Here is a 66649-nt window from a genome sequence, read left to right as displayed (position 1 = left end):
TTATGATAGAGCCAAGTGTCAGGAGAGTGTAGGCGAAAACGGCACCAAAATCCGAATTAACGGTTGGAATTTTACGCGCGAAATGGTGAAAATCGCACTTTTTGATAAGCAGATTTCTGGACCTGATGCTGTCAATACGTGTCACGATTTGGAAAACGTGGCACGATTTTGTTGGCCGAAAGTTCAATGGTTCTGGGCACAAAAACGTGGCACGATTTTCTAAAATCGTGACACGATTTTTGTGAATCGGATCCTTCATATTTCACTATTTTTCACCCCTTTCTGCTTTGAACTGGGTTTTGGTGTAAACATGAAAGTTTTAGATAATTTTGTTAGCTTTTCAATGGCTTTGGTTTGACTTGAAAATGATTTTTAGTTTTTGAGATATGATGAAAATACTCCAAGAAGGTCTTAGTGAAATCTTATGAAAATTCAGCATAACCATTTCTAAGTTAATCCAAAACTGATGGGATAATTCCAAAGCTCAAAACTAGAAGTACTATGAGTTCAATTAAGTTGTTTAAGAGTATTTAACCTATGTTGTGATGAATCTAATTTGGTTTGACGTGAATATCTGGTGTTTCGTGTACCATGTAGCGGTACTGTTGGATTGGATTCTTTAGACTATAGTATTGATTATATGTGACTGCATTGTTTACCAAGAACATGATTGCTTACTGATTGATGTATTATATATATATATATATATATATATATATATATATATATATATATATATATATATATCCATGTGAATATATGCTATGTTGATGAATCTCGTTGTTAAGAGTCGTTGTGTCATAGTTGACCAAGTTGTGGAGTAAGTCATAATTATTTATGCACAGTTGTCGTTGTCCATGTCGTCGTTGTTGTAGTTGAGTTATATGTTGATATACACAAATTTGAGTCCATTGCATACTTATAAACTGTTGAGGGCTCATGCCCTGGAATGTTAATCATTCAACTGTTGAGGGCTTATGCCTTGGAATGCCTTGTCATTCAAATTGTTGAGGGCTCATGCCCTGGAATGTTTATCATTCAAATTGTTGGGGGCTTATGCCCTAGAATGCTTAGTCATTCAACACATTGAAAATGGTACCACATGCATATTGTAGTTGTTGTCGTTGTTGTTGATTGAGTTGTTGTCGTTGTTGTTGATTGAGTGGTTGTCATCGTTGTTGGTTGAATTAGTAAGTGTTATTAAAGTTGAAGAAGTGTGAACATTATTGTTGAATATATGTTGCTAATTATGTTATTTAATTAAGTTGTTAAATACAGTTGATGATTTATATATCTATTATTATTGTTTGTGAATCTCACCCCTTCTGCTTGGAAATGTTGCCCTTCCTATGGGTAACTTGCAGGTAATCCAGAGTAGTAGATGTGGTGGCTCAAGTGTCTAGGGTTCTGATACGTAACGAGATGGGAAATAGTTGTTTTATTTTCATTCCTTATGTATCAAATTTTGGAACATGTTGTGGAGCCTTTTATTGTCATTTGAAACAAATATTGATGAATATTTATGTTGAGGCCTTTGTGCTAGAATTTATTGTTGGATGTTGATGTTAGTTATTTGAAAAATATTCCGCTGCAAATTATTGATGTTTTATAAAGGTTGATTTTAATAAATAGTATTTTATTCTATTTAAGAAATTTTGAAAAACAGTGTAACACTCCGTTTGTTGATTAACTCTTATTTTATTTAATAATATTTATGTTGGGAAATCGGGGTGTTACATAGTTCATATAATAACCATACTTTGTTTACCCATGCTTGCAGATGTCATTGGATGTTTCCATTCAGTCACCAATACAAATCAGAATAATGGCAGACTCAAATCAATGAATTTTCTTCTTAAGGATACTAGGTTTATTTCAATTATTGAAGAGAAACTTCATACATATCCATATCAGTGACTTTTCTGCTTTATAAAACTAATAATATTGATTTTTTTGTTTTGTTTAAATCAGTGGTCACTTGATCCACGTATGTATGTGGGATGATTTTGCAAAGCATTTCATGGATTCATTCTCTAAGGTCAATGATGACAGGGTCTTCGTTGTTGTGAAATATGGGAGGATCAAGCCTGCTCATGGTACTAAAGACCTTTCATATCATTCAATTATTGAATTTCCATTTGTAACCTGAAATACATTTTAATTACATCTTATTATTGCGATTAGGAGTTTACCCGTTATGTGTTACAAACACATCGTCTAGTACTGAGCTCATTGTTAATGCTGATATTCCTGAAATCAATGAATTTAAAGCGAGATTGTACTTATATCAAACTTTTCTAAATTGGTTCTGTTTATCTTATATTCACTTACACAACAATATCTTTAACATGTGAACACAATTTTGCAGAGGAACAACTTGATGATGTCAATCCAACTCAACAGTCTTCGCAATTTAGTCAAGGTTCTCAACTTACTCAGCAAACTGATATCATGTCTAAAGTCAATTTCCTCACTCTTTCTGAGGTGAATCATGTTCAACATGTAAGAAGTTTTATACCTCATTGCATAGTCAATTCAAATATACTTAAAGCCATCATTTCATAGCTTAATCTTTGTTATTTATATCTTACTAATAGGAAACAGTCTGTGTCACTATCGCTAAAATTGAGATGATCAATGCCAACAAATTTGGATGGACATATGATGGATGCAATTTTTGTGGTAAGGCTGTTCACTTGGACAATGGTGAACTGAAATGCACCAGCAACCATATTAATGAAAAGCCTAGAGCAACGTTCATTCTATACCTTATTATCAATTAGAAATTTCAATTGTTAGCTTAAGTTATGCACATACCACTGATCAATTAATTCTAGAGTGGTGAATATAAATAAAAGTGATGAAGTGAATATGCAAATGATAGTAGAATATAATTAATGCATGACTGCTGAGTATATGTTAAAGTAACCATGTGAAATTGCATGCACTATTTGGTGTAAAACATACGTCCAGGCAGGCCAAACTAAGAACCACACTGACCCTCATATGAACCGCACTTCATTGCAGCGCGGTTCCATTTTCATTGACCGTTCATACAAACCCTAAAAGTTTTCAACGAGATCCTTATATATGAAAGACCAACGATGGAAAACCACAGTTGTAGAAGGTAGAAGAGGAGGAGAGGGTGGGAGAGGATGGTGTGATAAATGGTGGGGTTTGGAAGGCTATTTATAGGGAGGGGTGGGTCAAAAACGGTTGGGAGGCCATAAATGCAGTCAAAAAACGCGTTTTACCACGTTTTTTTGACTTGACCACCGACAAAAACGTGTGGTGCAGACCACTGGCCATAACTGATGCATTCCAGAATATAAAATCCGGAATGCACATCTGTTTTCCGGAATATATTTTCCGGATTAATGCGATAATGGTGAACGAGAGAAAAGTTGACACTTCCTGTAGGGCTAAGGGCGTTCCTGTAGGACTAACACGTTTTCATTGACTGTATTAATGACCTAGGACTTGTTTTAGGCTATAAGTAGGCTTCTATCTTCAACAAATACCTTCATTCTTCACTTCACCTCTTTTCTTACATTTTCTTCAAATGTTTTTTAGTTTTTTAGGGGTGTCGATGGTGTCATGGTCATTGTTGACCGTTCATAGGAACTCTCCAATTGCAATGCATTGCAGCTTGTGTGGGGTTCATATAACGGTCAACAGAGACCCTTGAGATTAAAGAAAGACACAGAAAATTACATAACATCTGGTCCGGATTTTTCTGTTTCCGGAAATCACTAACAATCTGATCCGGATTATGTAATCCGGGTCAGGGGTATTTTAGTAAATTTTGCAGAGCGCGGAGGAGGCAGCAGGGTGGAAAAAGTAATAGTCAAATATTTTTGACCTAAACCCAACTAATTTAATAATTCAGAAATATTAAATTTTATAAATTAAAATTTCAGTAAACCAAATTTTATAAACAAAAATTCCAAATATAAAATAGCTTATTAAAAAAAAACTTATCTTATAAAAAATAGTTTATTATGATTTCTTTTTAAAAAATAGTTTATTTATGCAAAATAATTTATTATGATCTTGTTTTGAGAAACAACTTTGTAATACAAAACAACTTATTAGGATCTCTTTTGAAAAAACAATTTATTTATACAAAACAACTTATTATGACCTATTTAAAAAAAAAAAAAAAAGTTTATTCGAAACAACTTATAATCCATAAGATCCATTATAATTCCACTTAGATCTCATGGATCTTGTCTATGCCAATTCATTATAATTCCACTTAGAATTGAAAGTCAACATAAAGCTCTAGTTAGGCTGTGTAGTTGATCAAAACTTAACAGCGTTTGTAAGCCGCTAAACAATATATTTACAAGACGAGTAAGTAAGTTAAGTAACGTTTACACATTGCTAACGAAACCACTCATGCAAAAACCATACAATCAAGATTGAGTGCAAGAAAGTTCTATAATCCTTTGATTAGATTTTGTTAGCTTCAGCAATCACGTGGTGTATTTTTTCTTCTATATTTTTTTTCAACATCTCTTCTTATTCTTTATTCTGTCAAATATATAAAAAAAATTGGAATTTTAATGTTTATTTAAGCAAAATTTTTAAGTTCTAAAAAAAGAGTAAAATCCATTTTAATCCCTATGAACTTTCAAATGTTATGAAGTACGATGATTGAGATCAAATAATGAAATCTCTCGAAGACTCGTACTACCATAGCTTATAGGTTGGAAAGTAGCTATCAAGTTTATTTGAAAGAGTTACAATTAATTTTTCTCCAGAGTGACAACTGACAATCAAAATGTAGGCTACGGTGTTTCTCTCGTGGACCGGAGGTAAGAGGTGCTCTTCTGATTTGATTCTGAAGTATAGTGGGCTGATCACTTTTGATTCGAGATCGGGAGTCAATTCTTTGATTCAAGTTTGGTTTTGGGCTTTTTTGATGTTCTTTCGGTGGACTGGAGGTCGCACGTGATGGAAGCTGAATGATCTTTAGAAAAGAAGTTCTTCAGATGTGACTCGGTGTTGGTGATGATGACTGGTTTCTTTTTTACAAAAGTGTTCTTTTGAGGTGAGTAGTGGCGATGAGTGTTATGGATGTCGTTCTTTCAGCGTCGGTAGGTATAGGAGTCAGTTTTAAGGGCTGATGTTTATTTTGGTGGATGTTGATCCTTATGAGTGTTGATCGCAAGGGTGTCTTAGGTTTTGTTTTCGGGTGTTCCGCCTATATACAACATCTTTAGTTTGTACCTTATGTAACATCAATCTCTGTCCGTCTTGTGCAGAAACCTAGTTTTAATAAAATTTTACTGATTAAAAAAATAATCATATTAATGAATATAAAAAATACAGCTACAACGTCTAGTATCATGATCTTCCACGACTATATATTATGAAGATTTATTTAAGCTAACTTCAACATCAATTTGAAGTTTACAAAAATAGTCCAAGACTGAATAGGAGTTCAATTTGAAGAACTATGTTGACAAAAATATAAATAAAGGAAAAAATAACAATTTTACAAAATTAACCATATCAATCGTTGTTGATTGTCCTTGCTATAAATGTAAAGTGAAAAATAATAACTTCAAAGTGATACACATGATATTAATTAAAGAGTATAGTTGAAAAAATATTTTTTTGTTGTGTGCGGGGTTTGAACTTCAGACCTTGCATATATTATGCATTGTCCTTATCTGAACTAAGCTCACATGGACTGAAAAAGTATTTAATGTTACAGAGCCTAACTCAGTTGGTATGGACAATGCATAAAATATGCAAGGTCTGAGGTTCAAACCCCGACCACCACAAAAAAAAAACTTTTTTTTACAAATAGCAATTTTTATTATAAAATAATGTAAAGTGAAAATAATAACTTCAAAGTGATACACATAATGTTAATTAAAGAGTATAGTTGAAAAAGTATTAATGTTACATTAAAAATGACAATTAGTTTGAAATAACTTTTTTTACAAATAGAAATTTTTATTACAAGATAGAGAGTATTGTTTGCCGTTAACTCAGTTTATATGCTACCGTGAAATAGTAAACTCATTGTTTGCCGTTAATCTTTGCCTTGAAATTTCACAACTATTTTACTATTTTATTTTATTTTTTGCTTAAGCTCAAGAGAGTTAGAGTTGTTATCATCTCATTGCTTTCGATTTGCCTCCGAAACATCACCAAATTTGTTCATAAATTTAAAAGGTTCAGTGTTTTTTTTGAATGAGATTGTGAGAATCACATTTTCCACAACAATTTTAACAAAAACATACACTTTTATGATTTCAACAACAAAACTCACCGCTCATCGCCTCAACCAAACTGCACTAATTTATCTATCCTTATAATTTCAAATACTATAAAATAGTAGCGATTTAGTCTTTGTGAACAAAATGCTGGACACCGTTTGCGGCGTTATCTCTGAAAACAAAATTTCTTGTCATAAATAGGTTTCCAACTTATGCCAACTGATAACAACCCATCACCAAACCCCACTAACCTAGGTGTCTTATCTTATACGTATAATAATTCTTCACGTCTTTATTATAAAAAATAATTTTAATTTTTTTGGTTCATATTTATAAGAAGGAAAATATTAACTTGTGTCTTAAATTTTTAATGCATAAGTTAAAAAAATTAAAAGATAATATTTTTTTTGAAAAATAAGATATTTAAAAATTTATCTTTTTAAAACAAAATTTATATTTTAATTCTATTTTTAACTTCTTAACTTGTACTATCTTATAAGAATTTCACAATTTTAAAGATGTAATTATTATTTAAAAGAGTTTTTTTATATTAGTTGATATATTTATTTTTTCACAACTTTTTCTAAGGATATATAAGTATTGTAAAAATATTTAAAAAGTTACGATAATATTAAATTGCATTGATTTTTTGTTGTTTTCTGGTTTTCCTTCTTACTATTATAAACATTGACAAGAGTAAGTATCTTCTTACTTACGATCAATTCTTACATAGTCACAAACCTAAATAAAATTCATTTAGGTACACACATGGACGATAAAATTTAGAAGTGATCAACGATATTAAGTGATATGACTTAATTATTTTTCATTTAAATTTTATTATTTATGTGTGTGCGTCCAAATACTTTTGATTTGTGGTTGTGTCCAACCAAGTATTTCTCCTTACTGGTGTATAAGTATATAAATAAAACACTCTTCCTATATGCATCATTCATCAACGTAACTTCCTTGCTTAACCACATAGGGTAGTGAGAAATAGAAATCATGGTGAATCTTGTGGCAGCACAGAAACCATTGATGCATGGGCTAATGAAAATGGCAGGGATACGTCCCTACACAGTAGAGATAGAATCAGGAACAACAATGAATTTTTGGGTACCTTCAGAGACCATAACAAAGCCAAAGAAAAAAGAAGAAAAACCCAAAATCACTGCAAAAACAAATAAACCAGTGGTTGTTCTAGTCCATGGTTTTGCCTCTGAAGGAATAGTAACATGGCAGTTTCAAGTTGGTGCATTAACAAAAAAGTACGCTGTTTATGTTCCAGATCTTCTATTCTTCGGAGGTTCTACCACAGACAAAACAGAAAGATCACCTAGGTTTCAAGCAGAGTGTTTGGCCATTGCTTTAAGGAAACTTGGTGTTGAAAAATGTATTGTTGTTGGTTTTAGCTACGGTGGAATGGTGGCTTTTAAAATGGCTGAGATGTATCCTGATTTGGTTCAAGCTTTGGTTATATCTGGATCCATTTTGGCTATGACTGATTCTATCAGTGTTAGTTCATTGCAAGAACTTGGATTTTCTTCTTCTTCTGAGCTTTTGTTACCTAATTCTGTTAAAGGACTTAAAGCACTTTTATCTGTTGCTGCTTATAAAAAACTTTGGTTCCCGGATCGTTTACACAAAGACTTTCTTGAGGTATGTATGTAACCCTAGTTTTCTTCAGTAAAATCTTTTGATTAAACAAATGAAATTTGAGAAAATATAGCTGTTGTATTGTAGTAATGTTTTTTTTTCTCTTTTCATATTTTGACATTGTATTTAAATTGATTGCGTAGTATTTTAGTTTATAGAATTTCACACGTATTGTGGAAAATAAAATGGTGTTATGATAAAAGTATAGTTGGAAAACAGCACACAGTTTTTAGACTCCTAACACCAAATACCCCCATCCCTCAAAATAGGTTCAAACTCAGTAGCACTATTCATGAGCACATATGTTACACTGCGGTGGAAGAAAAAACTACAATTTATTGTAGGTTGTCTCCCAAACACGACTTATTATTTTTGTACCCATCACTTTATTAATTTCTTCATTGCTGGAGGATTTATTTCTTAGGTTTTTAAAATAGTACTAACATTAATGATAACATGTATCTCTCTAGCTCACGTCACTGTTATAAACAAATATTTTTATGTTCATATAAATTGCACTCAAATAAGTACAATGATAGAAAACAACTGTTCTCGGTTGATACTTTCGTGTTTCGTAGCTAAATTTGACTACACATATACTCTAAAATAAATTCAAGCTGTGATAACGATTGGTTCGATATTAGACAAGTAAATAACACGACATGACCATAAATGGAGTATAAAGATAAGAATGAGGCATTTTTTTTTTTAAAACAAATTAAAGCAGTGATGCTTAGTTCAACTAACTTTACCTAATAATAATAAAGTTGGATTGTTTACCCAAAAATAAAGTAATAATGTCTCATACAACTATATAGTGAAAATATTTTAGGTTGATTGACAGAGGTGGTATATGATCTAGTTTACGTTAGATTTAGATTAGATCAAACTTTGTTATATATTAAAAAGATCAAATTTTATAAGTCAAATAATTCAATGACTAAAAGTTCAATGGTGTTTTTGAGGTTGGAACTTCATCTCTTACATATATTATATGCAATATCCTTGACTATAAGAAAGTTATTTCTACATCTACAATTAGATGAATATGTTCATCATATCTTACTTTCAAAGTAATCTGAATCAACCAGTCTGCTTATTAGTTAAAGCAGGAAGTGTTACGATTTATTGATTCAACTTTTTTTTGATTAAATAGTGAGATTGATATGGCACGAGAGACATGAAAAAAAGAAAAACTTGGAGAGGACGAATAATTTCACGTTTAAAATTTTGGAGTTGGAGAATTGGTGGTAGTTGAATAATGAAATTGATTGCACATGGTTGGTTTTGCCTAAAAAAATGCATCTGAGTTGAGTTTTAGGTTGTTGAGCGGCCTAATGACGCCATGTTTGAAAGTTGTAATTTCATCTTGTTAAAATATATATATTTTTTGTAATATAATACTCATAAAAAAGTAGTTTTGTCTATTACGTATGCTTTTTTTTTTTTTTTTGGTGAATTGTATATATGACTTTAACTACGTGGATTATTGTAGGTGATGTTCACAAATAGGAAAGAACGAGGTGAGCTATTAGATGGTTTAGTAATTAGCAATAAAGACGTCAGTATTCCAAATTTCTCCCAGGTAATATAATTTTGTTATAAGGAGATAATATAATTTTAGTTTGTAATTCAAATTCTATGTGAAATATTTGTTTGAAATATAAATTTGGATTTTTTATTTTTTTTTAAATGTGTTTCATGAGTCATTTTGTTAAAGCTGAATTTAGAGAATCTTGAATATACTTTTTTCTTTTTGAAGAAAATCTTGAATAATACTTTGAAATTCCCTCATTTTATAAATTGGTCTTTATAATTTTTTCAATCCCTCGTCCTTTTGACCCAAATATTTAGAATTCTTATTTGGAATTTGGAACCACATTTCTTTTGATATTTCTATTTTTCCTTCAAAATTCATGACATTATAAAAATCACCCAACATTAAACCAGTAATTACTTTGTCCACTAAAAAAAATACTTATGAATATGGAAATTCAGTTAAAGTGTCAAGATTGCTTAGAATTTTTAATTATCTAAATTTTTTTATGACTTCATTCATTCAACCACATTTTGGTTGTATTGTACATGCTTTTTTTTTATAACCCTATTGCTTTGATCATATATACTCCTAGTATGTTTTTACTCATTAATCATGGCTTTGCAGAGGATACATCTTCTATGGGGCGAAAATGATCAAATTTTCAAATTGGAACTTGCTCAAAATATGAAAGAGTAAGTCTCTACCTCTTTATATACTCCACATATACAAGAATTATAGAGATGGTATTGATGTCTATTTAATTTACATGACAATATGTCCCCGTGAGTATAGCTCAGTTGACAGGGACATGCATTGTTATATACAGGGGTCGGAGTTCGAACTACCTGACAAAAAAAATTTACATGACAATATTCTTCTCTATATATTGGATAGTTGATAACTATGTATGTATGATATTTCTTATGTACCAAATGATAGGCAACTAGGAGATGGCGCAACGTTTGAAGGTATAAAGAAAGCTGGTCACCTTGTTCACTTGGAGCGACCATGTGTCTACAATAGATGTCTCAAGAAGTTTATTGCTTCCTTCTTGGCGTCAAATGAAGCTTAATGAATTAAAATGGAGTTGATTAATTGTAAAATTAACTGTATATTTTAATTTTCTTTGGTTTAGTTCCCTTCACATAAGTCAATCAAGACATTATAAAAGTGGGTATTTTTTTTTTTTTCCAGTCGATATTTGAATTTTAGTTCATCACACGTTGTTGAAGTCTAGTTCCTTCATCTAGACCAACACCTTTGATATATTCATTATATTTTATTCCTTTGATATATAATAAGATGATTTTAATTGTGTGATATATTGTTCCTTCCTCTCCTTTTAGTACATTAGTTTTGAGCAAAACACACTTTCTTAATATTTTGGAAGTTTAATTATAAATTCGTTTTGAGATGGGATAAATTGATAACTTTCTTTTTAAGGATTTAATTTAATATAACAATCCTTTGTTTCAAAATTAACTAAAACATTCTTCCCAGATTTCCTACTTATGTATAGGGAGGCTGTATATTCATTTTAAAAGGATATATCGTGAATTTACACCCCACATTTGATAGCATATTGGCGTATAAAGACAAAAATTTCGATTATACAGAAGGAAGTTCATTTTCTTATTGAGATTAATCCAAATCTTTAACGAGTAATGCTAACAACACATTTTCTTATAAACTCTCTACGATATACATTTTTGTATTGGTTAAAAATGATGTTGAAATCCAAATAAATTTGACTAAAGAGCAATGCTGCAATGCTACATTCAGCGAATTTTTTCTTCCGAAATCCATCACAAAATGACGCGGCACTATTTAAGTAAAATGACACTTTTGAAAATCATGGTGAACATATGGGTAGTCAAAGTTTGATAATTGGTAAAAAAAAAAACAATTCACTGTGCTTCTGTGATTATCTTTTCGCTGTATATTGTTAACATAACTCAAATAATGGTAGACATTTGCTATACATAAATTTTGTCTAGTTATTATTATGCAGGTAAAATTTACATGTTCAAGATAATTGCCTTGTGTAAGATAACATAATTGTCGATGCGGATAAAATCATAACAATGTTGCAATAAACAACCGTTAATTTTACATTTGACAGTCGAGATTGGTGACAGCATGAGTTCAATTAACAGAGAGGATTCTTTTCCAGATTTTCCTATACAAGACCAATGTAACACAAATGGATTTGTGTGTACCAAAACTTAATGGTCACACATAAATTATATATAGAATAAAATAATTAATCATGAAAATTATCTAATAAACGATGCCTGAATTTCTTCCAATGTTCTGTCCTTGGTCTCAGGAACCCAAAGTAGAGCAAAAGCAACGTTGATGGCAGAAAAAATTGCATAAATTGTAAATGTTCCTGCATTGCTCCAATCTAGAAGAAAGTGTGCAGTCATGGTGATCAGAGAGGCAGTGAACCAATTCAAAAATGTTGCAGCACTTCCAGCAAGCCCCTTAATATTTGGTGGAAGTATCTGAAAACCAAACCATTAATTAATTTATCAATTACCACATGCAGTGGCATACCTTGTAATAATATATGAGTTATGACATTATAAAATTGAAGCCAGAACCATATTTAAATTCAGCAAGTGGAAATAGGTCTTTGTGCATACCTCAGACATTATAAGCCAAGGGATTGGTCCAATGCCAAGAGCAAAACCAATTACCAAAGCCTAAAAACAATCAGTAAATAGTTAATTTGACAATATAATAAAAAAATTAAACCCTCACACAAAAGAAACATATGGCAAATCAATAAATTTCATACCACAAGTCCCACAACAGAGAGCATCCCCATCATTCTATAAAGGTCAGAGCCACTTGTTACAACTCCCTGAGTTCAATTAAATAACATCAATTATTTAGTGTAAAAATTGAATTAAATTTCAAGAGATGTGATTAATTACCAACCTGTAGATAAAATGCTGTAGCAACAAGCAGTAGGCTAACAGTCATCACAGAGGAAGATACCTACAAGAGATTAATAAAAATTAACTAAAATGGTTAATGATTTTTAAATTTAAATAGTTTTGATAGAAATTTATGATAAATAAATTTGTCTTAATACTTACTATAAGAAGCACTCTTCTACCACTTCTGTCTACTAACCAAGTAGCAACCCCAGTCATTACAACCTGCATAATTAAAAAAGTTTGTGAATGATTTTTGTTATTGATATTTCGATTATTCGATACTCATATGAAGCCGAATCTATTGTAGAACATGTATAGCTTTTTACCTGAATAGCTCCTAGCCCAAATGTAGCAGCATTGCTGGATGAAATTCCTATTAATTATACCATGAATAAATTAAAAAACTAACATTTGTCTATAAAAATGGAAAGAAAAAAAAAAAGGTCAGTTGGTGAAAAGATATAGTTGATTACCTGCGCTTGAAAAGATTTTACTTGCATAGAAAAATACACCGTTGATACCAGAAAGTTGTTGCAGCACAAGCAATCCTACACCTACCTGCAACATTGTGCATGAACTCAGTTGCCGCAAGTTATATGGATTTGTTGAACAGTTGATAAATCAGAATCCATCATAGTATATCTTCTCCTTTCTCTTTTTCTCTCGAGGTGTATACCCCGATATGACCGTGTACGCCAAACATTTTAGTTTTATAAATGGTTACGACTATAGTCAAATATTTTTTAAAGATTTGATAGTTATAATTTATTGATGGTATAAGAAATCTTTACTATAAAAGTACATATGAATTAAATCGCCCAAAAAATAAATAGAATTCATACCATCAAAGGAAACCAATATCTTCTCTTCTTAAGATCAGCTATGCGTACAGTATCTGTTGTGTTATTCGATGCCAATGACCCCTTACATGATAACATTTCTCATTAAAAAGGTCCAATGAAGTAAAGTTAGCCCAATTTTGGCACTATATATAGTAATAATAGGAGATTAATTAAGCACCTGTATTTCTTGTGCTTCAATATTAATATCAACCTTGGGTCCTCGTAAAGATTGTAGTGAAGATTCAAATTTATCCATCATTCCCATTTCGGCCTATACATTTAAAATAAAATAAAATAAAGTGTGACAAAAATAGGTAATAGTGTAGTATATACATCAAATGAATGAATATGATGCATACCAACCATCTAGGTGATTCTGGAATGAAGTACAACCCGGGTATTAATATTGCACATGGTAAAATTCCTGCAAAACAAAACAGAGAAATGATTCATCGATAAATCCGTTTTAGTTTCCTTTTTCATTAGCTGAAAAAGAGTGTTGAAAAATTGCATATTCCAGTTTCTATTAAAGAATATGATAATAGAAAATGGTAATGTATTGTAATTTTGCATTAGATATTATTAGATGGACTTTGAATATCAATCTCAAAAGCTAGCTATTAGCTTGTAAGATTAGGGTACTGCAACCTATATACGTATATAAAAGAGAACCTTGACAATGCGACCTTAATACAACTTCGTCCACCCTTATGCTTAGCGTGGGTCCTAGACTCAATTCTCACATTGTCGTCTTTAACCAACTCTGATATTATATCAAATGAGCTTGAATCTAACTCTCAGAAGTTAACTCATTAAATGATGGTGTCCGAAGCATATATATATATACATCCAACCTTACAATGTAACCTCGATACAACTTCAATCGATATAAGATAAAGAATTAACCTAATATTGATAGCGTTCTCCATTTGAAAAACATGCCTAACAAATAAGCCAGCATGATCCCAATTGTAACTGATAGCTACAAGAAAACAACATAAAAAATATTCGTATCAAATTAATGAGAATAATAATAAAAATGAACGCATGTGATGTAATTCTCTGTTTCAAAGCAACATAAAACCAACCTGGTTCACAGATCCTAGGCTACCCCTCATGGTTCGCGGTGATATTTCTGCTATATAGACAGGTACCTAAACAAACCAAAAAATCAAAATCAAAATAGCCTTGGTAACTATTAGATAGTTAATCAATAATAATAAAAGTTAGTTATAAAACTGATTTTCAATTTTGGTTAAGCATTTGTTAGACTTTGGTTAGTTAACTCTAATAACTTGACCTACAAGTCATGTTTGTATAAATATAAGTTGTAAACCACGTTACAACAAGCTCTCTTCTCTCTCTAATTGCTTCATTCTATTCTTTCAGTTTCCATTTATACTATATGATTGCTTGCAAAGCAAGAAATCAATTGATGTGCTTATAGTAACATGAGTTAACAAACACTAAATGAGTTTTTTTTGTTGAATAAACACCGAATGAGTATTATGCATGAGGTTCCGGACTCAATCTCTACTATTAACAAATCACATTATACTCCTCTAACTTTTTTTTGGTGATATACAATATACTCCTATAACAAATTAACCACGTACAATTCTCCTATAAAAAAACTGTTAAATAAAAGTGAATATAATATGATAAGGCTAAGTATTATATAATGAAGAAATGAAAAGATATAGGAAATGAAGATTACCACATAAGATATTATCCCCACTCCAAAACCTTCCAACAACCTTCCCATATATAGAAGCGACGAGTCCTAGAAAAAGGAGTAAACAAATAACTTGTCATTAGGAAGTAAGAAATTTGCTTGTTGAAAACCACATTCATGGTAACAAACTACGTTTTTTTTTCCTTATGTTGACAAAACTAGACATGGTTTTTCTTGGTACAAAAAACTACACATGTTATTAGTACTTACTTTGGCTATGGAAATGGCTAGCCATCCAAATATATTTGGGACTGCTGCGACTATTAGTGACTGCAATTTAACATTCCACAAAGATACATTTCAAAATCAAAAAATTTCCAAGATAAATAATAATGCCTAAAGTTTTAGGAGACTAAAAGAAAATTTTGATTTATTTTAAGAAGAATTTGATTCCATTTGTTTGTAAATAAATAAAATCCCAGAGTAAATAAGTATGTTTAATTTTAATATATCATTATGTATAAGTTTTACACTATCAACAAATCACAATTGTTTATATGTGATTTTAAAAATAGTTATGTTTAAAGACAATTGATTTTTATGATCTGGAGGTTATAATTAATCGATAGTGTAAAAACTATTTACGTTGAGAATATATACGGATGAAATACATGATACAACTAAAACACTTCCATTTTTTCTTCAAAAAAAAGAAACTAAAACACTTCCATTTTTTGAAAAGAAAGGGTACTTCTTTAGTTAACCTAAATTCAATAGTGAAGAAACATTTTGAAAATTGGAGCATATATATTTTTTTTATTTAGAAATGAGGAGACTAAAATCACGAACAAATGAATGAAAAAAAAAAAAAACTAAAAATGCATTTAATCCTAATATAATAATAAGAAATTTGAAGTTAAAATAAACCTTGTTAGCATTTTTTTCAAATGAGTAAAAAAAAATTCAAAAGGAAGTTCTAAACAAAATTAACAAAAAAATGTGAATATGTTAGATCATATCATGGTATAATATACCCCCTTACGCCCAAAGTATCCTGCTATTTGACCACTGACTGTTGCTCCCACCATTGCACCAATGTTGGCTAATGAACCAAACAATGAAAACTGTTGGGATAATTCAAAACGTTACTAATAATGTGATATAAAACAAACTTAGTTAGAAGAAAAAAAATATGAAAGAGACAAAACTTAGGTTATTTTTTTAAAACTATTTTTTTGGTGTTGTTCTTCACTTAAAATATACTTTTATAGTTATAACAAGTTTTGAAGAAAAATCCATAATACCTGTGAAATTGTGAGATTAAGATCTTGAATCATATCTGCTTCAGTTGGTGAAGAATAGCCACACTATATGGATAAACATTATAAAAAACAGGTATATCCAAAATAAATTAATCATTAAAAGCATGTGCATGGTAGTATATAAACCAAAAGGAATAATGCATTGATTAAGCACCGTGAAACCAAATTGGATAGGACCCAAAGCTACAATGAGAACACATAGCACAATATAAAAAGAACCAGATCCAGCATTATTATTGTTGTTATTGATATCTTTCAAAAAAAAGTTGTTGTTATTGACAAATGGCTTCCTAACATCATCATAGTCTTTCCCCATAGGCATTGCTCTCTCTATGTACAAGATCAAATTATTGTTGGTTGATGAGTTTGAACCTTGAATTAATTAATTAAGGTGTTGTGTTAGTAGAAAACACTAATTAAAAAATTAAGGTGATTAAGCAGTAACAAACAGGATCTGAGATGCTTATTATAGTTTGTGGTTCTAGAGATTTGTCTGCGTCACTTGGACATACGACAAATGTGGAAATCAAATGATATCATTTGACCATATCCACTGTCACCCGTCAAAAAAGGATGCATGTAATTAATGTTTCATTGTTATAATCAGATCAAGATCCTGTCGTGTGGTTGGGATTATTTGAACATGATATGAGCATGTTAATTAATGAGAATTCAGAAGAAAATTCAACCGGAAGGATAGTCATTCTTTCTTCTTGTTTTTTTCTTTCTTTCTTCCCATTGAAGGAAAGTATAGTAACTACCAACTGAAAACATGTGATGTAAATAATCATATCATACTAACTCAAACAGTTCTTATTTCATCATTACAGTTTCTTAATTTGATATATATGGATTACAGACAGAAAATGCAACAAGATTGCACCATCTACCAATGTTGTAACCTATTCACTCTATTAACTTGGAGTGCCCCATATCTATGGGTGCATCAAGCACTTTCCTTCTTCCCAATAACCGAGGCATAATGTAACTCGTAATACAAATGAACTTGGCAAATTGTGAGGCTATCCTAAGACTAGAAAACAAGTTTCCTTCTCATTCTTTGACTATTATATATTTTTCCCACAGCAGCTTGTACATTAAAAAAAATAAGCAATGCACTGATTATTGTTCCTTCTTACATTTGCTACAGAAAACAGAAAACTTAACGAATACACAGGACTATAAAAATACATGATATCATACACACATAATTTCGTGCCGGAATGCTCTCCCAAAACATACTCTATCTTAAGGAAAACTGTATTTCTTCCAATGTTCTTCCCTTGGTCTCAGGCACCCATAGTGACGTAAATACAACAGTAAAAGCAGCTACCACTGTGTAGATTAAGAATGTCCCTGTAAACAACCAAAAGAAAAAAGCATTATATCGACAAGTATACAAGAGATGCATGAATCATGACAACAACAAAAAAAACCAAACACAAACCTCCACTGCTCCAAGTCAAAAGCAAGTTTGCAGTCATTGTGATGATCCACGCTACTAGCCAATTAGCCATGGTTGCTGTACTGCCAGCAAGACCCTTTATATTCACTGGAAGTATCTGTGAAGGATTATTAACAAGTGAGAAATTACATACACTTCAATATGTTCAATAAACACAAATTAACTTGACTTCTGCAACCATAATTCAATGCCAAAAGCAGGATGGTGCACTCACAACAAAAAATACTGATGAAAATTGTAAGCATTGACTAAAATTGTAAATAGTGCAACAATTAGTTGATCCTTCTTCAGATTATTAGCTTCTGAATACTAAAGTATTTCATACCTCAGACATTATAAGCCAAGGGATTGGTCCAAGTCCTAGAGAGAACCCAATTACCATAACCTTAAAACAAAAACAAAAAAAGAGGATAAAATTGATGATGATTACTAAAATCTGAAAACTTTCACACAAAAATCCAACGGAGTCAAGAAAGATACCACAAGGCCAACAACAGATATTATTCCCAAAATGCTGAAATATTGTGAATCCTTTTCTACAACTCCCTGGTATCAATGTAATAAAGGTGTCAAAAGGATAGCCAAGTTCTGGAAATTGAATTAAGCAAAACTATAATTACTTGTACCAACCTCCAGATAGAATGCTATGGATACAACGAGAAGGCTGGCTGTCATTAAAGACGAGGATATCTGCAAAGTTATAATGGATCTCAAATATTAAATTCCATTTGCTTCTTGCAGTATAATGAAGTAATGAAAGATACTTCATACTTACTATTAGGAGCACCCTCCGCCCACTTTTGTCCACCAACCAAGTAGCTACTCCAGTAGCTATGACCTGGAAAAGAATACTGATTATGAGAATTGAATTCACTATAGTATCTTTATAAATTCACATGAAACCTAATTTGTAGTGCAGGCTTTATTTTGCAACCTGAATTGCTCCAAGTCCAACGGTAGCAGCATTGCTGGATGAAATTCCTGTTACAATATAGAAGTCAAATAGTTAGATCTAGGAGGGTATTATGGCTGTCATCTAAAACCTCATTTTAGTTTCTAACCCAAACCACTGAAAGAAATATATATAGTAAAAACAGAACGGAAGTAGTCCTTTACATTCCTTTTGGTAAAAACCTACAGCACATCATTAGAATAAAAAACCCAGCTAAAGTCATTGAAATTATACAGAGAATAGAGATTATAGACTAAGGGCACATTTGACGCACAGACGCACAACACAAGATTTTATCAAGTACACAGTTTGGTGATCACTTCACAACACAAACAAAAAAATTTCATGAAATTTACTACAATAGTCTTTGTACTATACATTATTTATTTCCTACTAATATTATCGTATGTAATTATATAATATATAACATAATACACATTTTCTTTTGGGGAAAAAAAATACTACACATTTGTTGAAATTTGGGGCCTAACTCATCCTTACAAAACCGGCTTGTAAGGTGAGGAGTGCCTCCTCTTTATAAACTCTTCTCAAGAATGATATCTATCCGATGTGGGACTAAATCCACCCCCTCAAAGCCAATGAAGGTGTTGGAGGCTGCAATGAAGGCTAACCAAAGGTCGCAATTTAGGCGACTAGGGGCGGACCGCAATTAAGGCGGAATTTCCAACAACATTTAACAGTAGTGGAGAGCGGGATGGCCGTTATTCTAATTCTAATACAACAACATCAACAACCAAGGCTTTTCCCACTAAGTGGGGTCGGCTACATGGATCAAATTATGCCATAATGTTCTATCATACACCATATTTCGTCCAACTCATTAATTTCAAAATCTTTCCTAATAGTTTCTCTGATAGTTTTTTTAGGTCTTCCTCTGCCTCTAGTGATATGACTATCCTCCATCTGATCTAGTCTCCTTACTACAGAATCTATAGATTTTCTTTCTACATGTCCAAATCACCTAAGCATGTTTTCTGCCACCTTTTCTACTATAGGGGAGGGGGAAGAGGAGAATGGTTGCTGAGTAGAAGAAGATGGATACTTCGTCTTGTCAAGTAGTTCTTGGGACAAAAAGTTATCCCATAGTTTGTGACGTGATAAAATTTATAGAGTTCTGTCTTGTACCTCACCTCTAGATTTCATATTCCCATGACTATTTTAGAAACAAATCAAACATGGAACAATATTTCGTATCCTGCTTTAGTTATTCACTATTTAGCAAGTCAAATGGACCAAAATACTCAACTTAAAACTGACTTGATTTGAAACTTGTTGGTGTGTTACAAAAGACAACACTCATTCCTGTTTATACTTAAACTATATTCTTAATCCTAATTAAATAAGAAATTAAATAGAGAAACATGTAAACCAACCCTGATCAAAGATTTTTAACATAGGATGTCTTCTTAATTGGATGATTAAAGGTATGAAGACTAATTATCTAACCTCCACAATGGCAGCTCAAATACCATGTTGCAACAACTATAGGGATTTTAGTAAAAATGGAGAGAGAGACTATATAGGTATTTAATTGATGTGAGGTTATGTGTTGAATGTGTTAAAAAGAACAAAACACTAATCCCTTTCTTCAAAAAAAAAACACTAATCCCTGTTCAAACTTGTACTATAATCAAATAAGTAAATATAGAAAACAATCCCAAGAGATCACCAAAGATGCTCTAAAATACAATAAAGATACAATATTGATATATTGAGATATCTTTTTATATATTCTAACCATAACATGGAAACACAACAAATAAGTGGAGGTTTATGCCTATTAAACATAAATTTTCCAATGTATCTCTAACATCTCAAACCATGTTGTATTATGCTACACATGGTTATTTAAAGTATTTGAAGGTTTTAAACTACTATCACCTACGTTTCCCTGTTCTCTCATCCTCCCCTCAACTCAATATGAAAAATATAAATAGTATTTTAAAATTCTAAAAAATTCAATGATAACCTGCATTTGCAAAGATGCTAGTTGAATAGAACAAAACTCCATTGATACCACTCAATTGCTGAAGTACAAGTAATCCAATTCCTACCTGCAGGTACTCAATTAGTCAAAATCTATGTTTGACTTTTCAGATAAATTACACAAGGACAAGCTTGGGAAGAAAGATTGCGTGAAATCAGAATCAAGGGAATGCATTATACCGATAAAGGAAACCAATATCTTTTCCTTTGGAGATCTGCAAACCGGATTGTAGCTCTTTTTCCATTTGATGCCACAGCTTTCTAGAAAAAGCAAAGTAGTTAGGATTGCATGTTTTTTTACATGCACATTCTAAAATTATACTATCAAGTGCACAGTATGCTTACTGTTCTATATTTTACTTGGTTAGCAAAAGGTAGCCATACAACAATAGGAAATTATGCCATATACCTTAATTTCATGTACTTCAACAGATATATCTGTGTCGAATCCCCTTAACACTTGCAATGAAGTCTCAAACTCCTCCATCATCCCCATCTTGGCCTACAGTTCCCCATCGGCCCAATGAAAAATAGAAAAGAAGAAAGAAAATTAGAAAGAGTAGTGTTTTGCCATCCCGTTTCTGGAGGGAATATGTGTATTAACAAAGAAGAAAGGTACAAAAATTCAATCAGAACAATGCAGAACATTTGATCCATACCAACCATCTAGGAGATTCTGGTATGAAAAACAATCCGGGTATTAATACTGTACAAGGCAAAATTCCTGTAATAGAACAAAAGGCATAAATATGTTGTACATATTAATTTTTCGAAAGATTAAAGCTAAACTACTGTACAACTTGGAATTTACTTTATGGACAAGGTGTCAAATACACAAATTATACCCAAACGTATTTACTATTCCCCTCAGGCTGACCCTGTTTTATTCTATAAATAAATTTGGATCCTCCTCTGAACACACGCATACTCCAAGCATTTTTGTTGTATATGCTTATACGAAAACTTAATGAAACGTGTTACCACAAGGTCACTACGAGTTCAATTTGTCTATTAACAAAAACTTAGCCAAGTAAATCACTAGGACTTTACCTAGGATTGCAAGCACCCTCCAGTTGGCAAATAGGCCCAACAGATAAGCAAGCATTATTCCGATTGTAACAGAGAGCTGAGCCAGAAAAATTACATAAATATTAGATTCCAAATTCAATACCTCCACGCCGGCACGCCCTTTAATTAATATAGAAAATGGAAAGAAAAGACTTGAGATTCAGAAACAATTTTTTCAACCTGATTCACCGATCCAAGGCTACCTCTCATGTTCTCAGGTGCTATCTCAGCAATATAAACAGGCACCTAAAAAGGGGGAAAAGGCATTACACAGACAGCTTAAACTCAACAATCAGCAACCGTGCAAACAGGCTCAAGAAATAAAAATATCTAAACGCGATCAAATTTTACCACATAAGAGATAATCCCAACGCCAAAACCTTCCAACAGTCTCCCCATAAACAAAAAGGAAGAGTCCTATAAAACCAACAGATCATATCAGACAAAATCCCTGATCAACACATACAAACTAACCACCATAGCATATAAAAACAAAACCACTGATGACACCTGGAAACAGTACTACTTACTTTGGCAAAAGAAATGGCGAGCCACCCTATTATATTGGGAATCGAAGCAATCATCAATGACTGCAACATTCAAACAGCAATTAAAAAAACCAGCAAAATCACTTATCAGGATATCAGAATGAGTTCGAAACAAACAAATACTGCCAACAAATAGGAAAAATTTACCCCTTTGCGCCCGACATATTCTGCTATCTGACCACTTGCTATAGCTCCCACCATAGCACCCACATTGGATAAAGATCCAAACAGAGAAAACTATCCAATATCAACAACATAAGTAAGTAAACACCAACAATCATTGGTTCTGCGGTAACAATAATTGATTTTGAGGGAATTGATTATGTAAAATTGATTCTTACTAAAATTGAGTTGAAGGCAAAGTGATTTGTGTTTGGATACATTCATGTAAAAGTGAGTTGAACTATAAATTTGTGTGTAAAAATGAATTCTATAATCAAAAGCTACAAATCCTAGCTTCAAGTAGAATCAACTATTGAGGCAAAATCAATTCTACTGGAAAGCAACCAAACATGTCAGAGTCAATTCTACTTGAAAGGGATCAGGCATATCAGAATGAAAAATTACTTTCCACTAAAACCCATAAAGCACAAAAACAAACAAAACCTCTGAAACAGAGAGCTTGAGATCATTGATTATAGCTTGTTGCGTCGGAGAAGAATATCCACACTTTCCAAAAAAAAAAAAAAAAAACACAAAATCAGTAACTTTTTTTCACTTGATTCCGACAAAATTGGGAATGAATTGAACTAAACAGACCGTGAAGCCAAATTGAATTGGACCCAAAGCAGCAATAAGAACACAAAATAGAACCGAAACTGAATCCCGCATAACAGAAGTAGTTGAACCCATAACACTAGATTGTCTTGAACCCATTTTATACCAACTACCCGTATGAAGAAACGGTTTCTGAAGATCCCTTCCATCACCACTCTCTTCTCTGAAACTCATCTTCTTAACCCAAAAGGTGTTTGTGAAAATGTCTCAGAGAAGATTTTTGGAACGTGATGTTGCTGAGCTGTGTAATAGAAGAAGAGTGAGTTAATAATAATGGAAAATAATTGTGAAAGGTTGGTTACATTGTTGTTCTTATCATGTGGTGTTGCGTCAATGTGTAGTCATCATCATTTTGATATATACTATTATTATTCATGTGTTATGTTTATCTTATTATTCATGTGTTTTTGGAATTTTCTGTGCTTCATTTGGTTAAAAAAAGATTGAACTCTTTGCTTCCATTTACTGCAAACGTGAATGAACTGAGTTTGGTGATTGTGTTTGACTTGCAGATGTTGTACTTTTTTCACCGTTGTTAAAGACAAATTATTCATAGTGAAAAAGTGAACAATTTGTCCTCGATATAAAAGTGTTAGAAACTAGTTTGAGTTTATTATCTGTCGACCTATTAAAAATTATGAAGGATTAAATTTGATCTTCACTCTTCTTTATTTTACCACATCACACCGGCCGTTTATATATGGAATACATTCTCTATTTTGATGTAATTTGAAGCTTTGTCCTAGAGACGCATCTTTACCAAATACAATCAAATTGTTCATTGAAGCTTATTTGATTAGAAATGGTATATTACATTGCAACTTGATAAATTTTTACAACTATCATTGAAGCTTGATATGTGATACAATTATGACATAACTTTTTACTATGGCAACTAATTAATTATTCAAACGTTTTATTTGCAATAGACTCTTGGAATAGTGGAGCCAATTGTTCCATGAAAGTTTTTGCAAAAGGAATGAAACTCTTTTTTCTCTTGAGAAGAGAAAATGTAAACTTGATCCAATACAACATTGAAACAACTCATACAATCCAGATTAATGGCTAAATCACCGGCATACTATCCTTTAAACCCACGATATGTCACATAACTCACTTGCACGGCCGATTCCTAATAATTCCCACATAATTCAAAACATAATTATGATATATTATTACCTCAAATAGGAAAACACATATATGAAATGACAATATATATATATATATATGAATTTAGAGTAAAATATGTACCGTTGCTACTTTACCGCCGTAGTGTTGATCTATAATTATTGTGTTCTTAACATTTGTAAGTTGAATTTGCTCAAAAGTAATCTTTTTTGCATAACCCGATCCACCCTACAAAGAGAAAATCCATACATGAGAGATGATTATGGATAGAATTTGAACCCCTTGAGTTAGAATTGGAATTTAAAACCCCGGTGTTTTAAAAGTTATTGTCATGTTAGTGTTAAAATTTGAACCTATTGTGTTTTAGAGGAGACATCTAGAGCATGTAGTTATATGGAATTGAGAATAAACAATCAATTTAGTTTCTAAAATATCACTATTTTCAATTAGTGCCTAAAAGTTTATAAAATATCACTATTTTCAGTTAGTGCCTAAAGTATATTTTATTTGCAGTTATTTACTAATTTACATGTACGAGTCAATGTATTAATGTATGTAATATGATTAATTTATTTTACTAGTTTCAAATTTACATAATTATATGATTTGAGCTGAAGAAATAAGTTGCTGAATTATAATAAATTTTCACCCAGATATTAGTTACTCACAGGAAATGTTTTGATTCTTGCTCCATTTGTAGTATTAGTGAAGCTGCAGTTTGGTACATTAACTTCTTCAACCGTCTCATAAGAATTTCCTTTACCAAGGCTCCCAATACTGTTTAATACACACATTTTATAAGATTTCTCAAATATATTGAAATAATAACAATATCATACTGCATATATATAATCTCTATTTTCTTTTTATAAATATTATCTCAAGGAAATATGAGTTATACAATTAAATGGAATAACCTTATCCCATGGCCTGGTCCACATGCAACCCGAACCCGAGTAGAGCTGTCAAAACGGGTCGGGCCTTATGGACCGGCCCGTTTAGCTCGATTAATTATAGGGTTTGGGCCTTAAATATTGAGCTCGAATTTTAATAGGACTTTTTAGCCCTAAACAGCCCGCATAACAAAAAATCCTATAAATTATATATATTTTTCAAATAATTCTTTATTTAGTTGATTATCAAAGTAAAAAATAAAAGTGAAAATTCAATGAATTAACACATATGAATGTAATATAAAATTATATTTACTCGTTTCGTTATTTATAATTTTAAAGATCAAATATATAAATATTTATAATTTTTTTTAGGGAAGTAAATATCTATAACCATAACATATCTAATTTATTTTAAATTGTTTTTCTCGCCGTTTTAGTTTACAACTAGTGTACGAAAACGTTTACAATTTATTTTTGTGCTAGACATTATTTAAACATATTAAAAATTTATTTATAAAAAAATCTATAGGAGTATTTTATAGTACTTTTTTTATATAAAAAAAATGTAATTTTTAATACGGGCCGGCCCGTTAGCTCGCGGCCCGTGTAGGGCCGAGCTCGGGTAGTATATTTCAAGCCCGTTTTCTAACCGGACTTTTTGTCCCAGCCCGATAAAGCCTAAAGCCCGTTAGGGCCGAGCCGCCCGTTTTAACAGCTCTAAAACGAGATACAGAGATATAAGAGGAGCCACCATTGATGGCAATACAATCATCACCTATTTATAAGAAAACCAACTCATTTTAAAATTGCACATATATATTAAACTCATCTCAAAATACTTAAATTAAGGTTTATAAGATAAAAATAAACTTTATTACCTGTTCGAATAGTGGAATCTTCTATCAAGATATTCTTGGAAGAAGAAATGTCAAATCCATCGGTGTTGGGACTATGTGAAGGAGATTGAACATCTAAATTGGAGATTTTTGCACGGTTGCAACCATTTATGGTTCCATGAGCTCCTGGGCTATTAGTGATTCTCACGTTACGAACACTAAGATCATTGCAGGCATAGAAAGATAATATCTGCACCATCAACATAAAAGTAATATGATATACAATCACTTAAAATTTATATCAGTTATTTGAGAATGCAAATCTATTTGTTGGGGGAAAATAGTTTTTTAAGGTGCTATACAATGTAAAAAATAATTTGTCTGTTTAAGGCTCTGTTTGAATTAAGTTTATTTTGAGCTTATGCAAAACAGCTTATGCGAATAAATATGCTTTTATTTGTTATTTATAAGCTTGTTTATGTAGTTTATGAAAAAACAACTTATGAAGATAAAATTTTCTTAGTGAAAACTTATGAATTAATATAAAAGCTTATTTATTTTTGCATAAGCTATTCTTCATAAGCTCAATCAAAACAAGGTCTATGTACAATATTAAAATATAGCTTAAATATGCCTTTAGTCCCTGCACTTTCATCAGATTTTGACATTGGTCCCTACACTTCTTTTGTTTGGAATTGATCCATGCACTTTGTAAAAATATTGGCATTGATTCCTCTGTTAATATTCTTTAAAAAAAAACACAAAACTATTAGTATTGGTCCCTGCACTTTGTAAAAATATTGATATTGGTGCCACATGGCGTGAAATGATTGGGCCACGTGGCACTCCGTTAGTTTTGTGTTTTTTTTTTTAAACAGAAAGTTAGCAGAGGGACCAATACCAATATTTTTACAAAGTGCAGGGATCAATGCCAAACAAAAAAAGTGCAGAGACCAATGCCAAAATCTGATGAAAGTGCAGGGACCAATGACACATTTAAACCTTAAATTAGTATTCCTTAACGTTTTATCATCATCTATCCAATAAATTTAATTGATCATATTGTTCAGAAGCAACTCAAAGTAGGTTTTATCATCATCTATCCCTATAAAAAAAATACTCAAAGCAGGTTGTCATTTTAATTGAATTCTAAACTAATATAATTTATTTAAAAGTGATTATTTTAAAAAAGTATTGTTTTTACAAAATAATTTACAGCAAATCTCTTGATTGACTACAATATACTTCAATTAAAATTTCTTAGTTGTAAAATGTATTTGTAGCACAACATGTAGAATAATCATACTCTAGGTCTAGGGCAACTTTTGCATTGCCACCAAGTAGAACCATGGCCGTTAATTCTTCCTCTGCGTGTGCCATCAATTGTGAGACCATTTACATATTGGATCTAATCCAATATGAGGCATCCTTAAATGCTTTCTTAGGAGGGGCAACTATTTTTCCTTTAAGCTGCAATGCATGAGAGTGCAAAATAAATAAGTTAATAAATAAATAAAAATGTTAGTTAGACATGCTTAATTACTAAAATGAGAAATCTCATAGCATGATTTCATTTTAATTTTAAAGAGTCTAACCGTAAAATTCACACACTAATTATAAAGAATATGTTGTTGTAGATTTTAATTTGCGTCTCAACGTATCAAATGTCGTTATAATTTGTTACCATATGAATAAGCATAAGAAGTAATAATACATTAAAATCATACACAAGTCCTAACTCAATTGGCAAAATGCCGAAATTGTTAGGCTGGATGCCATGACCGGGGTTCGAACCCCAGTACCTCCACTTGTGTGTGTGTGTGAGTTTATAATGGCTTTGTCATTTCGTCTATCTACAAAAAAAAAAAAACATTAAAATCATCTTTAAATAATACTTGACAATATTTATTGTAAGTTTGATTTCATTCTATTTTAATATTTTTTGTATAAAAATATTTAATTGTTTTCAATGGCCTCTATCATATTTTATAGATTTTTTTTCTTTAGAATATTCAATTTGAAGATTTTTTTTCTAATGAGGAAAAAATTATTAATGATCAAAATAAGCATCAAAAGTGTACTAGGTACACTAACAAATAGGATTCCTACGAACACTAGAATGTAACACAATTTGAATTAATGATTCATATGACACTATTAATTCTAAATATCACTGATATTTATTTGAAATTATGAGAAGAATAGAAATAATTTCTAGTTCCTTAAAAAAATAAATAGGTATCTTGGCTTGACTTGAGGGTTTCAATCTCACTGTTCATTTGTGGGGGGCCATATTTAAAGTCGGATCTAAGTTATGTATGAACTGATCCATCGAAATTGACATAAGATGAATCAAACATAAGATCTTAAAATAAGAACACTTCAACGTCTCAAGTCAACACCACTCTAATCAACCAAAACGAGTTATATTTCAAATAATTAGTAATTAACTTTAATCAAATGGTTCTAAAAAATACGATATGTATGGACTTAAAGTATATATGGACCTGAATGAGAATACTTGTGGCCTTGCAAGCACCTCTGAATTCTAAGTTGTTCACAAAGTATAATTTTTTTGGTGGAATAACTAGTGTTGATGTCCCTTCTGCTCCACATGTATGATTCCATGCACGTAAAAATGCCTACATTCAATTCGAAATATAAAAATATTGTGAAGATCACACAAATCATTATACATTAAAGTTTCCAATGAAGTGTGCATTTGTGTGTGTTAAAATGAGAGAAGATAAACACATATACATACTTGTGTATCATCAGATATGCCATCACCACGAGCACCATAAGCAATCACATTGAATATATTATTGTTTGTTTTAGCTACATTAATCCACCTCCCACATAGACAAGGTGAAGCAAAACCAAGAATCAAAACACAAGAGATTAGGACTTGCATGTTTGATACAAGAGGAAGCAAATTCTTCTCTTTTGAATACCCTTAAGAAGATATTTTGCTATGGTGATTTGTGAAGGGAGATAGTAGTGGTGAAGGGGTTAAATAGACTCTTACATGGAAGATATTGAATTATAATTAATTAAGGAACTGTAGGAAAAAACGTACACACCAATAAAAAAAAAGTCTTTGATAAATATTACCTATATTGGAAAGAGTATAATATATGGGCTAAATATGCGTTATGTAATACATGGTTAAAGAGTATATTTTTTTTTTACAAGAGGTTAAAGAGTATAATTGATATTTGTACTTAATTATTTAATTTATTTTGTCTAAAAAAACATATGCCATAATGCTTTTCAATGACCATTTTATTTTTTTCCTAGAATTTAATTGATTCAAATGATTTCTGGTCTATTTATTTTGATAAAAAAAAATTAGATCCTAAAAATATGTCATATCCTAATATTTATTTTATTAATTATTAATTATTTTATTTTTGACAAAATTATTAATTATTATATGATGCAATGATTAGTCTCATTTTATTTATTATATAAAGATTCCTCCCAGAAGAAAAAAAAAATAACAAAATCACATAAACATTTAATCGAATATCAATTGTCTCATTTTCGTAATCGGAACTTTAATTATTGATTTCCTTTGATTGGGTCTTTTTCATCATATCTCTATTGTCCTTACGACCTTATTTTATTTTATTTGACACAAAACAAAGGACATTCATGCACATTGATAGAGTACATCAATGCAATACAAATTCACTAAAAACAAAAAGGATGAATCTCTGAACAAACTCACAACATCCATGTTAATAGCACAAAACGACATAGTACATAAGCCTACAAACATGACTATATTAAAATATCTGGAATAGCAATGCCTCCAGATCTGCAACGTTGATGACGCCAAAGTCATTGATTGGATCCACACTGGATCGAAGTTAATCTGAACCGAACAAACACCTAAACAAGAGGGAAAAAACAAACAAGGTCGCACAAAGACGACAAACAAAACATTGTTGCACTAAGACGACGAAATCACAAAAGAAAAACCTAATTCGATGTGAAAATCACTTATTTAAATAAAAAGGAAGGAGAAAAACGATTTAGAGCGGTGATTTAGGGGCAAAGATTGACCCTAAACCACCCCTCTTTGGTGGATAAAGAAGAAGAAATTAGGAGTTTCAGCTGACGGCTCACAAAAGAAAGAGGGGGAGAGAGAGCTTAGATGACCTGGTTGGTTTTCTTAATAAGTGGAAATGGTTATATATATATATATATATATATATATATATATATATATATATATATATATAACATCCCATTGTAAACATTTTTCACAGGATATTGATCTTGCTTCTACCAATTTCTCTTTTTCTTGCACACTATTTCCATCCATTTTTGTGCTATTGATTTTGTTTATTTTTTTTTTTGTATTTTTCGTTAATGTTGTTTTGGTTGTAATTATAAACTAATTAAATCCTTTAAAATTATTTGGTGTATTTTTTTTTTTTTGACAAATCTTATTTATGGGTGTTGTAATGTTTATCAAGTCAATACATAATTTTCAATTTTAATTGCTATTATGTTGTTGTATAATATGCAGATTTGTGGTGTAATCAAAAGAGAGAAACAATATACTCAAGATTTGAACGATCGCATGGTTTGAATAAAATCATTGACAATCAAAATTGAAATTCTTCTCTTTGATTTTTAAAAGCAACATCATTTCATTTTGAGGTGTATAATGTCATTTCTTTTACTTAACTAATCTCAAATTGTGTAAAATTTATTATGGTGTCCTACTTGAATAAATGAGATATCTACTTTATATTATATATATTTTTTTTTAAGAAGCTAAAATGAAATTTATTAAAATCACAAGGAATGCTAGACTAGGAGTCGTAAAGTAACATACAAAGAAAACAAAAGTTGTACCAAAACCCTCCCCCAAACATACATAAAAAAAAAACCATCAACCAACGTCACAAGCTATACCACCCTCAAACAGCAACGTCAAGAACCAACACAGCAACCAAACAACATTTGAAAAACAACCGGTAACTATAACGATTGAAACAACAACAACCACCACGAATCCGCCTTTGCAACAATAACAACAACCAGCGCAACAACAAAATCCACCTTCACAGCAGCACCACCATCGATCCACGTCGACAAACCACCAGATAACAGAGTACCCGAACCGGGTGAGAAAGGTTCTGATTGAACCTAACAGTTCAAGACCCACCGGCCCTTCCTCACACCACCAAAACTGTGGCCTACATCACCACCATCACCTCCTCCACATAGATCTGGATCGGAAGGAAACAACCACCACACAAAAGCACCAAACACACATGTGTTTTTCCAACAACCGCAAACTCAGCACCCACAAAGAAGACAATCACAAAACCCCCAACACAACACAACCCACAAGCTCCTCATCATCATCATTGCCACACCCACGAACTCACCACCACACAAGAAAGAGATAGTGAACTTCGCCTCCCAACTCAACACCAACCACCACTTGTGATACCCATCACCAACAACCACCAAATAACCATCAACTCAATAAATTATGACCTTAGATATGAGATCACCAAACACAGACTGCATCACCACCACTTGAACATCATCCAAAACAGCAGCACACTCCTTGCATCACCTCCATTCGAAACTTCACAAAAAACAGTAGCACACTAACAACACTGCCACTCTAACATCACCAACCGAAACATCTCCCTTGGTTGCCAATTCATAAAACAACGCAGATCTAGATCCGGATATGGTTCATATCCGAGTTCGCATCCACCATCACTAACAATTGACTCGTGAAGAGGATTTTTTAGAAACGGCTCACAAGTTGTTTTTAATACCAAAATAGCATTTCGTCCCCCAAAAATCGTATAAAACAAAAAATTATTCAATGTCATAAAAATTTGGGTTGTTCTGCCTTGTGTTGTGTTGTTATGTCTTGTACTGTTATGTCAAGTATTTACCGTTTTGCAAACCAAACGTAATTAAAAAAATATATATCACTAATTTAATTTAGGATAATCTTTAATATATGGTAAACTATTTTAATAGGAGAATCAATTTATTTTTTAGGTGAGATTTTACAATCAATGCAATGAATGTCAATATATATAAATTCAAAATTTCAAATATGAAAATAAATGGAAATTGATATCACTCCACCAATAAAGCTAAATTTATCTGTTTTGGTATATTTTCAACTTGAATTCTTAAAACACAAATCAATCAATTCAAAATTTCAAAGTAACTTCATACCCATAAATTGATAGTCAAAATTTATCTGTTTTAGTTTTGTTAACAACTCAATATATGTCCTTGTGTGCAGAGACTAACATGTAAATTTGGCAAATGACTCAATAAATCTTATTAAAAAAAACACACGTATCAATATTATTTATGTGAGTCGAAGCTAGATTAAGAAAAGAAATCTCCGAGCTAAGGATGGCGTGGTTAATTTGTTCGTGAGTGTAAAAACAATATAGATTGAGTTGCTGATAATTATATGGGTTTGTTGAAGGAGGTGGAGATGTTTGCATAATTATTTTATCAAAGAAAAAATGTGTAGGAATTATATATAATACAAGTTGAAAATAAAGAATTGACATCCAAAAATTAAATTGGAAGATAAAAAAATTATACAATTAACATCCAAATACTAATAAAATAGTTAAGCATAATGTCATGACTTCGGTGGGCGAGGGAGCCTACAAGAGATTAAATTATCATATTAGGCTAAGACAAACACATAAGTGTCATTGATACCACATGTATTTTGTTAACTCATCATAACACATGTATATTTTGTCATTATCTAATCCCACCAAAGAATAAAAATGAAGGAATTTGAAATAATAAAGGTTGAATAAAAAAATAGTATCAAAACGAATGACATTCAATAGCTAAAATTTAAAATAAAACAATTATGGAAATAACATCCAAAAAAACAAAAACATTTCAACATAATGTTGGGACTTCGGCATGTGGGTGGGGTGGGACTCAACGAGTTGGATAATCAAATTATGCTAAGAGAAACCACAATGAGATTGACAACACACACTCAACCAAAACCATAATTAATTACATATATTGATCATCTCACTTAGCTCACACATGATACATCTAAATAAGGTCAATAAGATACACAACATGCTAAAAAAGATGGATTTGTGGTGGTTTCATACAAGAAGATTTTTGTTCATTTGTTTTAAGAAAAGAGAGAAAGGAAATTAGAAAACAAAAAAAGATGAAAAAAGGGATTTGAACATGATAGAAAAGATAAAGGAAAAAAAAATAAGGGTTGTGTTTGTCTATGACAGTATAAAAAATATAATGAGTTGCTGGTCATTTGATGAGTTTGTTGAAGGAGTTGGAGATTTTTGGCCAATTATTTTACCAAAAAATTACACCCAATTACAAAAAGATACATCATTTTATAATGTCTAATAAACATATATTTCGTCAACTCAACCTAACACATGTATTTTTCCATTTTTACATTCAATCAAACACCAAATGTATTGAAATTTAAAATAATAGAGACCGAATAACAAAATAGCATGAAAGAAAATGACATCAAAGAACTAAATTTTAAGATAAGAAATTAAAAAAATGACATCAAAACACTAACAAAATTGTTAATCATAATGTTTAGACTTTCGGGACAATGAGTTAGATTATCACATTATGATAAGAGCAACCACACAAATGAGATTTATACCACATCTTGACTTAAAATGTTAAATAAACATGTATTTTGTTAGGTCAATTTAACATATTTATTTTTCCATTGTCATATCCCAGAAAAAATCAAAATATTAGGTATATTGGTCATCTCAGTTATATGTTGCTCATTATCTATATTTACATCCAATGTGAAACTCTAAGTCACATTTGACACATTAGCATCTCTCCCTTAAATGTGAGACTCTCTGCATCAGTGATATATAGACATAGCTAAGATCAGATGGATGCACAACTCGCTAAAAAAAGATAGGATGGTAATGATTTCATGTAATGGGGTTTTTGTTCCTCCCTTCATGAAAAGAGAGAAAGGTAATTAAATAAAGGAAAAAAATGAAAAAGAATTTGACCATGATAGAAACGATAAGGGAAAAAAATAAGGTCGTACAGAGGCACAACATGCTAAAATAGGTGGATTGGTGGTGGTTTCTAGGATTTATGGTGGGTTTGAGTGAATTGAAAAAATGGGTAGGAATTAGAATATGTTCTTTGTGAGCATGTAAATTAATTTCTTCTAACCTCTTTGGATCAGGATTAGAGAGTTGCTCTCCCTCAGATGTAGGATAAATTTATCTGAACTTGATAAACAAACAATGGTGTGTTATTTCCTCTCTTCTTTCTTATCTTTATATTGTTTTGGTTATGCTTGTGGTGTTGGTTCATACTTATATCTAAGTTTATTTGTTGTTGCTTGAGACTACTTTGCTCTTGATCACTCCTTTCTTTTGCTCTAGGCAATTAAGTTTATTGATGTGATTTTATTGTTTTTTTTTAGAACATGCAAAATATTATTAAAGCATAGACCGGATGCGCGGAACTAGCCACAACTGAAAACACAATACAAAAATGACGCTGTATATAAAACGGAACACCAAGCACCTCAAAAACAATAAGCTGCCACTAACAACCCCATAAACAAAATAGTTGCAATTCCACCATAATAACTTAATATCCTCCACCATTTCCCCCACCTCTTTTACAACATTTTTGAAAATCCTTTCCTTTCTAGTCTTCCACATCACCCAAATAGTCGCATGCCATATTAACATAAACCCCTTCTTCAATTTCTTATCAACAATTTCCCCTCTCCAACACTCTAAATGAACAAACAAATTATGAGGAATGATGAAATTGATACCGAGAGAACTCATTATCATTCTCCACACTTTGGACGCTACTAAGCAATGTAAAAATAGGTAAGTCAACGATTCTACAAACTCGTCACACAAAACACAAGTTATTACTATAGAATTGCGTTTATTTATTTTGCTGATTACAAGCTTCCAGTTCATTGTGATTGGCTTACCACTGAGGGGAAGCCAAGAAAATTTACAATATTTCCTCATCCTACAAGCTTCCAGTTCCTCGCGAAATGCGTTGTTATTCCACTCAAGACCTCAATCCCATCAGCGTGGTGTTTCCTCGTGCCAGTAGACCAACAACTAGAAGCAAAAATGGCATCGGCCACGAAGAAAGAAAATTTCGTGATTCTTTTCTGTTCTAACTTTCTTGTTTGCCAGTTTTATCCAACCTTAAACTATGTTTTCTCACTCCTTTTTTAGGTAAATTACCAATTGTGGTTAATTTAGAGGAAGTAGATAATTTGAAAGGTTTGTGGATCATTTGGCATGCAACTATTTGGGCTATTTGGCAAGCGAGGAATCATTTGATTTTTCGTAATGAGGTGAAACATGTGGATGATCTTTTGGCGGAAATTGTGGTTAATTCATGGCGGTGGAGTTTGTGTAGGCTGAATATACAAGCATGTTTATTTTATGAATGGAATTGGAATCCTCAAGAATGTCTATCGAGGAAGTAGCTAATTGGGGTGTAGTGACAGTACTGGTGAGTCTGTCGAGATTTTCTTCTCACGTGAAGTAACTGGCGGTGCTTTTGGGCTTGTGTACCGGCTGTGAGTTTTTAGGAGCGCATATTACAGATGCACAGTTCTAGCTGGATGGTTTTGAGGCTTCGGTATGCAGTGATGAAGTACATAGGATCAATTGTATAGGCAGTGCTTAAGGGCTGTTCTGTGTTGTTGTTTTCCCTTTTCCTGTGCTGCATGTATTAGCATCATAATTTCCTATTTTGGGCTTTTAGTGTGCTGTTTTCTATTTGGGGAGGTGGCTTTTGGTGTCCCGTATATTTGCGGCACTTTTTGTACATTTCTATCTTTCCGTTTTTTCCGCGAGCGGTACAGTTTTTGTACACTTTGTCGAGAATAGTATTAGCCGATTCAAAAAAAAAAAAAACGAACCTTCCAACCCCACGACACCTAAAATTAGCCAGAAGCAGTCATGCGAGGCAACACTAACATCAGCTGAAACAAAGAAGACATACAAGGTAAACTTGATATTCTGAACCTTTCTATTATGAAATTCTCTTCCAATTTCCTACTCATATCTTTATTCTTCCCTTTATATTTTGTAGATTATTTATTATATACTGTTTCAAGTTGATATATGTTCAATGATGGGAGCAAGACTAAATTGTATATCTTGCTAACCTTGTAGCAAATAGAGCTAATGTGTGGCTTGGTTGTAGAAGCTCGTAAGAGATAGTTTAAAATCTAGGTTGGCAGGAATTGATAGTTACAAATTTATAGTATCCAGATATACATAGGCATCCCTCAATACTCAGAAATGGCATACAAAGATCTGTTGTTTATATTTGTCAATGGTAGTAAAGTAACCAGGTAGGTCTATTAGATTTGATTCATTTCTTTTTTTCAAATATAAAATTCACAACATTGTTGCAGTACACAAATGATAACATAATCAATAAATGTAGAAACCTCATTCTTAAGTAAATTACTCAGAAATTCTTTGGAAGATTTTTTTTGTAGTTCAATCATTCATGATTTGTTTCCTATTCTGTTTTTGAACCAATTTTTTTCCTACTAAACCAGACTAGCTAGCTTATTATACTATAAACTTCAACAAAAAATTGGCATAAGTTGAACAAGGATTTTTCAGGATATAAAATGTTTCCATCCAATATCAACAAATGAATTTCGTTTATTTCTTCTCCAAATTATAAAACCTATGGACAACATTATGGGATCCAAAGTAAGAGCACAATATTAGGACAAAAAGAAACAAGAATATTTTATAAAAACCAAAGGAAAACAAAATAAGACTCATAGCAACAATGTCAACCTAATTATAACGGCCGAAACATTACAGAAACTCTCCACATTTCACTGATACCTACCGATAACATTGTTATAGATAGTACAGAAGGAGGTTTTTTTTTTCCTAAGCCTATGGTATTATTGTACTAACAAATATTAATTTATATCTATATGCTCCAACAATATGAATCTTGGAAATAATGGATCTCCTACTGAGTCTTGGGCTTTTCAGGAGTTGCAGTTTTCTTTGGTGCATCTTTAGCAGCATTAGCTTTATCTCCAGCTGCATCCGAGGCCTTGGGCTTTTCTTTCTTGGCTTCCCCAGATGCACCACTTTCTTTATCTTTAGCAACATTGGTCTTATCTCCAACTCCACCCGAGGCCTTGGGCTTTTCTTTCTTGGCTTCACCAGATGCACCACTTTCTTTATCTTTAGCAACATTGGTCTTATCTCCAACTGCACCCGAGGCCTTGGGCTTTTCTTTCTTGGCTTCACCAGATGCACCACTTTCTTTATCTTTAGCAACATTGGTCTTTTCTCCAACTGCACCCAAGGCCTTGGGCTTTTCTTTCTTGGCTTCACCAGATGCACCACTTTCTTTATCTTTAGCAACATTGGTCTTATCTCCAACTGCACCCGAGGCCTTGGACTTTTCTTTCTTGGCTTCACCAGATGCATTATTTTCTTTATCTTTAGCAACATTAGCTTTATTTCCACCTACTTCCGGGGCCTTAGGATTTCGGTGCTTGGTTCCACCAGCTGCACTATTTTCTTTATCTTTAGCAACATTGGCTTTATTTCCAGCTGCATCTGAGGCCTTTGGCTTTTGTTTCTTGGCTTCACCGGATGCACTCTTTTCTTTATCTTTAGCATTATTGGCTTTATCTCCAGCTGCACCTGAGGCCTTGGGCTTTTGTTTCTTGGCTTCACTAGATGCACTGTTTTCTTTATCTTTAGCATTATTGGCTTTATTTCCAGCTGCATCTGAGGCCTTGGGCTTTTGTTTCTTGGCTTTACCGGATGCATTGTTTTCTTTATCTTTAGCATTATTGGCTTTATCTGCAGTTGCATCTGAGGCCTTGGGCTTTTGTTTCTTGGCTTCACCGGATGCACTATTTTCTTTATCTTTAGCAACATTGGCTTTACCTCCAGCGGCATCTGAGGCCTTCGGCTTTTGTTTCTTGGCTTCACCAGATGCACTATTTTCTTTATCTTTAGCATTATTGGCTTTATCTCCAACTGCATCCGAGGCCTTCGACTTTTGTTTCTTGGCTTCACTGGATGCACTATTTTCTTTATCTTTAGCAACATTAGCTTTATTTCCACCTGCTTCCGGGGCCTTTGGACTTTGTTTCTTGGCTGCACCATATGCACCGCTTGCTTTAGCTTTTCCGTGTTCAACTGCTTCTTTTACTTTCTCTTTAATATCAGAGGCCTTAGGCTTTTGTTTCTTGGCTTCACCAGATGCACTATTTTCTTTATCTTTAGCAGCATTAGCTTTATCTCCAACTGGATCCGAGGCCTTAGGCTTTTGTTTCTTGGCTTCACCGGATGCACCATTTTCTTTATCTTTAGCAACATTAGCTTTATTTCCACCTACTTCCTGGGCCTTGGGATTCTGTTGCTTGGTTCCACCAGTTGCACTAGCTGCATTGGCAGCCGTTCTTGAAGCCTGATCAGCTGCGGCTATATGGAAAATGATAAACATTGTAAGCTATATTTGAATTAATATATACCAATAAGGATTAATGTCAATGAACAACTATGTACCTGCTGCATATTTTTTCCCTGAATCTGTGACCTTTGAGGCAGCATCTGCAGCTTGTAACTTTACATTTTGTGATATTTCCATTTCCTCTTTTGTGCCGAAATGTCTGTGAGAATAATTGCATATCAACGATGAATGAAATGATAACTTTTTAAGTTTGGCCTAATTTTATGAACAAGAAAACTATGAAATAATATTGTTAATGTTCAAATTAAAATGTGTAGAATTATGAGAATTAGTAGTACTTACTCAGAAATCTTATCATAAGCCCATCGAGCAAAAGTCTCGGATTTTTCAGTGGCATCATCGACTACCTCTCCAGCTTTTTCTTTGGCATTGTCAACCGCGTCGTCTGGTCTACACAGCTCTACACATACGGCAAGACATAACACCAACAAAACAAATTTTGCATTTTGTATCTTCATTTTTCTCTTCTACTTCTCAATGTAGCTTTTCCTTTTCTTATATTTGATGTTTTGTATGAAAGTAAACGATGCTATATATATGTGAGAGTGAACTTAATAAAGGTATGCATGGTGTTGCGTTGTATGCGGTTTGCAACCAATCTTGATTGTTCTAACGGGTTTTGCTCCTCTTTATGGTAATTCGACCTCAAACATCATCCACCAAATAACCATAAATTAAGAAAATAAAAATGATGTAGTTGATTAGAGATACTTATATGCTTTTACATTTTTTTTTACTTAAAGGTAATTTTACGTATGGGTAAAAGAAAAAAACTTTTACATATAGGAGCTGCTAGGAAACACATTTTAGTCTATCCGTCCACCAAAATAACATAAAAGAATGTTGAACATTATTATTATTATTATTATTAGAATTTTTCTACTCGCACCCCATGTATTTATGGTTACACACAAATTTACTTAAGATTTTACAATAACACCATAATTGCTCTTTTATATAAATTTTCTTAAACATTTGATTTTATTCATTGTTATGCTAAAATTTCATTCTCTTTCATCCAAAAACAATCATCGATGTTCAATCAATCTCGACAAAAAATTAAAAAAAATGAATCAAAACATCTTTCATTCATACTCTATTGCATATAAGTAAGTGAATTTCTTCTTTATATTCAATGATGTTTGAGTTTCTATTTTTTCTTGTTGTTCAACATTGATATGTTATGAACTCTACGATGACGGTTATTTGATGGTGCAACACACACACATTAACGTTAATTAACATGTTGATGTTAACTTAAATTCAGTTTAAGTATAGGTACAAGTAAACTTAATTTACATAACCTACTTAAACTTAGTTTATATGTACATACTTAAAATAAGATTACGTAGAATTACTAAACAAGGTTGAAGAGTTTAAAGCAAAATTTAACTTTTAGTATGTATACTTAAACTCAATTTACATGACCTACTTAAACTAAGTTTAAATATGTACACTTAAACTCAGTTTATATGACCTACTTAAAATAAGTTTAAGATTAAATTACAATAGAATCAAGTCTTCTCCATCGTTAAAGCAAGTCTTTTTTTTTTTTTCCTTTAGGTTTAGATTCACTCAATCTCAATTACAGTAGAATCAAGTCTTCTCCATGGAAGGGAGAAATCTTGCTTGGAGAAGTATGGTTTGGGAAGAGGAAAGAAGAAAGAGGCGTTTTTTGGGTTTGGAAGAAGAAAAAAGGAAGAGGCGTTAGTTTTCCGGATGAACTTAAAAATTAAATTTTATTTAAAGATAATTTTATCATTTTGAAGTGTAACCATAAACATATAAGGTGTAACCATCATTGAGTATAGTTGTAAAATAAATGAGTGTTCGATTACTCATAATTGATGGTTGATGGATAGATTAAAAATTGAGTATAATGAATTAAGGAAGAATATGATAGAAGATAGAGAACTCCAAAAATATACTCCCTCCATCTCAAATATAACAAACGATTTTTTTTAGGTTAATTAAATAATTAATGTATCTGATCTACAATGTAAAACATATTCAATGAACCTATAGAAAAAAAATCTTTTCTTATATTCGAGACATGAGAAAGTAGTCATTTGGAATAAGTGAGAATGAATACCTCGTAACCAACGAGATGAGAAAATTAACATGGTTCTCTACCTAAATGTGTAAGCTATATTTAAGATCGTCACTGAAATTTTAAGTATTATATAGGTTGTTTGGAACCACTGGATTTTCCACCCAACGCACATTTACTAGAAGCAAAAAAATTTGTCTTATAAAATTCATGGTGATATTTACATAGGGACACACGAATGTATGATCAAACCCCAATCCAAACAAACAATTATACAAACTTAGACAATAGTATCTTTAAATAAAACAAACATCCCCTATGGTTTTAAAATGTACACTAACCTTTCCTGAGTTTTCATCTAATAGATGAATACCTCCCTTCTTCATTAGCACAACACCGTTAGTTTTTCCGTTAAACCGTAAAAATGCTTGAAATTGCTCCATTCAAAATATCAAACCAAGAGCACACAGAGTTTAAACAACAAACGCAAGGAGGATTCATTCACTTGAGACTTGTATCATAAAATTGATTTCCATTAGCAATTTGCTCTAAAATTAGTGATCCTCCTCCATACGCTATTGAGTACACCAAGTTTCACCGAACTAATCACTACAGCTAAAATTCTGCAGAGAAAGTTCCACCTCCAATGGAGGGGTTATACTTTCCACCCTATTTCATTGCAAGTAAGCGCGCTCTTCCTAGCTTACATATCAAATATGAGCAAGAGTCTCACATTAGATGGAAAAGTTGGTGTTGACAGTTGAGCAATATACTCCCTTCGTCCCTTAATACTTGACACAATTGATTTTATTACGCATGTCAATGCATAACTTTGAGCTTAAATATCTTGAATAATATATTAGGAAAAATTATGAAAAATTAATATTTTAAAAATACTCATCGAGACGAATCTAACGACATCTTATATGATGTTATTTATCTTTGTATATTAGTTGAAAAATACGGTCAAAGTTAATTAGGTCAAAATTAAAAATATTCTAAATGGGTCAAGTATTAAGGGACGGAGAGAGTATAAGTTAAAAGATTCATAAATTTAATGTCGGATTAATATATAGTATCTAATTCACTCGTGTAATTACTCTTGCTAAAATTTGCTGAATCTCGGACTCTCCTCCACAATCATGACCCAAAGAGAGAGATCATTCAACAATAGTTAGAGGGGATAAAGTGCACCATATTTTTATATACAAGACAAGATGAAAGGAAATATAACCACCAAGAAGGACCATATACATAAATATCCATATTGCATTCTTGGAAAATACTTTTCTACAAACCCCTTACTCATAGGTAGTACCAACAAAACAAAAATGGAGGATCACCCATTTTGAAATCCGTCCAAACATATAAAACAACAAATAGCACAGAAAAAAGCACCATACCAGAAACATAACTTCAACATCAAGAAAGTTTTAGTCATGTCGTGTTACTGAAGGAGTAACACAAATCAAAATAAGCTACTTTGTTTTAAGATGTAATTAGAGTAAATTACTTTGTTTATGGAATCTGAACTCTAACAAGATATTAAGAGTACATTAAGCAAATTCTCCATGCTGGCTTGTCTCCCAAGTAAACCTCCCAGCATCCCTTTCAGACTAACTTCACATCTAGCTCCCTGGTACAATCCACCTCCTATCTTCAACTTGTTTCGTCCTTCACTTTCACACCACTGCATTAAAAAATCAACGGCTTTAGAAACATAACAGTAGCCATTCCTAGCAGTAGACAAAAGTACCATTATCTGTTTAACTCCTATAATCCAAGATTCCTAGCAATGTACATGTTGTCATTACACTTAAGAAGATCAAGTGTGTGAATCAAAGTCAAAATGTTGGTACATAAATATAGTCACATGTTTATCTTTGTTTTGTTGATAAGGGTATACTTCAGGAAATCAATTTAACATACATTTTTACATAAGGTACTAAATGTGTATCCCAAGTTTATTCCATAACAAATGTGTAGCTCAAGTTCTACAATCAAATAGAACGGAGCACAATATTATTGAGGAAAACAGTCATCAATTTATACAGACAAGATGAAGTTTTCACATAACAAGAGCTCACATGAAGAAGATTAAGAAAACTTAAGCAACAAAGAGACAGCAGCTCGGACCATTAATATTGAGCCAACTCTAAAGATAATGCGGCTCAATTTGTAAGTTTTAATCTCTTCCCAGCTACGGTGAGAGTTTTGTTAATTTCAATCCAGTGACATATATAAAAAGAGCGACACAATAGAGCAGTTAAGTCAATAGTTGAAGGCCAACAGATTCAATCAAGAGAAAAGAAAATTAGCAGTCAACAAGAATTTTGTGGCCATTCATATTGATATAGTTTCAAGTTGAAGGTTCTTCAAGGATGTGGTTAAAAGAGACAACTGGATAGTATTTTTAAAACACATTCTTATGCAACATATCAACAATGAACTAGTAAAACACAATAATACAACATAGAAAACCAGGGATAGTTTGCATTACATTTTTTTAATGACAAAATTTATTAGATAAGGAGAGAAGTACATAGAGTACTTAAACCACAACTCAAGGAAAGTACAAGGGGTACTAGACCCACAAAAAAAAAACAAGGAAGATCTTATAAGCAATTAGGGGTGTTCGCGGTCCGGTTTGGATCGGTTTTGAGAGGAAAAGTGAACCGATCCAAAATAAAAATCATGCGCGGTTCGGTTCAGTTTGGATGATTATTAAAAAAAAATCCGATCCGATCCGATCCAAATATATGCGGTTTATTTTGGATCGGTTTTTGGACATCCAAAGTACAACATTTAATTTTTTTTTTATTTTAAGTAATATGACACATGCATAGAAAAATAATAAGTTTGATACAAAATATAACACAAATGTATTAAAAAAGTTTTTTTTGACAAGAAATGTATTAAAAAAATTAACTTTACACAATGAAAATGATTGATTATATTTGAAATAGATGAAGTAGTAATAATCTAGATTAAATTAATGCAATATATGTTTCTTCAAAAAAAATTAATGCAATATATAATACTAATAAAATAATAAATAAGAATTAAAATCTACTTTTGCGGTTCGGTTCGGTTCGGTTTGGTTCGGTTTTGAAAATGTGATCCGAAATCCGAACCAATCATAGCGGTTTTGCCAAAACAACATCCAAACACATCCAAAAATATTCGGTTTTTTGCGGTTTTCGGTTTTTTTGGATCGATTTGCGGTTTTATTTTGGATCGGTTTGGATTTGAACACCCCTATAAGCAATATTTCGAAAAAGATTGAGAAACATTGCATTGATTAAAACTCAAGCAAGAAAGTGAATTTGGGTATTTTTCACTAATTATGATGCAGCGTTGCAAGTAAAGTTATTGTCGAGGGGAAAACAGCGTAAAACCAAATCTAATGTTCCAAATCCAAAGTAATCCAAATTTAACATACAATCAACCTTAGTAAATTTCCCAATCTATTTCTAAACTCGCCAACAAAAGTGATTCGTAAGAATGTAACAAATACAATCTTCCAGAATTGAATGCCCCAAATGATAGTTAATTTCACTATGTCTTAAATGTTGTGATGTAGCATTTTACTTTTACCAAAACATAAAACTTATAAACAAGGTTAGATTCTACCTTGTAACAGCTTTCTCCAGAATAATGGTGGGAGAAAAAATGTCGAACTCCAAGGAAGCTAATTTGGCTCTGGCCTCCCGAACAGTCTTCAACTCTGCACAAACCCGCCTAAGCTCGGGATCAATATGGCTAACCTTGTTCTCAAATATCTCCAATTCTTCAACCCGACCATCATCACGATCTTGAAAAGCTGAACAAAAAAAGTAAATATAAAAATATGACTAATCAAATGACTAATACGACATCTTAATGCAACAGAATAATCAAATAAACCTTTTTTGGCTTTCAAGGCTTCATTTGATTGTCCCTTCCTTTTCGGATTAAATCGTTGAGAATCAGAAATAGTGAGATGTTTCTTCCTACCCTCTAGGGTTTCCATGAAACCTAAGTCCCGAACGCTCTTAATCTCATGAGAGAATTCCAACAGTTTATCAAACCACGATCCTTCAAAATGCCAACACAGCCCTACAACCAACGTATGAAACAGATCGGAGACATGCTCATCGACGATGGAGATAGGAGAATTCTTGCGTAAAAACTCCAGCAACAGATAAAGATTTGTATATGCTGAGGCTTGAGTGATAGAGGAAATACGAATTGCACGCCTAACGGGGTAGTCAGTGGAGATGAACTTGACGATAGTATCAGCCTGTTCCGGTGTTAGAAGACGTTCGGAGATGATAGGTTGAAGGTGGCGGTAGATGTTTGTCTGAACTTCGTTGGAGCTATCAGCCATTGAATGTGTTTGAATTTGAAAGAGAGGAGCGCGAGGGGGAAGAGAGAGAGAGACACGGTTAGGGTTAACTACGTGCTCTTACCAGTCAGCAGCAAGGGAAGGTGCAGATAACGCTGAGCGAAAATACAGCAATAATCTTAAGAGAGAAAAATAAAAGTATATTTGGTCAAAAAAAAAATCTGATCCAATTTAATGCTATTGTTAAGTTTTTTGACCAAAATAAATAAATTTAATTATTTATTAATATTATAAAAACACGGTAAGATAATTTATTTGGTTCAAAATATAACATAAATTATATTAAAAATTAGAGTAAATTACACTCTCGTCCCCTCAAAGATGCTTGAATTACACTCTCCTCCCTTTTTATGTTAAAATATACACTTCCCTCCCCTCTTATTCAAAACATATTAGAAAATATTTCACTCCCCACCCTTGAGAGAAGCTTGAATTACATTCCCCTCCCCTCTTGTGTTAAAATCTACGCTTTACTCCCTCAATAATTTTTTTTTTTTTTAATAATCAAGCAAAAAAAATCTAACACACTTTGAAGAAAAATAGTATTACAGGTTCATTTTAATATAATCAAAATTTGAATGCATATTTTTCGCTATTTTTTATTCACAATTTCATTAACTTGTAGTTTTAAACCCTATTATAAAATATGAAACAACCCAAAATAAAATTAAAATACGTGAAAAATTACTAACGTCAAATACGTAATGCTTATTTAAATGTGAATTTTATACTCCAAAATATAAAATTAATAACAAAATATTTAAATTTAATTATAATCGACATTTAAATTATATAAAAAAACAAATTTATGTTTTTTATATCGTGATTCAAAATTAGTATATATTATAAAAATATTTATTTATGTTAAAATAGATTAAAGTGTCGTGTATATTTAATTATTAAGGGAGGGGGTAGAAATTCAAGCATCTCATAATTTAGGGGATTATCAAATTTACTTTTCAAAGGAGGGAAGTATACATTTTAATATAAGAGGGGACGGGAGTGTAAATCAAGCATCTTTGAGGGGAGGGGAATATAATTTACTCTAAAAATTATTAATATGAAATAACAATTAATACATATGAGAAAAATATTTGTCATAGATAAATATATATGTGACATGAAAACTTTGTTTCTACAAATACTTCATCCGATCACTAGTATAAAGCAAAAAGTTATTTTTTAGATTTATTGATTAATTCATGCATTTGGTCTATAATATAGACCAAATACAATATCCTTCAAAAAAATAAACCAAATACAATAGTTACTTTTGTTTATAATAGTACCAGATGTAGGATAAACATATCAAACTCTATTAAGTAAGGAAAAGGTTTATAACTCCGCTATAACTGCGTACAAGAAAATTTTATAGAGACTAAAAACAATAAAAAAATTAGAGTAAATTACACTCTCATCCCTTCAAAGATGCTTGAATTACACTCCCCTCCCCTCTTATGTTAAAATATACACTTCCCTCCACTCTTATTCAAAATATATTAGAAAATATTTCACTCCCCTCCCCCTCCCTTGAGAGAAGCTTGAATTACATTCCCCTCCCCTCTTGTGTTAAAATCTACGCTTTAATCCCTCGATATTGTTTTTTTTTTTTATTTCTAATAATCTAGCAAAAAAAACTAATGAAACACACTTCAAACAAAAAATAGTATTGGGGGTCCATTTTAATATAATCAAATTTTGAATACATATTTTTTCACAATTTCATTAATATATAGTTTTAAACCCTATTACTAAAGTCGATTAAGTATGGTTATTTAAAAGTGAATTTTATACTCTAAATTATACAATTAATAACAAAATATTTAAATTTAATTATCATTGACATTTAAATTATAAAAGAAATGAATTTATTTATTTTTAAAATAGTGATTCAAATTTATTATATATAATAAAAATATTTATTAATGTTAAAATAGATTAAAATGTAATGCATATTTAATTCAAGCATCTCAAATGGGAGCGGAGTATAAATTTTACTTTTTAAGGGGAGATGAGTGTATATTTTAACATAAGAAGGGAGTGGAGTGTAATTCAAACTTCTCTTAACGGAGAGAAGTGTAATTTACTCTAAAAATTAAGGAAGGATAAAACTTACAATATCCCCATTTTAAAGGTAAAAGAAACATATTTAACTCAATCACATATACATTCAATCTTTTAACTAACTATCATGTGAATGATCATGTTTTAAGACAAATGCCCTAACAAGATTCACATTTCCCGAAGTGTTTGTCACCAACAACGGGAACGAGGCGTTTAAAAAATTCTTGGACGAACTACGTGTGACCAAATACTTTACCTCATCTGAACATTGGCAAACAAATTGAATGACTGAAATTTCTAACATGGTCCTTCTTTGGGGACTCAGATGAATTAGTTTTGATGAAATAAAAGGCAATTGAGTTTAAGAATTTGAAGTTGTCACTTCAGTCAAAATATGGGAGCTAAGTTGGAGAACTTCCCCTTTGTGACAACCAAGTGAAAACGACACGCGACGCCTTCTTCCTCCATCAAGAACCATGCATCCTCCTCCTTTTTCTAGTCCTACTTATTGAAGGCACCTTCAACCGAGAATTATAAACTCAATTCTAATCATAAACATCTAGCACTCCTCGATCACCAAATGGTACAAGCATTGTCATTTTTGCAAGTAAAACATCCTCCGTTGAGAAATTAAATAACTAAGAACGGGAAAAACTCGCTATTATATGCTATAAGCTTATATAAGATTGTAGTTGTCTTGTAAGTACAGTTCATGTGGTAAAAGGCAACAAGAACATTTGATATGTTAGATCACATATTTGAACTTGCAATTCTCACTTCTCTATGGATAGAGTTCATATGAGGATCGCCACTAGACCCTATAGAAAGAAAAATAAAATAGCGTAGTTCAACTAGCATATGTTTTAGGGGTGTTTGTTTCAAGTTTACTAAATTATTCCAAAGAATAACTGTTGGAATTTGTCTCAAAATTGATGTTGGAGTTATGGAAAAATCGTGGCACGTGAGCATGGGATCGTGGCATGATTTTGGGTGTGTTTATGCGAAGGAGAGGCATGGCACGATTGGTAGATAAGTTCAAGTATTGTACTCTTACCAAATCCATCATGGCACGATGGGTCTTGAACATGGAACGATGCCTCGGGGTCTGAACATTGTATAAGACTTCATTCTTCATGTTTTGAGGAGGGCTTCAAGAGAGAGAAACTTGGGAAATCAGATGAGGTAACTTTAGGGTTGAGGATCTATGGTGAGGGTTCTCTTGAGAGGTTATCTTGGATTGGGAAACATTTGAAAGCACATTAAGTGAGTGAAATCATTGAGTCTCTTGATCATGAGAGGAGATTGATAAATGGGTAGAAATTATGTTTGTTCATGGAGACTCTGTTGAAGCTAATTTCTTGTAACTTTTTTGTATCTCTTTCTAAAGAATTCATTGATAGTGAATTTGAGAGATCAATCTCTCCCCCTGAGTAGGTCATTGTTGAACTAATTTTTTTGCTGTGTTTGTTTCTCTTCTTCTCTTTTATCTTTTGCTTTTGGTTTTGTGTTTTTCACTTGGTTCCTAGATTAGATCTAGGTTTGTTGTTGTTGTTGTTGTTTGAGGTTGCTTTGATATTAGTTACTACTTCTCTTTTGCTCCACACATCTAAGTTTATTGGTCTGATTTTGAGTCCGAATTCACAACAAAAACTTTCCTTGGAATACAAAGATGTGAGTTTTATTCCAGAGTGTTTTTAAAAAATATGTTTGGTTAATATTATAATATTCTCAAAAACCTGTATTCTCATCTTAAGAATTTGATTACCACCATATTATTTGGGAAAATTTTCCTATTCCCAGAAACATTTTATACCATGAATAAATTTTTTTAAACTTGTGACAAACATAAGAATATATATTTATTTATATCAATTTATTCTCAGAAATCTACAAATATAACTTGAAACAAATGCACTCTTAAAACTAAATGACGTGGTGTTTGTTTCGGCATAACATTTTTTATCTGTATAGACTCCCAAGTTTTTGTGCATTGAAAGTTGGATTAATAGTGTTTTTGACCCCTGTAATATAGTGCACTTTTGGTTTTAGCCCCTGTAAAAAATTTTCTTTAGATTCCACCCTTGAAAAATGAAGATTCTTCAGGATTGGCCCCTCACCCCAATGAGTCAGCAGAATCTCATACGTGGCAGTGACGTGTCAATTTCTTTTTTATTTTTTTTATTTATTTTTCATGCCACGTGTGTAAATGAATGCCACGTGGCATTTATGATTTTTTTTTTAAAAAAATGAAAAAATTAATAATGATTAAAAAAATCTGGAAAAATTATAAATATAATTTTAAAAAACGTGAAATTTCAAAACGAAAAAAATCTTAAAAAATTAAAACAAAACTTGGAAATTTTATGAAAAAATTTAAAAATTCTGAAAAAATTAATAAAAATAAAAAATAATTAAAAAAATCTGGTAAAAAGAAAAATAATGAAAAAAACACTATTAACCCAAAAACACTAATAATGAAAAAATTCGGGAAAAAATAAAAAAAAAATCTAGAAAAAAATATTCGAATATATATCGAAATTTTCGAATATTTTTCTCCAGAATATCATATTTAAAAAAACAAAATTTTTTAAAAAAGATTAATCATATTTAAAAAAAGTAACTTTTCGAAAAATAATGAATTTTTTCCAGAATTTTTTAATTTTATCGGAATTGAAAAAAATCTTAAAATTTAATTTTTTTTTCTAAATATATTAATTTTTAGAAAATTTTAATATATATTAATCTTTTCCAGATTTTTTTTTATTTTTCCTGAATTTTTTCATTATTTTTATTTTTACAATATTTTTTATTTTTATTAATTTTTTCAGAATTTTTAAATTTTTCATAAAATTTCTAGGTTTTGTTTTAATTTTTTAAGATTTTTTTCGTTGTTAAATTTCACGTTTTTTAAAATTATATTTTTAATTTTTCTAGATTTTTTTAATCATTATTAATTTTTCCATTTTTTTTATTAATTTTTTTTCGTTTTTTTATTTTTTAAAATTTTTTTAAAAAAAAATCATAAATGCCACATGGCGTTCATTTACACACGTGGCATGAAAAAAAATTAAAAAAAAAAAGAAATTGACACATCACTGCCACGTAGGAGGTTCTGCTGACTCATTGGGGTGAGGGGTCAATCCTGAAGAATCTTCATTTTTCTAGGGTGGAATCTAAAAAAAAAATTTACATGGGTTAAAATCAAAAGTGCGCTATATTACAGGGGACAAAAACACTATTAACCCTTGAAAGTTTATATATAGCTTAATAGCTTGTAAGTTGCATTTCCTTTCATATGTAACTTTTTTCTTAGAGGTAAACTTTTCATTCTTTTATCATACTCTATTTTGACTGAGGTATTACGTCTGTATCAAAAATTGTCATCATTTTTTTGGTTTAACCCTCCTAGCAATTTCTAAAGGAAAATGTACATTGGTAATTCGGAGTTCAACAAGAAATAAATGTAGTATTGCTAATGATTGTTTCAATCGTCGTTCTTAACTGGGGTTCTTTATTTACTTGATTTAATTTGTTTTTCATAAATTGTAACATAAAGCAAGTAAAAGTACAAAAATCAAAAGATAATGCGCAAGTTTTTACAAACAATTATTGATATATATATTAGAATTTAATTAATCGTTCATTTAAGTTACAATAATTAATTAAATTAATCTAAATACAATATCTTATTTTTGGTACAAATTTAAGGAAGGTAAAGCAACGAATACGAAGATTATTAATTTAACTAGCTATAGAAAAGAAAGGAAATAAATAGGATAAAAGATTTGCCACATTCACTTGGCAGGGTGCAATTAGAGTGTTCTATAACTTGCGCCATAGATACATAGATACGCCAAATATTGGTTGGTTATTCAAGCTTATTGGATTCTGGATATCTTCAAGAACCTGAGAAGTATATAGGAAAAGTTAAACTTTATTAGTATATTAATTAAGCAGATATTATCATGTATACAAAGAACTTGTCAAAAGAATTGTTAAATTATATCCAAACAAAATTAAAATTTTCAAAATACTCCTATAAGAATTATAATGGTCTTGTTTATAAAACTGATGAGATGTTATAAAGTTTATAGCACAGATATAACATAACAAGCTACGTAATATAAATATACTCTATTCAATTTTGAACAAATTAACAATGTGCAAAAATACCAAGTACAGATCTCAAGAACATGTTAACTAAAGAGCATGCATGGTAACAAGGAAATGAAAATGTGTAGCACGTATATACCTTAGGAATTGTTGGTATTAGTTTTGTAACGAGGAAAAGGGATATGGCCATGCTCAATACGTTGAACATCTTCTTTGAGGATCTCATAGTGACTCTTAACATCTTCAACTGATTTTCCAACCACTTTGGCCACATTGTGCCATCTTTCAGGAGTTTCCCTGTCATATAAAGCCAATGCTTGTTCAAACAGTTTGTTCTGCCTTGCAGTCCAAGAGGTTGCCATTTGTTGATGAATGAATGAATATGAATAATATTGTTAGAAAAAGAATATGATTGGTTATATATTTTTTAGTCAAGTGAAGGTATGGGAAAGAGGTTACTAATTGAGTTCCTTATATGCAGGAGAAAAAGTGCATGACATGTTGGTGGAAGAATAATGTATATTTTCCAAAATGACACTGAAGATAATTAAGGTGACTCGTTCCCTTAAGAACCACAAATGACACCTAGCTAGTTGAAGAAGGAGGAGATTCTAAATCAAAAAGACATATGAATGACTTTATACACATTCTTCTAAATCATCTATAGTGTATAGATCTTTGTCAAGTGGAGTCTACATCCTTTCGTGGTTCATTTTGGTGCTCTGGTTTGGAGCCTTGGAGGTTATGTATAGCTGGCTTTGTTTATGTCTTAGGCCATCTCTAATGGAAGGGTTTTCAAAGTTTAAGATCTTGGTACCTATTAAGTATTATTTGAGGAGAAACTTTTTTTGGGTCTTATTAAGACCCGAGGTCTCACTTAAGAACCTCAATTTTAAGCGGGATCCACACACTTTTAATATTAAAAAAAGAAATGTAATGATATAAAGTTATGAGCAAATAGTCACTTTAGTCCCTGACTCTGCAACTCACTGTCACATAGGTCCCTGACTTAGGATTAAATACAAATAAGTCCCTGACTCTGCACTTCCGTTATCACTTTAGTCCCTGACGTTAAAAAAATCTGTTAAGTGATGATGTGGCGCATATGAGGTGTCACAAGGACCAAAGTGAAAGTAGAAAATGGTCACTTTGGTCCCTGAACCAAAAATCAATATCCTCAAATTGAATATCAAATCCCTAAATCCCTAAATTTTAAATCCTTAAATGTCATCTAATTATCTTTTTTGTTCAATATCAATCTTCCATTAAACACCAACCTACTGTTAGGTCTCTGACTGTGCATACTTACTATCAGTTAGGTCCCTGACAGTAAATATTCAAAAATGGATGTCTTCATTATAGATGTCTCTGTTATAAATGTCTTTAATGATGATATTTTCCTTTTTTATAAAACATAAAAAGAAGAAAGAAAAAAATGGAGTTCCGTTTCCATTTCTATTTAAAATGAACGATTTAATTTTATATACACCGATAATATAGTTTATTTTTTACAGAGTCATCTAAACAAATCATCAACCTTGTGAAGATAATTTAAAAATTAATAACACTATAATGTGATTTTTCTTTTGGTATTAACCTTGTGGAACAAGACATGGTAATTTGAAGTTTGGTCGTGAAGTAAATATAGTTTGACCAAAAAATGTTCCATTCAGAAAGCCAGCTCAGGTTACTATAACATGTCTTGATTGGGGGGAGTATACAAGTTTGATTTGATTGCGTAGAACAATTGGATTTATTGCTGAAAAGTGACATGATAGAGATAAGATATGATTAGAAAATGGATCAAGATATGATAGGATAGTGACATGATAGACATTTATCCTATCATACGTTTGGTGCAGATATGATAAGAAAGAGGATAACATTTTTTTATCCTATCATATGTTTGGTGGAAATATAGATTACTACGATTACTACCATTCGTCTCCTTCCTCGTTCCATCATACCAAATTCATTGTCTTTGAGCACCGTCGTCGAGCCTCCATCTTCGACGGACAAAGCACCTCACGTAAACTAAAATATCCATATACTTTAATTTTTTATATACTTTAATTATATTAAAATTAAGAGCTATTCACCATGCAACATATAATCCTAATCTCAAGATAACAAGAAATCCATTCCATTCTTTCAACAAAATAAAAAAAAATAGGAGAAATTCATTCCGTAGATCCATAGCTGAACAAACTAACACTAAATCCTATAATAAAAAAGAAACACTAAATCCTACGTAGATAACCTAATACTTCTGATATCCAATTTCTAACTTCTTTCCAGCAACCTTCATTGAAATCAATTCCTTCATCATTCCTGTTGGAAATTTAGGTCTTAATATAAACAGATTTCATAATACATGTTCAACAATTATGAATCAATAGCGGAAGCAAACAAAACATTGAACATGATTATGATCGGATCTACGACATGTTTGATTTACCAAGGATATTAAGAATTAGGGTATTAGGAATACCTGGATAAAGCTTTCAAGACAACCCTCTCATCAACAACAATAACCAAAGAGATGAGATGATCTGAAACACACAATAGAGTTAGCGGCGGCTGATTTGGTTCTTCCTCAACCGGTACCTTTATGCCTCAAGTTCTCTTCAGATGGGGAGAAGAGAGAGTATTGCCGTGTACGGTATATTGGGGACCATAGCCTCTTTTATATTGGATGGCCATTAGGGTTTCCCATTATTCCGTTAATGGGCCATCCGGACATCCACTCATGTTGAGTCCATATCAACTAATTAAATAATTAATTATCCAAAATAGAAATCTAATTAGCCTTATTACTTAATTTGATCACTAATCAATTAAGGCTCACAATTGATAAATAGCTAATATAATTATTATTACGATATTTGCCCACATAATGATATTGGAATATTATTAAATAATAAAACATTCCAACAATCTCCCACTTGGGTTACATATCTTAATAATTATATCAGAATTCTTTAGGCGCGCAACTGAATGCTATTTATCTTTAGATTTCAACTTTACAATCTGGTCCACCTCATACATTAATAATGGGACCACCGCGGCTGTCGTCAATGACATATAACGTGACGGAACCCCGACGACCACCATATCAATGCACTTGATGACATAGATCGATATGGATGAGTGACATGGAAATTTCATGTAATGTGATCTCTAAATCATGTCTATTTTCAACTGGTCCAACTGAAGTCTTTAATGAGATCAAACTGAAGTTTTGCAAATTTAAAATTTGCACAGATGATACATAAATGGTTATAGCAATAATAACCTCATGAACTTTATTTCTGCAGAAAATCATAACATAAAGTCTGTATCAATATCAAAACAAAAGTATAGAACATAAAATAAGAGACTCCCACTAATCCAAGACATCCTTAATGACAACAACCACGTGAAAGAACTTATGTGTCGTGTCTTTGATTAGTGGTATAGCTAGCATAAAGTTTGTCTCTATGTGTTCTATCATTTAACAACAAAAGGTAATGAACCTTGTAAACTTTGTTATCAAATAAATATACAACTGAATTATGTCACTATATAACTTTAGTGGTCTTTCAATACCTTTAACAATATGCAACCAAGTGACATAAATACTTACAGTAATTTCCTGAGTTGGATGGGTATTATATACAAACATCCAAAAGCAAGAGTCTGACACACTAATGATCTCCAAATTGTCAGATTTCTAATGTGAGTAATAACTCTCTTGTTCTCTTTAATAATCCTTATGGTTGCCTTTTCAACAATTCAAACTTTGAATTGCTCAAGTATCTGTCAAACAATCTTATTATATACGTTATTTTCAAATGTGTATAATAAAATCATACATAAAAATCCTATAGGCAAAGTGTAGGAAAATACTTTAAATTTATGAATACATAAATTTCCTAATGGGCAATATTTGAGACTGAAAAGTCTCTCTCGATGATTGAGGTCATCCAAAAATTATGTCATTTTATTTTCAACTTTATTGATATAACTCTTGTGATATCCAAATAATACCTTGAGAAGAATCTCTAAGTATTGAAATGCCTAATACAAAAGAGGTCTCCCCAGGATCTTTCATCACTAACTTTTGTTAGAGATTTCCTTGTTTCACATAACAAACATATATCATCGTTGACTAAATAAAATAAAATTGACATATTAAACTAGCAATATAAAATTACTCCCACTAAGCTTACTAAATCCACAACTCTACTTAATATTATCTCAAAACTAAATGAGACAATTACTTTATGAGAATTTGTGGTAACACTAAAGAGACAAATTTCTTAACTTATAAGTGGATTTCATGACTTTGCAAACCATCTACTTTGTATCTAATGACACAAAGTTTTTTTGTGGTTGCGCCGTATAGTATCATTAATGTCACCATTGAGAAACAATGCATTGACATCCATCTTATGTAGCTTCAAAACTATAACAAGCAAACTAGCGTCATGACTGTCCTAATAGAGTCTTTCAATTACACTAAATAGAATTTCTCTTTCAAGTCAACTCTTTATGACACTAGAAGCCCTAGTTCTTGAGGGTGTTGAGTTTGATCTAGATGAAATAACTTCTTAACTTGATTGAGAGGAAGAACAATAATGCACTTATGAGGATCCAAAAAATACTATAATAATAGTAACTATATGAACTAGTTTAGAACTAATTCTTCCTCATTCAATTTTGTTCTATTACCATATCTCTCCCCCAAACTCAATATCCTCAAGAAAACTTAACAATTTATGTCTCGAAATTTCCTCAGTCGGTGGGACAAAAACTTATAGTTTTCAAACCTTTACTTAAATATAGATTGTCACAAGTCATAACTGGATTGACTCTAATAATTGAACTTAAAAGACACATTGAATCATCATTTGTAAATAAAAAACGTAAAATATATTGGTTCATTCAAAAAAGGGAAATTAAAACAAAAAATCAATCTAAGCAATGATTCACCAAATTGTCTTTTAAATACAAAAACAATCCATTAATGACAATCTAAAAAATAGTTCAAAAATGAATAAAGAAATCTTTATCGACTTTGTCCATTCCAAAATTGATATATCTTTCAACATCATTGGACATAAGTCAGTCAAGAATACCTTTCTTTATTTGCCCTTATCTTTTGAGGTATTTTCTGAATGACCACTATTTTATTTTCTGTTGCTTCAACCTTTCTTTATTTGCAAACTTTATGAATTGATCCTTGAAGGGATCATTTCTAACTTTAACAGTTATAAACTTAATTGTGCAAAGAGAATACTAAATGCAGAATTTTCGAACAAGTCACCTGATAGTCGAAATTATAGTGTCTCAGCAAGAGTAAATATTTAAATAATGTGGTCCTAATATTTTCTTTGCCTAATAACCTTAATAGAATACTCACTCTCCAATGAGAGCTTGTCTTACTCTGTATTGCTTCAAAAGCACCTTAGTTTAAGCAAAGGAAATACGACAAAAAAAATTGCCATCTTAAACAACACCTCTAATATATATGATATTTTAGCTTAATGATCACACGTGATCTATGGAATTTGGTGTATACTCACTTGTCAAACTTGATTCTCACATTAGATTCTGAATTTGTGAGAGAATGTGAGTTTCACCATCCTTATCTAAGGTCTAGATCCAAGAACAACATTAATATTATTCTTTAATTCCTAAAAGAACTTTTAAGAGTTAAAATTTAACTCAAATTAACAGATACATAAATTTTATTAGTTTAAAGAGAATAAGAGAAGCAAAAGTACTTACCAAAATACCTAGTGCACCATCAATATCATGTCTTTAAACATTAATATCAATTGCTAGTGGTAGTTTACAACAATGATCAAACAATGACAATTTATTTTGACAAAGAATAAATTCTTATAATTGTCATATGTTTATCATAATATATGTGAATGTAAACTCTTAAATAATTAAATAAGTTTACACTAACACAACATCAACACACATGTCAGTAAAATATTAAAGAAACGTGCTTCTTTATTTGTAAATAAAAGACCTTAACAAGATACCAAACGCACCATTAAAACACAATCTTTGGATTGCTAAGAATTAACTGCAAGCGGTACTCTCAATGTAATGGTCAAACATTGGTGATAAGTCCTGTCAAATAATAGTCACCTTTGGGCATCCTATTATCCACATGGATAATTACGTTATAATCACCACATATTTACCATCACAGGTATGTAACTATCCGGCCAAGTTGTGCCTTCCTTGGGGCCGACGACAACTCGCATAAATGTTTACACACTATCTTTTGTAACTTCAATTAAGTCGAATCTACGCAACAGAGGTTACTTGGGCAACATTATTGTTTCAACCGACTCAACCGCAGTTACTAGATAATCTTAATATATATTAAATGAGGTGATAAGTCCTGTCAAATAATAGTCACATATAGGTATCCTATTATTCACATGGAAAATTACTTTAAAATCACCACACATTTAATATCACATGCATGCAACTATTCGGCCAAGTTGTGCCTTCCTTAGGGCCGACAACAACTCGCATGAATAATTCCATACTACGTCTTTTGTAAGTTCAGTTGAATCAAATCTACGCAACAGAGGTTACTTTGGCAACATGTTGCTTCAACCAAAACAACCGCAATTACTAGACATTTCACAACAAATTAAATGGGAATGATCTTAAATTTACAAAGCACTACTGACATAATGTAGGCTGAATTAGTCCATTATGTTGCTAAGTAACCATAAGGTCACTCAACAACCCTTAAGTGTGAAGACAAATTCACGAATTTGAAAGAAGATGAAAGTCATAAATCACACCAATGTGTGTATGACAATACTTTAAGTGTGAAGACAAACTCACAAATTTGAAAGAAGATGCAAGTAACAAATCACACCAATGTGTGTATGACAATACATTTATATATATCGCATAAATGCAACTACAAACATAGCATGAAATATATTCAAAATGCATGATAAGACAAAATATTATTGTAGAAAACTTAATAACAATAAAGTCTAACATCATAATCATGCTATAAGAAAAATATTCAATTAGAAACCAAAAGAAAATTGAACCTTATGTACACCAAAATATTCATGCCACAATTATTCACATATACCAATTGATTCTTTAAATAAAACAATGAATAACTCTAAACTCAATTATTTCCTAAATAAGGAAATATACTTTATGTTTATAAATAAACAAACAAACAAAGAAAACTAGAGAATCAATATTAATATTTTTTCAACATTTAAAGAATCAAATCCCTGTCTTATGTGTATATTTGAGATGCGTCATTATACGCAAAGAATAAAGACACTAAATTTTCTACAATTATATATAACAGCCAAATATATATACTAATTTATATGTGTCTTGCTTCTCAAACATAAAACTTTTAAGCACAAAATCTACGTGAATCAAAATTGAAGGATATGATAAAATTATTTGAAAAAAATAAACCAAAAGTAAATAATTGATTCTAACTCTTCAATTTTCCAAGCAAATCACACAAAAACAAAATAAAATCCAAATATGCTCATATATTTTCAAAAGGTCACACATGATCCAAAATTTGAAACGATTTTCTTTATGAAATCCTTGAGTAAGCAGCAAGTGTAAATATAAAGGATCATCTCTTTTACTGGACCAAAAAAATGGATGTAGCACATATATTATTCACACAAAAATAGTGTCAGGATCTAAAACTTATAAACACAATAGTAATCCCCATTGATTATGGCCACAAGAAAATTTTGATTATCAGAAACAAATAAATCTGAGCAAACATAAGTATGTGAACCATAAAATATAAAACAAGTGAGCCAAACTTTATTTTCCTTAGCTTTCTATACAAAGTTAAATATTATCCTCAATTTAATCAAAACCAAATCAGTGGTATTGAAACCGAATGAATAGAAACCAAAATAAAGCAACTAAAGTTGATTGGTGAAAAAAAAAAAAAAAAATCAACTAAAATCGATTCGTGAAAAGTAAAATTTCACGCTAATTTTGGTGCACATCCATCAACAAATAAGCCATCAAAATATACAAAAAACGTCATACACTAACCATGATGACATGTAATACACACAAGTTAATTCAAATATAAAATCAACGATGGATATACATGCCTTCAAGAATAAAATATTAACCTTTTCTCTTAAAATTAATCAAATATAAGGCCAATAAGTTACTTGTAAAATCAATCGGCTGTACCATAAAGAATATCTATATCAACAAAACAATAGTAGACCATGTGGATGAAGCTTTGAAATAAAAGCAGAATTATTTCGGCATCTTACGACATCAAAATAAAGCCGTAAAAGAAAATTTTAGGGTTCATAAGAAATAGATGCAGAAACTAAATCCAATTATGGACAAATAAAAAAAAAATTGGAATTAATCCCAATAAATCAAACATGAAGACCGCTCTGATACCACTTGTTGGAAATTTAGGTCTTAATATAAACAGATTTCATAATACATGTTCAACAATTATGAATCAATAGCGGAAGCAAACAAAACATTGAACATGATTATGATCGGATCTACGACATGTTTGATTTACCAAGGATATTAAGAATTAGGGTATTAGGAATACCTGGATAAAGCTTTCAAGGCAACCCTCTCATCAACAACAATAACCAAAGAGATGAGATGATCTGAAACACACAATAGAGTTAGCGGCGGCTGATTTGGTTCTTCCTCAACCGGTACCTTTATGCCTCAAGTTCTCTTCAGATGGGGAGAAGAGAGAGTATTGCCGTGTACGGTATATTGGGGACCATAGCCTCTTTTATATTGGATGGCCATTAGGGTTTCCCATTATTCCGTTAATGGGCCATCCGGACATCCACTCATGTTGAGTCCATATCAACTAATTAAATAATTAATTATCCAAAATAGAAATCTAATTAGCCTTATTACTTAATTTGATCACTAATCAATTAAGGGTCACAATTGATAAATAGCTAATATAATTATTATTACGATATTTGCCCACATAATGATATTGGAATATTATTAAATAATAAAACATTCCAACAATTCCATCAATAGTCACAAATTAGGCAAAACACCTCCAGCAACCTCCATTGAAATCAACCTTCTTTCTTGTTTGAACTTGAATTTGCAGAGAAGATGAAAGAAAGAGTTTGAGTTCTGAAGTTGCTCATATCAATTGAAATCAGATTGGTAATTGATATTTGTGTTGCCAATTGAAATTAATTGGGAAGAAAGGCAGAAGCAGTGAGAAGAAATCGTTGGAATTTAATTGAAATTGATTGGGAAGAAAGACAGAAGCAGTGGGAAGAAATTGTTGGAATTTAATTGATTTGGAACAAGAAAATTGGGGAAAAAATATAAAAAGAACGAGAATTGAAGGAGTGGGAATCGAAGGATGTATTGTCATGAATATAAGATACGTGTGTGATAGCTATATGCTTTCAGATTTCTAACCCACCAAAATCTAAGGATAAAAACAACAAAGGAGAAGTGGGATAGGATTAGAAATAGGTTAAACTTATCATTTCATATTGGGGCATCAAACAACGGATTGACTCAGGATTTCATATCCTGCGCACCAAACGGGCGGGTTTTGATTTAGAGTTTTTGGCGGTAATTAGGATTCTTCGAATCTCCTTTGTCTTTTTATTAGGATTAATGCAAACAATTGCCACTTATGAAACAAGGGTTCTTATTCAAGTGATTAGCTCAGAGAGATCAAAGTGTCCCTCCAAATGTCATGTTACTCATCAATCACCCTAAATGTCATTTTTTTTAAAACCAAAACAAAAGCAAAAAATTAGGAAGAAAATTTGCAACTTTTTTGTCTCCAAAATATTATTTAAGAGACTTTTTATAATAACTAGCAGAAAGACGGGCAATATCGTGCCCTTCTGTTAGCTTTTTCTACTGCCCTAACGCATGTGATTATTTTATTATGTTTGTTTTTATAATTTTGATTAAATTTTAAAAAATTAATGAAAATTATTGATATTTTGATTTATAAACAAAATATTGTCAAGGCATATAAAAATATTATTTATGAACTCAACATATTTTAGTTTACCTGCATATAAATTAAAGATAAAATAATGATCTTTTATTGTTTATTCTAATAGTAATTAGTAACATCATAACATAAATGTATACATGACATATTATGTAAAAGAAACATTGCTTTAAATAGTAAAAAAAAAAATCATAAGGAACTGTGTGTAAGTTTTCTCCTTAAATTAAATTTATTGTTATATATTTGTTACATGTGTTATTTGTATTTAAAATTAAAATTTAAAATTAAGGGTATTTTTGAAAAGAAAAGTTCAACCCAAAAGTGTGCTGAAAGGGATAGTTTTCTTTATATATAGTACAAATTATTGTTATATATTTATTATATGTGTTATTTGTATTTAAAATTAAGGGTATTTTTGGAAAGAAAAGTTCAACCTAAAAGTGTGCTGAAAGGGATAGTTTTCTTTATCTATAGTATAGATATATGAGATCATTTTTTGAAAACCAAAAACAAAAGCAAAAATTTGGATGGAAATTGGCCACAACTTTTTTGCCTCCAAAAAGTTTTCTAAACGACTTACAAACTTTTATATATGAGAGATCATTTTTTAAAAAGAAAAAAATAAAGCAAAAAATTTGGAAGGAAATATGCGACAAACTTTTTGGCTTCAAAACATTGTCTAAGAAACTTAAGAACTTTTATATATAAAATAAAATATAAGATCATTTAAAAAAAACAAAAAAGAAAGCAAAAATTAGAAAAGAAATTGAAGACAAATATTTTTTACTCCAAAAAATTGTCTAAAAGCTCAAAAAAAATTAAATAATTAATTAGATAACAAGGAACTGAAATCACTTGTTCCTTTTCTTGTTTCTCCCATGTAACATTTCAAAAAAAATTAAAGAAAAAACACCTAAAAAAACATTTTTTTTAGTGTTACCATTGAAGTTGGTGTCTGACTCATCACACATGTAAGAACATATACCAAATGCTTAGTCAAAAGAAAATACATAATTTATTTAAAGAGAAGAAGAATGAAAACTTCAGTTTAATTAAAAGTTAAACGGTTTTGGTCGATTATGCTTATTATATATGCTTTTTTTTAGTTTGGAACTATTTGTTTTCTGGAAAATATGCTATCTATTTTAGATTTTTAGAACCAGATAAAAATAGCAAACGAATACATCCATTTAGTGGATGTGTACCACTTTATATCTTGAACATTACCGGACCAAGAAATAAATTGTCGTGTTCTGTCTTATATCAACTACCATATATGAAGAACATAAAAAAGAACTACTATATATCAAGAAATTACTTATTCAAAAAAAAAAAAAAACAAGATATTATATACGATCAGTTGTTTAAAAAAGATATTATTTTCGAGTAGTTGTTTAAAAAAAGATATTATTTTCAAGTATATAGAAAAGGCAAATTCTATGGTACACTCAAATATTTGAGTGTACCGATACACCAAATTGTTAAATTATTAATCAAATGAGTTGTTTTTTTTTTAAGAAATCTATCATTTACAATTATAAAAATTAAATCTTATTTACCAAAAGTGTCGACGAAATAAAATTTAATTTTTTTGAATTTTTATTACTCATAATGAAGATTATTGATTATTTTTTATGAGTAATGTTAAAAATTTAATATGATTATTATAAACAATGAAATTATATTTTTCTTTATATGAAATGATGTTTTCTAAAGAATAACCTTGACAAATAGCTCTTTACTTCCTAAAATAATCATAAATTTATCAATTTATGAAGCAAGGAGTACCGGTACACCTCAATTTATGAGATGTACCGTAGAAGTTCCCTATAGAAAATAGTATATATACTTTTCGCCTTTGATCATTCCACTAACTTATAATCCAACTATCTACGAATAAATAAATATATAAAAAACTATCATCTAATCTAACTAATAATAGTTCTCGAAAGTTCCCTAAAAGAAAAATAAAATAGTTCTCGGAAGTTCTTTAAAAAAAAAATAGTTCTCAAAAGTATTCACCAAAAAATATAGCACTCCAAAGTTTGATTCTTTAAAAAAAAAAGGATCAGAAGATTAATACATATTTAACCAAAATTTATTGATATAAATCACTATAAGAAAACTGCATTTTGGCGTCGGTCAAAAACTTACTCTAACAAACTTGAAACATGGACGTCCTCGTGAGCTTAGCTCAATTAGTATGAACAATGTATTATGTATGTAAGGTTCGGGATTCAAATTCCGGCCACCATAAAAAAAAAAAAAAAAAAACTTGAAACATGGACGTTAACATTGTTCTTCAACGTTATATGTGGGTCTCTCAACTTATACTCTCCGTCTGGCCGACTCTAACATTTTCCACAAAAAAAAATATATATAAATGTGTGTCCCTCCAACTCTAAGTGGTGCTATTAGCGTCCGTGTCGGGGGCCAACGCTAATATTGAATTCTAAAATCATGTTTTCTTGTAGTAAATGTTATTTATTTTTTGGCGAGAAATAAAGTATAGTATAAAGGATCGGAACTTGATTCACTTACTCTTTTTTTATAGTTCGTTTCCAACATAGAAAACATGACAAATGACAAACTAATGTCATTGAAGTATTATATAGGTCTTGTTAACTTGTGCTTTGAACCACATAGTAAAGAATTCAAAAATAAAAATTTTGTATTGAAAATAGGACCTTTTTTTTTTTTTTTTTTTAAAAAGGAGGGTTTTTGACCAATATATGTCTTTTTGTTGAATAAAGAGGGTTTGATCAAGTCTGTTAGACCTAGCTCAATTGATAATATCAACAAGATCCAATCTTAAGAGCTTGAATCTCTATGTGTGAGTTTTAATGATTCTTGTCACATTGTCTATAGACATCAAATGGGGGGGGGGGGGGGGGGGGGATTAAAAATTGTCGTATATATTTTGGTTTAACCCTTTTATTTCTCAGGCGAACAGTATCATTTTCTTTTTGAAGTAAGAGGGAAGAGTATACTAGTAATTCATAGTTTGACATAAGGTAAATATCGTGTTTATGACTATTTCAATCATAGTTCAAACACACGTTTTTTTTAACGATTAGTTTTTTTTACTGAAGTTCATTAATCACTCGGTTTAACTTTGTTCAAAATTTGTAATAGGAAGAAAATAAAAGTGCAAAGAATGAAAAATAATACGCTAGTTTTATAAACTATTATTTGATACTATATTAAAATTTAATCCTTCATAAACTTACAATAATGAATTAAATTAATCTAAATACAATATTTTATTTTTGGTGCAATGTAAGGAAATTAAAGGGCGAGGAATACAATTAATTTGACTAGCTATAGAAGACTGCCACATTCACTTGGCAGGGTCAAAGATACGCCAAATATTGGTTGGTTATTCAAAGCTTATTGGATTCTGGATATCTTCAAGAACCTGTAAAGTATATAGGAAAAGATAAATATTATTAGTAAATTAAGCAGAAATTATTATGCATACACAGATAACTTGTTAAAATATTAAATACAAAATTTTCAAATACTTATTATACAAGAAAAAATTTCATTATTAAGTGCACCGACAAGTCATAAGTCATTGTTTAAGTGCATGGATGGACATATTGTAGTTGGATGAACAAGACAATGCCTAAGAAAAAATTAAACATATAAATGTACATATGAAGTAAGTTATGAACCACATACATAAAACCAATAACTGTCGCACTTTTTAGGGACTATCTCTATTCCCAAATTCTTATCTCATTCAATATGGACCCCGCATAGCAGCAGCCAGCAAGTATTTAATTGAGATTTTATATTATGGTAAACCTCAATATTATGAGATGGTCTGTTTTAAAAAACAGTTGCTTATTCTGCACAATTTAGGGTGCTTATATGTTTGTAAAGATAATAGAAAATTTGAAATAATCGAACCTAAAACTTTAAGGAAACTCTCAGGTCCTAAGTCAATATGTTCATTTCAACTTAAGTGGGTTTAGTTTCTAAATTTTAGTTAAACTTAATTTAGAGGCTTATATTAGGCTTTAATATCTAATTAAGTTTAGGGGCTCATAATCCAAAGAGTATAGCCTCTTTTAGACTTCCCTCAAAAACATATTAATTTAAGAACATGGTCATAGAAAATGAAAATGTGTAGCAGCAGTACATATATTATACCTTAGGAGTTGGTGTTAGTTTTGTAACGAGGAAAAGGGATATGGCCATGCTCAATACGTTGAACATCTTCTTTGAGGATCTCATAGTGACTCTTAACATCTTCAACTGATTTTCCAACCACTTTGGCCACATTGTGCCATCTTTCAGGAGTTTCCCTGTCATATAAAGCCAATGCTTGTTCAAACAGTTTGTTCTGCCTTGCAGTCCAAGAGGTTGCCATTTGTTGATGAATGAATGAATATGAATAATATTGTTAGAAAAAGAATATGATTGGTTATATATTTTTTAGTCAAGTGAAGGTATGGGAAAGAGGTTACTAATTGAGTTCCTTATATGCAGGAGAAAAAGTGCATGACATGTTGGTGGAAGAATAATGTATATTTTCCAAAATGACACTGAAGATAATTAAGGTGACTCGTTCCCTTAAGAACCACAAATGACACCTAGCTAGTTGAAGAGGAGGAGATTCTATATAAAAAAGACATATGAATGCCTTTATACATATTCTTCTAAATCATGTTTCATATATCTTTGTCAAGTGGAGTGTACATCCATTCGTGGTTCATTTTGGTGCTCTTGTTGGAGGTTATGTAGCTGGCTTTCTTCATGCCTTAGCCAATTCATTGATGATATTTTGCTTTTTTATAAAACATAAAAGAGTTATGCTTGTTGAAGTTGGTTTTGAAAATGTTCGTAGTTTGTTATTTGTCTCACATTGCTCAGGTTCATGGGATGTCAAGTGTTTAAATATGTTTGAGTATCCTCATCCTTTAAGTTAGTTTTTGGGATGAAATTCAAGACTATTTAACAATGCTAACATGTGCCCTAAGGTTAAGCAACTCTCTAGATCAAAGAAACACTCACCTAAATTTGATGCATTTTGAATAGAAATGGAAACGATTTAAGTTGTGAAATGAACGCTTTAATTTGTATGCATCGATAATGTAATTTTTTTTACAAGTGCAACTAAACAAATCATCACACCATGTAATTATTTGTGAAGATAATTTGGAAAATAACTTAAGAAAGTAACACTATAATGTGATTTTTCTTTTGGTATTAACACTGTGGAACAAGACATGGTAATTTAAAGTTTGGCCGTAAAGTAAATATAGTTTGACCAAAAAATATTCCATTCAGAAATCCAACTCAAGTTACTATAAAATGTCTTGATTGGGGGTAGTTTGTAAGTTTGATTTGATTGCACAAAACAGTTGAATTTATTGCTGAAAAGTAAAAGTTTTGATTCAGAGTTTTTTCAGCAATTAGGATTCTTCGAATCTCCTCTGTCTCTTTATTGAGATTAATGCAAACAATTATCATTTATGAAACGAGGGTTCTTATTCAAGTGGTTAGTACGGTGATATAA

The 66649-nt window shown here is 31.2% G+C and overlaps 10 protein-coding genes across 10 annotated transcripts in view; 2 read left to right on the top strand and 8 right to left on the bottom strand.

The window, feature by feature from the left end:
* LOC120577561 (replication protein A 70 kDa DNA-binding subunit C) overlaps window positions 1-2381 on the top strand; it is a 3744-nt gene extending 1363 nt beyond the window's left edge. The window contains exons 3-6 of the mRNA XM_039829154.1: window positions 1781-1868; window positions 1972-2096; window positions 2185-2278; window positions 2369-2381. Coding sequence (XP_039685088.1) covers window positions 1781-1868; window positions 1972-2096; window positions 2185-2278; window positions 2369-2381 — 320 coding nt within the window. The remainder of the gene's footprint in view (window positions 1-1780; window positions 1869-1971; window positions 2097-2184; window positions 2279-2368) is intronic.
* Window positions 2382-7165: 4784 nt separating this feature from the next.
* On the top strand, window positions 7166-10723 carry LOC11408176 (2-hydroxy-6-oxononadienedioate/2-hydroxy-6-oxononatrienedioate hydrolase). The gene is made up of 4 exons (XM_003629370.4): window positions 7166-7895; window positions 9388-9477; window positions 10057-10124; window positions 10372-10723. The coding sequence occupies exons 1-4, from the start codon at window positions 7242-7244 to the stop codon at window positions 10502-10504; spliced, it is 945 nt and encodes a 314-aa protein (XP_003629418.1). The 5' UTR covers window positions 7166-7241; the 3' UTR covers window positions 10505-10723.
* An 868-nt stretch (window positions 10724-11591) lies between these two features.
* LOC11422581 (sugar transporter ERD6-like 6) lies at window positions 11592-16535 on the bottom strand. Its single transcript, XM_003629371.3, has 17 exons — window positions 16374-16535; window positions 16202-16264; window positions 15932-16021; window positions 15168-15227; window positions 14940-15005; window positions 14311-14376; window positions 14129-14204; window positions 13582-13646; window positions 13401-13493; window positions 13223-13303; window positions 12854-12938; window positions 12707-12753; window positions 12540-12602; window positions 12379-12438; window positions 12236-12301; window positions 12081-12140; window positions 11592-11939 (listed from the first exon to the last, which is right to left on the bottom strand). The coding sequence occupies exons 1-17, from the start codon at window positions 16533-16535 to the stop codon at window positions 11709-11711; spliced, it is 1434 nt and encodes a 477-aa protein (XP_003629419.2). The 3' UTR covers window positions 11592-11708.
* Window positions 16536-17198: 663 nt separating this feature from the next.
* LOC11406726 (sugar transporter ERD6-like 6) lies at window positions 17199-23358 on the bottom strand. Its single transcript, XM_003629372.4, has 18 exons — window positions 23019-23358; window positions 22866-22928; window positions 22407-22496; window positions 22242-22301; window positions 22063-22128; window positions 21892-21957; window positions 21694-21769; window positions 21303-21367; window positions 21053-21145; window positions 20824-20904; window positions 20627-20711; window positions 18619-18665; window positions 18460-18522; window positions 18315-18374; window positions 18165-18230; window positions 18010-18069; window positions 17667-17781; window positions 17199-17575 (listed from the first exon to the last, which is right to left on the bottom strand). The coding sequence occupies exons 1-18, from the start codon at window positions 23208-23210 to the stop codon at window positions 17463-17465; spliced, it is 1461 nt and encodes a 486-aa protein (XP_003629420.1). The 5' UTR covers window positions 23211-23358; the 3' UTR covers window positions 17199-17462.
* A 1462-nt stretch (window positions 23359-24820) lies between these two features.
* LOC11410301 (probable polygalacturonase At3g15720) lies at window positions 24821-26179 on the bottom strand. The gene is made up of 4 exons (XM_024773086.2): window positions 25939-26179; window positions 25716-25835; window positions 25082-25145; window positions 24821-24941 (listed from the first exon to the last, which is right to left on the bottom strand). Exons 1-4 carry the CDS (start codon window positions 26159-26161, stop codon window positions 24821-24823), a joined length of 528 nt encoding a protein of 175 aa, XP_024628854.2. The 5' UTR covers window positions 26162-26179.
* Window positions 26180-27291: 1112 nt separating this feature from the next.
* LOC120577560 (probable polygalacturonase At3g15720) lies at window positions 27292-28810 on the bottom strand. Its single transcript, XM_039829153.1, has 3 exons — window positions 28661-28810; window positions 28404-28538; window positions 27292-27366 (listed from the first exon to the last, which is right to left on the bottom strand). The coding sequence occupies exons 1-3, from the start codon at window positions 28808-28810 to the stop codon at window positions 27292-27294; spliced, it is 360 nt and encodes a 119-aa protein (XP_039685087.1).
* An 8144-nt stretch (window positions 28811-36954) lies between these two features.
* Window positions 36955-38939, bottom strand: LOC11410303 (uncharacterized abhydrolase domain-containing protein DDB_G0269086). Its single transcript, XM_039829152.1, has 3 exons — window positions 38764-38939; window positions 38517-38620; window positions 36955-38432 (listed from the first exon to the last, which is right to left on the bottom strand). The coding sequence occupies exons 1-3, from the start codon at window positions 38937-38939 to the stop codon at window positions 36955-36957; spliced, it is 1758 nt and encodes a 585-aa protein (XP_039685086.1).
* Window positions 38940-41854: 2915 nt separating this feature from the next.
* On the bottom strand, window positions 41855-45001 carry LOC120577756 (uncharacterized). The gene is made up of 3 exons (XM_039829686.1): window positions 44438-45001; window positions 44165-44354; window positions 41855-42221 (listed from the first exon to the last, which is right to left on the bottom strand). Exons 1-3 carry the CDS (start codon window positions 44898-44900, stop codon window positions 42191-42193), a joined length of 684 nt encoding a protein of 227 aa, XP_039685620.1. The 5' UTR covers window positions 44901-45001; the 3' UTR covers window positions 41855-42190.
* A 5678-nt stretch (window positions 45002-50679) lies between these two features.
* Window positions 50680-51664, bottom strand: LOC11408177 (protein RADIALIS-like 1). Its single transcript, XM_003629378.3, has 2 exons — window positions 51235-51664; window positions 50680-50888 (listed from the first exon to the last, which is right to left on the bottom strand). Exon 1 carries the CDS (start codon window positions 51455-51457, stop codon window positions 51236-51238), a length of 222 nt encoding a protein of 73 aa, XP_003629426.1. The 5' UTR covers window positions 51458-51664; the 3' UTR covers window positions 50680-50888; window position 51235.
* A 12634-nt stretch (window positions 51665-64298) lies between these two features.
* LOC11413763 (protein RADIALIS-like 1) lies at window positions 64299-65694 on the bottom strand. Its single transcript, XM_003629379.4, has 2 exons — window positions 65281-65694; window positions 64299-64540 (listed from the first exon to the last, which is right to left on the bottom strand). The coding sequence occupies exon 1, from the start codon at window positions 65498-65500 to the stop codon at window positions 65282-65284; it is 219 nt and encodes a 72-aa protein (XP_003629427.1). The 5' UTR covers window positions 65501-65694; the 3' UTR covers window positions 64299-64540; window position 65281.
* Between the last annotated feature and the right edge of the window lie 955 nt (window positions 65695-66649).

Source organism: Medicago truncatula, chromosome 8, assembly GCF_003473485.1.
Source record: "Medicago truncatula cultivar Jemalong A17 chromosome 8, MtrunA17r5.0-ANR, whole genome shotgun sequence".
Taxonomy (NCBI): Eukaryota; Viridiplantae; Streptophyta; class Magnoliopsida; order Fabales; family Fabaceae; genus Medicago; species Medicago truncatula.
This window is presented reverse-complemented; position numbering and strand designations above follow the sequence as displayed.

Excerpts from the sequence above, each read along its gene's own strand:
- LOC11413763 (XM_003629379.4), bottom strand. The coding sequence starts at position 65,500 with ATGGCAACCTCTTGGACTGCAAGGCAGAACAAACTGTTTGAACAAGCA.
- LOC11408176 (XM_003629370.4), top strand. The coding sequence starts at position 7,242 with ATGGTGAATCTTGTGGCAGCACAGAAACCATTGATGCATGGGCTAATG. Across the intron at positions 9,478-10,056 it reads GTATTCCAAATTTCTCCCAG|AGGATACATCTTCTATGGGG; the intron begins GTAATATAATTT and ends ATGGCTTTGCAG. Across the intron at positions 10,125-10,371 it reads CTTGCTCAAAATATGAAAGA|GCAACTAGGAGATGGCGCAA; the intron begins GTAAGTCTCTAC and ends ACCAAATGATAG.
- LOC11422581 (XM_003629371.3), bottom strand. The coding sequence starts at position 16,535 with ATGGGGAAAGACTATGATGATGTTAGGAAGCCATTTGTCAATAACAAC. Across the intron at positions 15,228-15,931 it reads GATACTTTGGGCGTAAGGGG|TCACTAATAGTCGCAGCAGT; the intron begins GTATATTATACC and ends GTTAAATTGCAG. Across the intron at positions 13,304-13,400 it reads TTGAAGCACAAGAAATACAG|GGGTCATTGGCATCGAATAA; the intron begins GTGCTTAATTAA and ends TTATCATGTAAG.
- LOC11406726 (XM_003629372.4), bottom strand. The coding sequence starts at position 23,210 with ATGAGTTTCAGAGAAGAGAGTGGTGATGGAAGGGATCTTCAGAAACCG. Across the intron at positions 22,497-22,865 it reads TCAAGCTCTCTGTTTCAGAG|TTTTCTCTGTTTGGATCTTT; the intron begins GTTTTGTTTGTT and ends GATATTGGATAG. Across the intron at positions 17,576-17,666 it reads TTTGACTTGGAGCAGTGGAG|GGACATTCTTAATCTACACA; the intron begins GTTTGTGTTTGG and ends GGTTGTTTACAG.
- LOC11410301 (XM_024773086.2), bottom strand. The coding sequence starts at position 26,161 with ATGTTGATGGTGCAGATATTATCTTTCTATGCCTGCAATGATCTTAGT. Across the intron at positions 25,146-25,715 it reads TTATCGGGCTGGGACAAAAA|GCCCGACCCGTTTTGACAGC; the intron begins GTCCGGTTAGAA and ends CCGGTCCATAAG. Across the intron at positions 24,942-25,081 it reads GGACCAGGCCATGGGATAAG|TATTGGGAGCCTTGGTAAAG; the intron begins GTTATTCCATTT and ends TGTATTAAACAG.
- LOC11408177 (XM_003629378.3), bottom strand. The coding sequence starts at position 51,457 with ATGGCAACCTCTTGGACTGCAAGGCAGAACAAACTGTTTGAACAAGCA.
- LOC120577560 (XM_039829153.1), bottom strand. The coding sequence starts at position 28,810 with ATGCAAGTCCTAATCTCTTGTGTTTTGATTCTTGGTTTTGCTTCACCT. Across the intron at positions 28,539-28,660 it reads GCATATCTGATGATACACAA|GCATTTTTACGTGCATGGAA; the intron begins GTATGTATATGT and ends AATTGAATGTAG. Across the intron at positions 27,367-28,403 it reads CCACAAGTATTCTCATTCAG|CTTAAAGGAAAAATAGTTGC; the intron begins GTCCATATATAC and ends CATGCATTGCAG.
- LOC120577756 (XM_039829686.1), bottom strand. The coding sequence starts at position 44,900 with ATGGCTGATAGCTCCAACGAAGTTCAGACAAACATCTACCGCCACCTT. Across the intron at positions 44,355-44,437 it reads AGCCTTGAAAGCCAAAAAAG|CTTTTCAAGATCGTGATGAT; the intron begins GTTTATTTGATT and ends TTTTTTGTTCAG. Across the intron at positions 42,222-44,164 it reads CTGGAGAAAGCTGTTACAAG|TGGTGTGAAAGTGAAGGACG; the intron begins GTAGAATCTAAC and ends TTTTTAATGCAG.
- LOC11410303 (XM_039829152.1), bottom strand. The coding sequence starts at position 38,939 with ATGAAGATACAAAATGCAAAATTTGTTTTGTTGGTGTTATGTCTTGCC. Across the intron at positions 38,621-38,763 it reads GCTTATGATAAGATTTCTGA|ACATTTCGGCACAAAAGAGG; the intron begins GTAAGTACTACT and ends TTATTCTCACAG. Across the intron at positions 38,433-38,516 it reads AGGGAAAAAATATGCAGCAG|CCGCAGCTGATCAGGCTTCA; the intron begins GTACATAGTTGT and ends TTTTCCATATAG.